Here is a 65,941-nt window from a genome sequence, read left to right as displayed (position 1 = left end):
ACCTTGTACAAAAACGCGATAAGGGATATAGACAACATGATCTCCCTCGCGATAGGCAATCGCCACTCGGCTCCTTAACATATGGAATGCCTGATCATACGTCCATATGAAAGGGGGAGTGTTCTTCAAGAATTTTATAATGGCGGATTCTTCCTTGCTCGGATAACCAAAGTTCAAACTCTTTACATTAGGTCGACCCCAGCAGCGAAGAAAATTTGGATTCTCTTCATTAAACTTGATGAAGAAATAAGACTTATCCCACTCGCGGATTTTGTTCGACTTCTCATCAAAGCCGTAGTAACCGCTCTGTCGGATGAAGGTAAAATACTCCCCCGAACTTTTGAAGTGGTGAAGCTTGGAGAAGATCTTGAGCGAGAAGGAGACCTCCAGACAATCCGCCAAAAATTTATCCAGGGTCAAGTCGGCCCATCCATTAGGATGCAGTTGTCCAGGTGCGATTCCATAACCATCAAGGATGGAAGCAATCTCATCCGCCAGCGGATACGTGAAACCGCAGATAATTTGGGTGACAAAAATGGTAAAATACCCCTTTGGGAAGTCGCCGGGACCTCTATTTTCCCCGGGAATGCTTGTTTCCAGGCCTTGAAGCCAGGGGTACTGCTCCCGCAAGTCGTCAATCGTCTCGCGGCAAACTAAGCTTCCCGACCTATCCTTCTTCGGTAATAAACGGGGAGTTGGGATAGGTGGTGGAATCAACTTCCTAGGGTCGAAACCTAGGCCCTCATCAGTTGTATTCGCCAGATGGAGAAACTCGACGGGATGAGAATCAGACCTAGGAGAGCTAGTTGAAACTTCATCGATCATCTCATCAACCTCATGGGGCACCTCGCGATTGTAATTTTCGTCGAAGGGTGTGAAATCAAGTTCAGGGTTCGACATATCGGTAAGGGAAACGAACAGAAATAAAATGGCTGAAGGAGTTACAGGAAGAGAAACTTACATGTGAGAAAAAACGCAGGGAAGAACGAAGACAAGAGGGTTGATGCTGGAGAAGAAATGACAGAAAACAAAAGAGCTACTGGTTAAAACCCCCAAATTTCAAATACCCAGACGAATGTGAAGAGTTGCCTGGACATATGAAAAGACCCTAAAAGGGCTCTTACCAAACCAGGGGGGAGGCATGTGATGATTCGCGAAGCCAACTGGGCCGAATCCAAAACACGGGCCCAACCGGCGATAACTTAAGCCCATGGTTCAAGTTGAATGGGCTCCTAATAAAGGAAAGCCCGGAATCCTAATAAATACACTAAAACCACCCATTCAGAGAAACGGTTATAAGGGACCACGTACATGACTACGTGGGGGACGTGGCACAGGAGGAGTAACCGCCGAAGGCGATTACCTAAAGGTGCTTATAAAAGAAATAAGGAAGCTAGGAGAGAGGTAGTTTTTTCACATCTTTTCCTATATACACGACTATCGATTTACTAAATTCCATATAAAACTGACTTGATCGTCGAAGAGTTTTCCCGGAGATCCTGTCTCCGGTTTTGTTTTGCAGGTTATTACTACGAGAATCATCCAATCAAATTCTGCAAGTTATCAAGTATATTAACACTAACCATCCAATAGTCCAGAATCATGTAATGTATTTACAAATCACATTTTATTACACTATTTCTATTAAGGATAACTTGTAAAAACTTGTAACGATATAAGAGGTTCGAGTCATTTATAATAGGCCTAAGGTTTTTGGGGAAGTACCAATTTAGGCTCAACGTTCAAAATAGCACCAATATAGGCTTAACGTTTATAACATAATATCAATTTAGGTTTAACGTTTACAATATAGCATCAATTTAGGCCTCATGTACAAAATAGCACCAATATAGGCTTAACGTTTACAAAATCATATGAATTTAAGCTTAACGTTTACAAAATATATCCAATTTAAACTAAACGTCACAATTAAATTAACCATATTATATTATTTTCCTATTAACTTTATATGTTATCTTTTTTATTTAGTTCTATTTTCTTATTTATTATAATACAATTAATTAGTATTCTTGCCCATTAAGATTTTATATTTGTTTTTCATCAATGATTCAATGACTACTAAATTTCATTGCTCATATAATATATGCAAACTAAAAGTAATTGAATATCCACAATATTTCGAACACCAGTTAAAATAAAAATCCACAATATTTATTATAATATAATTTCAGTGTTACAAATTGAACTGAATTGTCAATTAAACCAAAATCTCTTCAAAATTAAACTTTATGTGTTAAAAAATAATTGACCACACGCTTAATATAACTATTTAAAAGATCAATGAGTCAATCAATAATAATTGAATTGATCATAGACTTAAATATGCTTTTTTCCAATATTAGTTGAGAAAAAAATTTAAAAAGGGGTTAATTATAAATAGATATCATGTGTTTTATGGATTTGTAGACGGGTACCTATGGTATTTTTCATTACAAACGGAACTTTGAAGTTTGCAAAATTTTCATCTTTTTATTGATTTTGCCAAATTTGACCGATAACAACATCAAAATGAAAAATTTCAAGAGTTAAATAATATTTTAAACAATTTTAATTCAATTTTTTTGGTTTGAGGTCATTTAAGTGTTTTTTTATAAGAGAGAAAGTTAAGGTTTAAATAGAGAAAACTCCAAAAATAATGATTTTGAAAAATATAAGAGATTCGAGTCATTTTTATAAATAATGATTGTAATTTCATTACCTTTATTAATAAATATGGCATGTAAAAACATGAGAGAATATAACTAACAATTTTAAATATTCATGCCATTTCATGTCATTTTCGAGTTAGCATATCAACTCTAATATAACCCAAAAATTACACATTACCTATTAAGCTAAATCCAAACACTAAAATTGAGTATGAATTTTGTGTCGTGTAATCGGATTGTATATACTTTTATCACCTCTATGTAAAAGTCAATCATTTCCAACATGAATTCCACATCGTTATTCTAGTATGAAATCGTCAGTATGACTTTATTGAAACAAAAATAAAATTTCAACGATTTTATTGAAACAAAATAAAGTTCTTTGTGAAATTTTCCTCAACCATCAGTAATCACCGGTACAATTTCCAACATGAATTCCACATCGTTATTCCAGTATGAAATCGTCAGTATGATTTTATTGAAACAAAATGAAGTTCTTTGTGAAATTTTCCTCAACCTACAATTTACCTCTTAACAACTATTCATTATTTTATGACTATTTCAACACCTTCAGCACTAATAAATTGGGATGAGCATCAGTTTGGTTACAAATTGAACTGAACTGTCAATTAAACCAAAATCTCTTTCAAAATTAATCCGTGTTAAAAAATAATTGACCACGCGCTTAATATATCTATTTAAAAATCAATAACTCAATCAGTAAAAATTGAATTGATCATAGATTTAAATATGCTTTTTTCCAATATTAGTTGAGAAAAAATTTAAAGAAGGGTTAATTATAAATAGATCCAGTGTTTTACGGATTTGTAGACGAGTATCTGTGGTATTTTTTTTATTACAAACGGAACCTTAAGGTTTACAAATTTTTTATTTTTTATTGATTTTGCCAAATTTGACCAATACCAACCTCAAAATGAAAAATTTCAAGAGTTAAATAATATTTTAAACAATTTTAGTTCAACTTTTTTGGTTTGAGACCATTTAGGTGTTTTTTTTTATAAGAGAGAAAGTTAAAGTTTAAACAGAGAAAACTCCAAAAATGATGATTTTGAAAAATAAAAAATGTGATTCTATAGTAAATATGATACTAAACAACTTTAATTCTTGAAATTTTTCATTTCCAAGTCGTTATCAACCAAATTTGGCAAGATCAATAAAAAATGAAAATTTTGGAAACCACATGGTTGTATTTATAGCGAAAAATACCACAGTTATATATCAGCAAATCCATGAAACGATAAGGCATCTATTTGCAATTAACCTTTTTAAAAAAAGGGGCATCCCCAATTGGAATCCCTATTATCCATTAAGGTGAAAACAGGGCCAAATTTATCCCCGTTTTTCTTAATGAGGTAGGAATGGGATCCCCGTTATAGATGGGAATGGAATAACTCGCCTTATACCCAATCCGGCCCGTCTAGAAAAGCTATGAAATTACTAGTACATAAGTTATGATATTCAAATTGCAACATTTTTTTTGTCAAAATATATCTTAATTACAAAAACATTGATGCTCAGAACTAGGGGTACCAACGAGCCGAACCGATACCGAACCTGACTTGGCTCAGCTCGAGCTCGAAGCTCGTCGAGCTTGGATTTTTTAAGCTCGGCTCGAGCTCGATTCTTTTCGAGCCAGCTCGAGCTCGTTTGGTTTTTACATTTTCAAGCTTGTAATGGGCTCGGTTCGAAAAAAGCTCGTGATTCGGCTCGAGTTTAAAGTTCAAAATTTAATATTGTTATTATCCAACTTAACAAATAATTTTGAGAATAAAGAAAAAATAAAGAGTAATTAGATAAACAAAATAAAATATCAACAATTCAAATTTTTTTATGCTTGGCCCAAGTTTAAAACATATTGGATTGGATAAATTATGTATGGGCCAAAAAAATTGTGATAATTTATTAATGGACTTATAACTTATGACTCTTAATAAAATTTAAAAAGTAAGATTATTGAAATGTGTATATATATCTATATAATTAAGTATTGGTAAAATATATATTAAAAAATAATCGAGCTTGCTCGCAAGCTTTCGAGTCGAACCTAAGAAAGCTCGTGTTTTGACTCGTTAATCCTCGAGCCGAGCCCAATCGGGCCGAGCTTTGACCGAGCTTTGATCGAGCCGAACTCGAACTGGTTGCGAACTACACAAGCTCGTTGGCACCCCTACTCAGAACTGTTTCATTTAACTAATTGGGGTGGAAACCAGTCCAAATTTATTCCCGTTTTTCTTAATAGGGACAGGGATGGAGATCCCCATTGTAGATGGGAATGGAATACCTCGCCCTATCTCCAACCCGCCCCATTAACAAGTCTAGAAAAGCGATGAAATTATCAGTACAGAAGTCATGATATTCAAATTGCAACACTTTCTTTATCCAACATATCTTAATTACAAAAACATTGATGTTGAGCTCGCGAGCAGCTCATAAACAGAATGTTGAGCTCAAACTCATCAATTTTCTGACGAGCCAAGCCTAAACAGGCCAAAACTCAGTTCGACTCGGTTCGATTACAACCCTAATGATCTCCAACAATACTCTTCATATTCTCTCCTTATTTATTATTGTTATAGTGAGACGAGACAGACTACTCAATAATAAATTATTAATAAAAATAAAATAAGGAGCCAGTAGGAGCTCAGAGGCTTTCAATGATTTGAAAAGTCACTAAGAGGCTGTTGGAGTTGGTTTTTAACTCTCTCCTCAAATTTTAACTTAAGACCCCAACTAAGAGGCTGTTGGAGATGCTTTAACTCGTCCTATCCCCAATCCGCCTCACTGACAAGTCTAGAAAAGCGATGAAATTACACCAGTACACAAGTTGTGATATTCCAATTGCAACATTTTCTGTGTCTAAACATATCTTAATTACAAAAACATGGATGCTCAGAACTGTTTCGTTTAACTAATTGGGGGTGGAAACAAGTCCAAATTTATCTCTGTTTTTCTTAATGGGGACGGGGATGGAGATCCCCATTGTAGATGGGAGTGGAATAACTCGCCCTATCTCCAACCCGCCCCATTAACAAGTCTAGAAAAGCGATGAAATTACAAGTACAGAAATTATGATATTCAAATTACAACATTCTTTGTCCAATTACAAAAACATTAATGCTCAGAACTGCGTTTATTTAATGATTTTCCAAATTACAAAAATCTAATGATTTTTCAAAATTTTCAAGGTGAATAAAAAATGAAAATTTTGCAAACCATCGGATTGCATTTGTAACGAAAAATACCAAAGGTAGCTATATGCAAATCCGTAAATCCACAGGACATCTATTTATAATTAACCCTTAAAAAAAGCATCCCCAATTGGAATCCCTATTCTCAATTAGGGTAAAAACGGGGCCAAATTTATATCCGTTTTTCTTAATGACGCAGGGATGGGGATCCCGTTATAGATGGGAATGGAATAACTCACCTTATACCCAATCTGCCCCATTGACAAGTCTAGAAAAGCGATAACAAGTCTAGAAAAGCGATGAAAATACCAGTACAGAAGTTATGATATTCAAATTGCAACATTTTCTTTCTCCCACATATCTTAATTACAAAAACATGGATGTTCAGAACTGTTACAATTAGCTAATTGGGGTGGAAACAGGCCCAAATTTATCCCCGTTTTTCTTAATAGGGATGGGGATGGAGATCCCCGTTACAGATGGAAATGGAATAACTCACCTTATACCCAATCCGCCTCATTGACAAGTCTAGAAAAGCGATGAAATCACCAGTACAGAAGTTATGATATTCAAATTGCAACATTTTCTATGTCCAACATATCTTAATTACAAAAACATGGATGCTCAGAACTGTTTCATTTAACTAATTGGGGTGGAAACATGTCCAAATTTATCCCCGTTTTTCTTAATGGGGCGGGGATGGAGATCCCCGTTATAGATGGGAATAGAATAACTCGCCCTATCTCCAACCCGCTCCATTAACAAGTCTAGAAAAGCGACAGTACACAAGTTGTGATATTCAAATTGCAACATTTTCTTTGTCCAACATATCTTAATTACAAAAACATTGATGTTGAGCTCGTGAGCAGCTCATAAACAGAATGTTGAGCTCAAGCTCATCAATTTTCTGACGAGCCAAGCCTAAACAGGCCAAAACTCACTTCAGCTCGACTACAGTCCTAATCATCTCCAACAATACTCTTCATATTCTCATAGTGAGACGAGACAGACTAGTCAATAATAAATTATTAATAAAAATAAAATAAGGAGCCAGTAGGCTCTTAGAGGCTGTTGGAGTTGGTTTTTAACTCTCTCCTCAAATTTTAACTTAAGGCCCCAACTAAGAGGCTGTTGGAGATGCTTTTACTCGTCCTATCCCCCATCCGCCTCATTGACAAGTCTAGAAAAGCGATGAAATTACTAGTACACAAGTTGTGATATTCAAATTGCAACATTTTCTGTGTCCAAACATATTTTAATTACAAAAACATGGATGCTCAGAACTGTTTCATTTAACTAATTGGGGTGGAAACAGTTCCAAATTTATCCCAGTTTTTTTTAATGAAGCGGGGATGGAGATCCCCCATCCCCGTCATAGATGAGAATGGAATAACTCGCCTTATCCCCAACCTGTTCCATTAACAAGTCTAGAAAAGCGATGGAATTACCAGTACAGAAATTATGATATTCAAATTACAACATTTTCTTTGTCCAACGTATCTTTCTTACAAAACTTTGATTCTCATAACTGCTTTTATTTAATGATTTTCCAAATTACAAAAATCTAATGATTTTTCAAAATTTTCAAGGTCAATGAAAAATGAAAATTTTGCAAACCATAAGATTACGTTTGTAACGAATGGGATCCCTATTCTCCATTAGGGTGGAAACGGGGCCAAATTTATCCCCGTTTTTCTTAATGAGGCAGGAATGGATTCCCGTTATAGATGGAATGGAATAACTCGCCTTATACCCAATCCACCCCGTCTAGAAAAGCGTACAGAAGTTATGATATTCCAATTGCAACATTTTCTGTGTCCAAACATATCTTAATTACAAAAACATGGATGCTCAGAACTGTTTCATTTAACTAATTGGGGTGGAAACAGGTCCAAATTTATCCCCGTTTTTCTTAATAGGGACGGGGATGGAGATCCCCATTGTAGATGGGAATGGAATAACTCGCCCCATCTCCAACCCACCCATTAACAAGTCCAGAAAAGCCACGAAATTTTATATATTCAAATTGCAACATTTTCTTTGTCCAAACATATCTTAATTACAAAAACATTGATGCTGAGAACTGCTTTCATTTAACTAAATATATAATTATCTATTGATAAGGCAAAAGAAATAAATAAGCTCATTTTAGGAATATACATAGAGAAAGAAATATACCTCAAGCCATAACTAGTTCATTAGCTAGCGCCTGTATTCATCTCCACAGTCACCAATCACTTTGATTAGGTCTTTCCCTTTGTTGGTAGCTTGTTTTATGTTATTTACATCTTCCTCATCAAGAGCTAGTGTAAATATAGCATTTGCATCTTTTATATGCTCCGATAATCCCAGCCGAACCCCTATCATCGATCCCGCCACAGCTGGCTGCAGTTCCACAAATTTAATTATATGCCCAACACGAAGAGCTTTCGGGAGTAAAATTAGTAGTTTGAACCACTTTAGAAGTTTTGACAAGTCAAAACTCTAATAGTAGTGTTTGGTGAAGAGAGGTTTGAAAGAGCTTATTGAGTTAAAAGCTCATTTTATGAGTTTTTTCAATTAGCTTATTTTTCCATATCTTTTTATGGACATTTTTACCCCTAATTAATACTCTTTAATCCCAAATAAATGTTTTATCATGTCCTTATTTGTCATTTTAGACAAACAGCTATTAGCAATCAACTAAGTTTTACCAAACAAGTTCACACAATCCGGTAGTCAAACCAGCTAGTCAAATCCGCTAACCAAAAAGGTAATCAACTATCAGCTAACAGCTAATTGCCAAACAGGACCAATATATCTCTAACGGGTAAATTACACCCATGGCTACTGAACTTTATTCATTTTCATGATATGGCCTCTAACGGGTAAATTACACCCATGGAAACATATTTTTTATTTTTCAAAATCATCGTTTCTGGAGCTTCCTCTCTAAAAATTTACTTTCCCTCTCCTAACCAAACAACATCTAAATAACCTCAAAACAAAAACTTCGAATAGTTTAAGTTGCTTAGAATATCAAATTGTTAGAATTTTCCATCTTGAGGTGTTAATTGAAGTTTAATGGTCATAATATCAAAAAGTGTAAAGTTGAGCGACTTTTATCTTACTTTTTGAGGTTTAATAGTGCAGTGGCCATGGATGTAATTTATATCCCATCTCTAACCCCTCAAACTTGTCCAGAAGAATCTAATGGTCTCAAAACGACCAATTAGCCCTTTCGAGTTGCTTAACATGGCATGATTAAGCTTAGGTTGGAGCACGTATCACTTTAAGCAAGTTTAGGGAACCAATATGTTTGGTTTAAACAAATTTAGGAGCCAATAGGTCACTTCAAGCAAGTTCAGGAGGCTCGTTCATAGCTTGGTCAAACCTCAGCTTAACGGGGATCCGGCGCGAGCATTAACAAGTTTGAGCTTGAGCTTCTTTAGGCTCGACTCGAAAACTCGTGAACAAGCTTGATTATGTTTCATTGACTTTTAATTTTATAATTATATCTTCAAATATGTTGTAAATTACTTGTTAAATTTGTTTAATGAACTTTTAATTCAATCGAGCCGTTTGCGAGCTTTTCTCGAGCCCAGCCTATTTTTGGTCCTCTTGAGCTTGAGCTGAGCCTAAAATTTTAAGCTTGACAAGCTTCGAGTTCGAGCCAAACCCAACCTTGTAGATTCTTAAGCCGAGCCTACCTAGGTTCGGTATCGATTCGGCTTGTTAACACCCCTAATAAATTACATATGACCTGCAAACAGGATACAAAATGAAAACTAACCCGATTGGATTGATACGATTATGACACAATTTTGTTTTGAATCAAATTTGTTTTAAATCGGATTAGGTATAACTCATTTGACTCTACTGACACGACACAAATACGACACTAACTCGCCCTTAAGAATAACTATAGTAGAGATGATTTCAGGAAAGCTAGTATTTACCTGATCTAGTATGTATTTTACAGCAACAGTTGGAATGGTTACACCGTGTTTAGTAGCTATCTTTTTAAGGGTCTGAAGCAGAACTTGGAACTGGCCCCATCCTCCCCAAGCATCCACCATCTGCAACAGAAACCAAAATCTAATTACACGAAAACGGAAACAGAAACGGAAACCTTATTTCTAAAAATTTAGCTAGGAAACAGTAATGAAAACAGAAATGGAAACAGACACGAAATGCTAATGAAAGAGTTTCTGTGCAACATAGATGTTATATCTTTACCCTTTTGTATTTCTGGAGGGAAGGAGTGTTTAAAGGTGGCCCAGCAAACGGAATTGCCAAGTTCGTATCAAGGAATTTCTCGGATAACAACCCACCCATCACAGTTCCATATCTGCACATTTGTCTCAATTGAAATCAAATAAATAGTGCAAGCAAAACACGCATCTCTGTATGGAAACGAAAACGGACAACCGAAACGAAAATGTACACGGACATGAACACCAGGAAACATTATTTCTAAAACATAGCCTTCAAACAGAAGAGGGCGAGCCTTGGCACAACGGTAAACGTTGTTGTCGTATGACTGAAAGCTCACGGGTTCGAGTCTTAGGAGCAGCCTCTTGCCAAAAAATTGGCAGGGGAAGGCATGTCCCAAATATACTCTTGTGGTGGGACCCCTCCCCGGATCCTCTTCTTAGGGGGGATGCGTAGTGCACCGGGTCGCCCTTTATAGCCTTCAAACAGAAATGGGCACAAAATGCATAAATGCTACAGCCACGGGCGGATACAGGGAGGGCTGGCCGCTGGAACCACCATGACAGGGGTAGTTTCAGCCCCCTCTGTTTCCACAAAATTTGAGGCTGTGGTGATTCCGGCCCCTGTCTCCAAGAAATTTTGTTGCGGTGCTATTCAGCACGCTAAAAATTGGCACAAGTGCTGTTAGACGCTCTATAAATCCAAAATTCTAAATTGTTTTGGTCTGTCAGGCCTCCCTCTAAATCCAAAATTCTAATTTTTTTGGCCTATTAGACCCTCCTTAAATCCAAAATTCTAATTTTTTTGGCCTATTAGGTCTAAATCCAATTTTTCTATTAGACACAATGTTTTACATGTTAAGAATCTTAAACACAGTATAGCTTAATTTTGAGAAGTTTTATATTGGTGCTTAAAAATTGATTCTTGACCACTCAAATTATAACACGTATATATACACATACGTAATAAGTTTAACGCCCGTAAGTTGACAGAGCTCTGCCATTTTCGGCTGAGGACGCATATCAACAATTGAATGTTGCACCTGATGGAATCACAACATACCAGTTACAATCAGCTATAATATACAGATTACAGAAAGAGAGTAAATTACATCCATGTACACTGAATTTGTATGACCACTAAACTTAAAACGTAGCATAAAAGCGACTCAACTTTACACTTTCTGGTCACCAAACTTCAAACAATGCCACAAAATGATCAAAATTCAAAACGTGACATAAAAGGCATTCAACTTTACACTTTCTAACATTATGGTCACTAAACTTCAATCAACGCCTCAAAATGACTGTTGACGACATCAAAATAAAAAAAATTCCAAGAATTGATGATATATCTTAGCAACTTTCATTCTTCAAAATTTTTGTTTTAAAGTCATTTAGGTGTTGTTTGGTTAGGAAAGTGAATTTTTAGAGGGAGAAAGCAACAGAAATGGTGATTTTGGAAAATAAAAAATGCGGTTTTCATGGTAAATGTCTTTCTAAAGGATTTTAATTCTTGAACATTTTCATTTTGAGGTTGTTAACCATGATTGTCAAAACCGGACCGGTCAAATAACCGGAAAAGACAAATGGTCAAGGGTTTGAGGTTTAACCGGGATCCAACCGGGGTTCAACCGGTATTCAAAAATCATGTGCAAATTATATTTTTATTCATATTTAATCTTATAACATAGTATAATATCAACTATATTCATAAAAATTATACTAATATAATAACATTTTAGGGTAAAGGCTATGCTTACTTTGTTTTTAACAAAGTAAGCCTTACTTTGTGTGTTTTCACCATCGGATTAATTTTATACTCCACCATCCAATGGTGAAAACACACCAAGTAATGGTATTTTGTCAAAAACAAAGTAACCATAGAAAGCACCTTTATTTAGTATCAAAACATGATATCAAATTAATAAATTTAACATGACAAATAAATATAAAAATTAAAGAAAATATATACTTTTAAAATTAATAGTGATTATTTTTTATTAATAACTAACATGTAAATATGCTAATAGGATATGTATTTTATAATTCAACTTAAATTTAAATTTATTAGATTTTTAAAATTTATTTGTATATATTTAAAATCAAATGCTGATTAAACTGTATTAATATTGAGAAAATATAATAATGTTTTTTAACCTGAAAATATAATAATTTTTTAATGATATTTATCTAAATTGAAAAAAATAATACTAAATCATATTTTAACTATTTAAGTTATAATATTATTATTTATTCTTAAATAGTTAATAATAGACATAAGTGAAATGGTAGTATAGTGGTGAGTATTAGAGTTTATAGATCAAAGGTCCAAGGTTCGAATCCTACCTTTGTCAAAATTTATATATATTTTTTAAAGTAAACATGCCTAAAAGCAAACCGGACCAAACCGCTTAACCGGTTCATGGTTGAACCGGCCGGTTCGAGCAGGTTCGAACGGTTTTCAAGGATTTAACAACTGGACCACCTCCGGCCCGAAATTGTGAAAAAACAGAAACTCTCGGAAACTGATACGAAATGTTTCCGTAATTAATCAAAATATGGAACATGTCTCTCAGTTTTTAAAATTATGGAAATTCAAACTTCCTATTTTGAAATTCCTATTCAGATTAAGATTCTGAAAATTGAAACTTATTATTTGACTGATAATTCCTTCCTTTTGTTCTTCAATTTAAAGAACTTACCTAAATTTTTTTCTCCTATAATTCTTGTCTCTTGAATCTCAATTGAGCTTGAACTTTTTTCATATTGTTCTTCGTTGTTTTTTTAAATATATTATTATATTTTTAATATTGATAAATGTCCCTATATTTTTAATATTTACACGTTTCCTCCATGTTTTCGTTTCCTATGTTTTTTAGAAATTACGTTTCCCAGTATCCGTTTCCGCTTCTGTTTTCATGCAACATAGGTCATAATGTTAGAAAGTGTAAAGTTGAGTGACTTTTATGTTATGTTTTGAAGTTTAGCCATTGGTGTAATTTACCCTACAGAAAAATGCAGTTCTAAAAAGATGTTTGAATTTGAAGTTTTGAAAAATCACCTGATTGCTGACGACAGGGATATCGTTTTCGAGAATTATTTGTAACCTCTCGGTGTCAAAATTTGTCAAAGCAATGGTCTTAATTTTACCTGCAAAACACTCACTGAAGTAATGCAATCAATCAAATCAAATATATAGACTAACATTTCAATTACAATAACAAACATAAACAACACTGACCTTCTTCCTTTAGGTCTGTAAGATGTTTAAGAGCATCAAGGTAGCCAGTATTTGAATAATCCCACCTATATAAGTTCCATAAAAGCAGAAAATCAACACCAAAAGAATCGCGCTATCTCTAGATTCTCGAAAATCACTTACTGTTAACTAAAAACAAAATAAGGCTTAATGTATATTTACACCCTTAATCTTGGCAAGTTTTGCCTATTGGCATCTTAAACTTTTTAAATAACCTATCACACACTTAGGTGCTGTTTGATAAAACTGAAAATTAAGTGCTGAAAAAATAAGTACTGAATTTTAAGTGCTGAATATTATAAGTGCTGAAAGTATTGAATGATTTAACTTTTATAAAAATATTTGTTGATAATGTTTAACTTAAACTATTAAGTTAAATATTTTGACTTATCAAAATAAGTGATTTTTAACTTAATTAACTAATTTAAGTGGTGGAGAAACAACCGTTATCAAACGCACTTAAATTAAATAAGTGCTTAATATTTTAATTTAAGTAATTAAGTGCTTTATCAAACAAGGCCTTATAGTTGGCTTTAAAAATCTATCACACACATATAATTGACATTAAAAACCTATCACACACCTAAAGTTGGCTCATTCGGACCTCCTGCACACAAAATTGTCGATTTGTCATCTTTGACATATGAGGTTGTCGGAGAGTAATATAAGATCTATGATTGGGCCTTAACTAATACGCTTTTCTTTTTTCTATAGCACGCACAACGACTTCGTCTGTCAAAGATGACAGATCAACGATTTTGTGTGTAAGAAGTCCGAATGAGCCAACTTTAGGTGTGTGGTAGGTTTTTAAAACCAACTATAGGTTTTAATGTCAACTATAAGTGTGTAATAGGTTATTTAAAAAGTTCAAGGTGCCAACAGGCAAAACTTGCCAAGTTTAAGGGTGTAAATATACATTAAGCCAAAAATAAACTTTCAGAGTCTAACTTCGAGCTTTAAAACCCGACATCAAATGGAATAAATGCTCTGGATAATGCTTTATTGGAGCATTATTTCATGTTGATTGTCCGATTAGAAATAATATCCGTGATAGTGCTATGTAAACTAAGGTGAAGTCAGATAAAGATTATCCAATCTTAAAATTGCAAAGAGGTCGGACAAATTGTCCGACTTCTTCACATTGTGGAGATTCCCACCCAAAAGCAGCACGATCTGCTTTTGGAATGACTTCCAACAAGGAAGTCAGACAATCTTTGCCCGACTTCCTTGTTGGATGTCGGATAAAACCATAACCTAGCATTATGCGAAGAAGTCGGACAATCTTTGTCCCACTTCTATGCAGTTTTAAAATCGGATAATCTTTATCCGATCTCACCCTAGTTTACATAGCACTATCACAAGACATTATTTCTAAGCAGGCAATCAACGCAAAATAATAATGGAGCATTATCCAGAGCATTTATTCCATCAAAGGGGGGAAATAGTACCAATGAAATTTGAAATTGTCCGACTTCTTCATATTGTGGAGATTCCCACCCAAAAGCAGGACGGAGAACCATGCTGCTTTTGAAACGTCTTCCAACAAGGAAGATTTTCTTCCAACAAGAAGTCAGACAATCTTTGTCTGACTTCCTTGCTGGATGTCTGATAAAACCGTAACCCGAGCATTACTGGTACAATGTGAAGAAGTCGGACAATCTTTGTCTGACTTCTTTGCAGTTTTAAAATTGGATAATCTTTATCCGATTTCACCCTAGTTTACAGCGCACTATCATGGGCATTATTTCTAACCAGACAATCAACGTGAAATAATGGTCCAATGGAGCATTATCATAGCATTTATTCCATCAAAGGGGGGAAATAGTACCAATGAAACTGTAGCATGTCCAAGGAAGTTACATCCATTCTCTTTCGTGAAACATTGATGTTCTCCCTCACAAAGCTACTTGTCATCTTAACCGGTGGAGGCACCCACTTAGTAAGACTGCAAAGCATAAACACATTAGGTAAGCGCACGGTAAGATTTCGGGTCCTTTTGGTTCTTCTTTCTGTTGTTTTACTCCAAGCAGTAGATATAAAATGTTTAATTAAGATTGAGAAACAGATGTTGAATCGATATTTTAGAAGCTAATATCTATCCATAACGAGCAACAACAAACAACAACAACAAGCAAACGGTAAACAATATCAAAAGCTAAACCAAACAAGCCTTTCGTTTCTAAATGTTAGGTTTCGTACGCATAAAAACTAAGGCACATACCAACTCGTTATCATCTGAAATAGCATCTATTAAACCATAGCCATAATAACATTAATGTAATCATAGCTCACCCTCTAATTTGCTCCAAGAACTCGGGTGGGCGTTCACGGCGAACTCGATTAATGAAAATTCCATAAAGATCTTCTGCAGGTCCATCTATAAGGGAGACAAAACCATGAGAAATTCAAACCTTGGGCATGGAGAAAAGGCAATAAACTACTCTATATTTACAATAATGTAACAAAATATGTGAAAATGGCATCATCAAAGTGACTCAGCTCTGATTAAGAGATTCAAATCATCTATATAACTTGCTTTACCATTCAACTAAATAATCAGGTATTGTCATGGAACCGATTGAACTAAAAGCTCGAGCTGATAGTTAAGGCCCAATCATGGTTTTATATTAATCTCTGACACACACCCACACGCAAATGCCTCTTGGGCTTGCAAGGTGTACAAGCCAGGCCCATCCCACTATGTGTTTTTAATTCCACAAATTAATGTCGTTGCCATCGATTGGTCCAAGAGGTTTTGATACCATGTCATGGAACCGATTGAACTAAAAGCTCGAGCTGATAGTTAAGGCTCAATCATGGTTTTATATTAATATCTGACATGTACAATCAACCATATCGAAGGCATGACAAAAGATTATGTTGCACGGAAACGGAAACAAACACGGATATGGAAATGGACACGATGAAAGTGAATACATAAGAACAACTCTTATCATAAGCATAACAATAATAAAAAATACATAATATAATTATTGAGAAAACAATGAAAAGTGAGTAATAATAAAAATTGATATTTATAGTCTATAAATGATTTGAGTGAGCAGAGAATAGGAATGATTAGAAATTATGAAAGGAAATTTTCATCAATTAAGAAGTTCTAGCTAAGAGGGCGAGCCTTGGCGCAACGGTAAAACGTTGTTGCCGTGTGACCAGAGGTCACGGGTTCGAGTCTTAGGAGCGGCCTCTTGCCAATTAAATTGGCAAGGGAAGGCTTGCCCCCAATACACCCTTGTGGTGGGACCCCTCCCCGGACCCTCGCTCAGCGGGGACGCGTAATGCGACCGGGCCGCCCTTTTTAAGAAGTTCTAGCTAAAGAGTAAATTTCAATTAGCTAGAATCAAAATTGGAATTTCAATTGGATTGTGTTTGCCGATGGAAATGGTTTTCTAAACCATAAACGCGTTTCCTATTTTCAATATTTACATAAACGAGCCTGGACACTGGGTCGTACAGGCATAGTTGTTAAAGGCACAAGCTGCACTAAGGCACTAAGGCACTAAGGAGTCCTCGAGCCTAGGCTCAAGGCGCAATGGAAGGCGCGTGCCTGAGGAACACGAGGCGTAGAAATATATATATACTCTATTGCGCTACTAAACTAATAATCATTCATTGTCAATCAAAAAGAACGCAAAAAATAAAAACTAATAATCATCATCAAGATCATCCTCCAAATTAATATTGTCCTCTCCATAGAGAAACGCTATATGCTAATGTCTCTTGTTCTTTTGTGGGTCTGTCGCAGTTTCTGCTCTTAATCCCTCTCTAGTCTTTCTATATTTAGCTATGTCTCTTGATATTCTTATTTAAATCAAGGGTTAAGTTTAATCTTATTTAAATAAGATTAGTGGTTGAGATTAATAAGCCATTTGTTTACACAAAACAGTTAAAAAAAACTAGTGAAAACAGTATATACCGAGGCACGCATTGATTAAGGCTTCAAGAGGCATAGGCGAGGCGCACAAGGCGAGAGCCTTTTAAACCGCGCCTCGCTTTGTGCAATCAAAGCTCACTACCTTGAGCCTTGAGTGAAGCGCGCCTTTAACAACTATGCGTATAGCATAGTTATTAAAGGCACAAGGGGGTCCTGGAGCCTTGGCGCAAGGCGCAACTTAAGGCGCGCGCCCGAGCGACTCGAGGCGCACAAAAAAAATCATAAATTCATAATACTAGTCACAAAATAATCACAAATAGTCAAATACCAACAATAAAACCATAAAATACATGAGTTAAGTTCTAGTTAACTACCAAGGCATAATCATAAACTCATAATTCCGACTTAAAAGTTAAAACTAAAGAAAACACTAATAGTCTTGACTCTAGTAAACAACTAATCTTTAACTTCCTAGTCTTCCTTCCTAATCTTCATCGGAACCATAATCATCATCATCATCACTTCCATCATCATATGCTTCTTGAATAAGGTTCTCAATCTCATCATCATTGTCACCTTCCTCATCAATGTACTCATCATCTACAAAGTCGGATTCATCATCTATAAGAGGCATTTTACCCTTATCTTTCGCCTTAGCCTTAGACCTAACACTTGAACTAGATACATTTGCAACATTTTTTCCTACTCCTCTAGTTTGATAGGCACTTTCATTTTAAAAGAGCAAAATGTCTGCTGCGATATGTGGAGTAAAAACTGTCTATCTTTGTCTGTCTCTGCTTTTCTTTTATTTTCTGAACTTTAAAAACCCTAAAATACCCTCAACCCTAAAATACCCTAAGGTAGCCGAGGCGTGCGCCTGACTGACCGCGCCCGCCTTTGGGCTCCAGAGGCGCTAAGGCTGGAGCCTTAGCCGAGGCGCGCCTTTAATAACTGTGGTAGAAACGCTACTGAAATGAGTTTCTGCGCAACATAGACAAAATAGAAGCAATATATTTGCAATCCAATTACATATATCAGCCATATCAAAAGTAGCAAGTCCAGCATCAGCATATTGAAGCATAGAATCAACAGCACTGTCTCGATTAATATTGCCCCATCCTCCACTTGTCTGCCACATCCCATTCACAACTCTACATATATCTAATGAATCCTTCCCATTTTTCACTATAATTTTCCGGTTATCTTCGGTTAAAACACATTGCAATGGCTTCAAACTGATGTTTCTAAATTCACCAATCCTTCTACTGAAGGTGAAGCTCCCTAAAGAATGGCATATGCACTGTGACATTTTAATAGAAGAGCCCAATTATCCCCAGATAGAAAGAAGAAATATTTGAACTTTTGGTCTGACTTGTTAGCTCCCAAAAAAGGGGGAAAAACTAAAAATAAAAGCCTTTTCTCCTAAATTTTAGTAATTTTTAATTTTTATCTTATCTACTTACATGTCTGGTTCTCCACCATTTATTTCCACTACATTTGATGGTCTATATTAAAGCATAGGGAGCATATGGCCTACTTGTAAACGGCAATTCTCCTTTTGGGGGCATTTTGGTCAAATTCTTGAACCGATAGGGACAAATTGGCTAAATTACATTTATGGCCCTGGCCCCTCAACTTTGATTATATTTTTTTTTATCGCCCCATAACTTCAAAGATATGAAAGTTCTTCAACTTTATCTTTTACTAACATAAGATTCTTATAATATTTGGTAACTCCAATAGCAGGTAACCTTTTGCACAGAAAAGAAACGGAATCTGAAATGGAAAAGGACACCTCGAAATTATTTCTAAAAAAACGTAGCTAAACGGAAAAGATTGACTCAAATTCTTGAACAAATAGGGACAAACTGGGGTAAATTACATTTATGGCTTTTGAACTTCAAAAACATATATAAAGTCCTTGAACTTTATCATTTATTAACATATGAGTTCTATAATATTTGATCACTCCAATGACAACTAACTTTATTTATTGAATTTTTGGTTTTGAGTTCATAGTTTATTTAGGAGAGAATTTGGCTATTAAGAGAGAAAACTTTGAAAATGGTTTAGAAATGGAATACTTTACATCCGGTTTTGAAATTTAGGTACCATAAATGAAGTAAGATCAAAATTGAGATGCTATAGGTGTAATTTACACGGACAAATTGATGAAAATACATAAAAGTTGAGGCCTTTCTCCAAATCCCCAAATTTTGTAAGAACTTGCTGGGGTTGAGAAAAAAAAATCTATGGCCATGGATGATCAAAACCCTAAAAATCAAATGCACAATTTAGAGAAAAGCAAAATTAAGGTTATAGAGTAGAAAGATTTTGTACATACAATGGTCGGCCATGTCGAAGGTGGAGAGGCCGGCGTCCGCATACTTCATCATAGCTTCGACAGCGTCGTCACGGTCAATACGGCCCCAGCCGCCGCTTGTTTGCCACATTCCGTTGAGGACTCGGCAAATTTCCAACGAATCATTCCCGTTCTTCACCGTCACTCGGCTGGACTCAGTGGTTGTTGCTGCGCAGCACTTCACTCTACTAGCACCTAGCCTCCCTGACTCGGGACCAATTGAAGCTGAAGTGGGCTTCGAGGCGAGGGGGAAAGAGCAGAAATGGTGTATTGAAGCTGACATAATTTTGAAAAACCAGAGACTGAGAAAGAAGAACGATGGCGGAGGATAAAGATGATTTATGAGGGGTCAAAATGCAACTTGAGTTTTTATTTGCATTGGTGTTAATAAAATTGCTAAATTTCAATTTCCACCCTTAATAAAGGAGTTAAATGCAGCATTGGTCATCAAACTTATATGGCTGTCTCAAAATGTTCAATTAATTTCAATAAAATCAGTCAATTTTAAGTTTTATCTTGATTAGGTCACTCTAGCAATTTCAATGGTTAAAAGTAGGGTTAAGGTGCAAAAATACCCTTAACATTTTGGGTCAGGAGCAATTTTACTTCTAACGTCTAAAATGGTACAATTTTACCCTTAACGTTTGTAGCAAAGAGCAATTTTACCCTTAACGTTGATAATTTGGATCAATTTCAAATACTATTATAAAACACAGACATTTTTGTTTTTTATTTTGCACCAATTTCATATCAATTCGTTCTAAAAAAATGATTTCATGGTTTTTGTAATTTAATAATAAAATTGGAGATTAATATTTATAAATTCGGTGAATTTTTTGAATTTTTTTGTCTAATTTGTTTTTTTTTCACATCCAATACATATGTTTGTGATTTGATACTAATAAAATGACGCACATGTGAAGTGTAGATATCAAGATTCATGACCGAGAAGACAGTTGATGAATTATTTATCAAATTAACCCAACTTATCAATATTAATGGTAAAATTGCTCTTGGCTTCCAACGGTAGGGATAAAATTGCACAATTTTAGACGTTAAGGGTAAAATTACTCCTGACCCAAAATGTTAGAGGTATTTTTGTACCTTAACCCTAAAAAGTATCATCATGCTTGACACGTCAGCATTAGTCAACTCAGATATTTTATCGAATGACACATTGAAGCCATGTGTCGGTTATTTTTATGGAAAAAAACTATTTTTTTCCATAAAAATAACAGACACATGACAACCGAGTGATACATACGTGGATGACACATGCTGTTTTAGTCAGAGCTCTGGGTTAACTCATGCTGACATGTTGACATGTCACTAATGTCATCATTCCAGTACTTTTTTTTATCAATGAACTCGCCGTAATGACTTGATTGAGACAAAACTCAAAATCGAGTGATTTTATTGAGACAAATTGAAATTGAGTGATCATTTTGAGACAATCATGTAAGTTCAATGACCAACGGTGACCCCTTAATAAAATTACTATCAAGATTGTAAAAAATGTTAAACGCTCATTGGGCGGATAAAGCCTTTAAACTACAAAACAATTAGAGAGCAACCTATCATTCTACAAGTGAATTGTGGAAACAAAGATCAAGGAAGAAGAAGAAGACTACATGTAAAGGATAGAGAGATCATCATTCCCTTTAAACTTCATTCTCTCTTTCTTGAATCTCTACATACATTTATGTTTAATGTTATATGTTTATGAATTACATTTTTACAATCAAATCAATATTTAAGTGTTCTTCATTTACTACAGTAAATTCCATTACAGAGTTTCTTTATATGAATGTTTTCAAATCAATATTTAAGCGAGGCATTCCACTATATCTGTTCAAGATTTAAGGTGATAACATCATCCGGAGGTGTATACCACAAGAGGAGGCAGCTACGGTACTTGAGTTTTGTCACTCTAAAGAATCGGGAGGACACCATGGGCCGGAAAAAACGACCGCTAAGGTATTGCAATGCGGGTTCTATTGGTCCACTCTATTTCAAGATGCTTTTCAATTCACTCGAACTTGTGATAGGTGCCAACGAACTGGAAATATTTCTAGCCGTCATGAAATGCCTTTCAATTCCATCTTGAATTGTGAGATATTTGATGTACGGGGAATTGATTTTATGGGATCTTTTCCAATGTCCCATAGCAATCAATACATGCTCATGACAGTAGATTACATGTTAAAATGGGTGGAAGAGTTGCTCTTCCTACTAATGACTCTCGGGTCGTAGTGAATATCTTGAAAAAGAATATATTCACTCGTTTCGGCACCCCAAGAGACATTATTAGTGATGGAGGATCACACTTTTGCAATCGTCATTTCGATGTATTGTTGTAAAAATATGGCGTTTCTCATAAAGTAGCAACATCCTATCACCCACAAACAAGCGGACAAGTTGAAATTTCCAATAGGGAATTAAAATGCATTTTAGAGAAGACGGTTAGTGCATCTAGAAAGGATTGGTCTCTAAGATTAGACGATGCACTATAGGCTTATAGGACCGTATATAAAACTCCTATTGGCATGTCCCCTTATTCACTTACCCGTTGAGTTAGAACACAAAGCCTTGTGGGCTACTCACTTTCTTAACTTTGATGGAAAAGCCACATATACTCACCAACTATTGCAACTTGATCAACTTGAGGAATTCAGATTATGAGCTTACGAAAATGCCAAGATCTACAAGGAGAAAACAAAAAAAAGGCATGATCAGCGAATCCTCAAGCAAACATTCAGCATAGGTGACAAACAAAGTTCTACTCTACAACTCGCGGTTAAGACTCTTTCCTGGAAAGCTTAAAAGTTGGTGGAGCAGTCCATTCTCTATCACACGCATTTACCCATTCGGAGTCGTAAAAATAGAGGGCGACAAAGGATCACGCTTCACTGTGAATGGGCAGAGGTTAAAGAAATATGAGGACAGACTAGAAGAGCTCCGTGTCAAACAAATAAACCTCACAAATCCATCATAGCCGCCTTGGCTACGTCGAAGCTTAAAATGTCGCACACCTCAACTGAGTTTTTATTAGACACTGATGCCTTTTAAATAGACATTTACAAATCAAGTAGTTATAGTAAAATAGAAAATACAAATTCAAAGAATTCATTTCCGATCCAAGCCTATCCTTTCACAATTGTACATTGACTAATTCAAGTATATATCTCTACTTATCATATTATATATAAAGACAATATTACCCTTATCAATTCAAAGTTGGTTACTCATATGATTGAAAATGTTGTATCTGGTAGTGTGGCACTCGAATCATTTGAATTATAATCAACTGTAATGGGATTCACGGCTCGTTATTGCCTCTAAATCATTAAAAAAGATTGTTTATAGGATGATGCTGTGATTTCTTGTCCAAAGCTTGAAAAACTGATTATTCTTAATAGTTTGGGACGAGTTAGAACTCCTAAATTACTGAATCTGTCATCTTTACTTTCTGCTACTATTATTTTTACGGTACCGAGTGTTGGTCCCGTGTAACGTGACAATGTTAGTTCCAAGGGGGGGTTAGGAACTATTTAAAATTTTTCACGTTAGGCTGACTGTTAATTTGAAATTAGACTTTTTCAAAGTCTTTTAGCACAGTGATACTGAGTAAGTTTTAGATACAAGCTTAGTCAATAGGTGACTAAGTCTGAATCTGTCCTTGAGTCAGGAGATAGCACTTGAGTCTATTCCTGAACTCAGCTTCACAGTTCACTCAACTCAGCTTATGTTCTTTTTAGTATTTTAACTAGGCAGTATTATAGCAAGCAATATGTTAAGGAGATAAGGGTTAGAAAGATATTACTCAACAGACGTATCTTGGTTCGGCCTCTCCGACTACGTCCAGTCCCCGGAATTCCTTCCGAGCTTTTTAGAATCCTCTATTGAGCTCTTTAAAGGTAGATCACAAACCTTTTACAATAGAAACTGAGTATACAAGAGTACCTTCCTCTATTCCTCTACTCAATCCTATTTCTACCGCTGAGTACTATGACCGAGTACACAGCTTCTCCTTTCTATACTTCTAGAAATGATAAGTATTTTTGTTCTAAACAACAATTGCTAAGAACACCTTAGATGAAATAAAATCACTCTAGACTTTTACACAAGATTAGAATTAGTGTAAGATTTGCTTTTCTTTTCTTAACAGAATTTTGAATATCAATTTGGTCAGCGTTTCAACTTAATTGAAGATCTGCATCGAATGAAGCGTTTGAGTGGCCTATTTATAGTGACACTTGATGCACCGGTAATTTCGAATTTCGAAATAACCGTTGGAGGGAAACGGCTTCCTGTCGCTTTCACTCAGTACGTGCTCAGCGTCCTCGGCCAATCAAATTCTTGTATCTTCTATCTTCTGCAGTGCTCAGCAGCTTTTCTTCATGCTGGACAGAATGTTTTCACATTTCTGGCAAAGTCTTCCAGACAGCTTTCTGCGTCTTCTGAACTTTACCCAAAGTAGAAATACTTTGTCTTCAAGTTTGTTCAGGTCAGCCACTGATCTGACTTCTTTGTCGCACAACTCAGCAGCTTCGTCTTGAAGCTTTTGGTCGAAGGATTCTCGATCCTTCTCATTGCTAGGCTTGCGTTTCATTCAGCTTGAGCTGCGTTTTGATCTGCTTGGGCCATGTGGCTTTCAAACGTTGACTTGGGCTTGACTTTCTCTTGTGGGCCTTTGGGCTTTACAGCTTAATGTCTTATGAATTAAATTACTCAACATTAAACAAACACATTAGTACAAATAAATCAAAGCATTTAAATTTAATGTGTTAGAATATTTTTATCATGGAAACTTAATTCAACTTAAATAATTTTGTCAATCAAAACCATATGGAAAGGTGTTTCAACAAACTCCCCTATTTTGATGTTGGCAAAAATATTCAGTAAGGAACTCAGTGTTGAGCTCCCCCATGATAGTTGACCTTTTCTTAATTTCTGAAGATTCTCCCCCGTAAGGGTTAAACCACTAACTTAGTTTTACTTTAAACATTTTAAGGTTTAATTAAGTAGGTCTAAGGTCAGCTTCAGAAGAAGGTCAGCACTTGGAACATTTTATCTTTACTCAGTTTTGATACTTGGTTAAGAGGAAGATTAAGTTCAATTATCAAAGTGGAAGTAAGTTGAGTAAGTTAGTTGGAGCTGAGTAGTTTTACTCAGTGGCCAAGTACTTGTACAAATTTTGTTCACAAGTTTTAGTTTACTTTGTTCAATGAGTTTTTAAGTAAGTAAACATGTGAGAAAGGTCATGCATTAGATCAACACAGCAGATAAGCACGAAACAATAAGTAAATAACTCAGTTGTTTGAAAAAGATACGTTAATATATTAACTCAACGAAGTTCGAAACACAGCAGCAACAAACATAAAGATTACACAAGTTAAAAACATCTATTTTCTAATGTTGACTTGAACTTGGTTGGATTTGGATTTGGGTTGCTGACTAGGCTTCGAACTGTCTTGACGCTGAGTCTGTGTGCTGGGGGGAATAGCAGAAGTTGATCCGGGATGTTTCTTCTGTTGAGTTCCTTCTGCCGGGTGCTTATTTTTCTCCCCCGTCACTATGCCATTTTCCCTTTCACATGACACAAGATACATGACAGACATTTGTTTTCGTGTCGTCTGAATATTTTTGTGATAGTATTTTAACTGTATGTTATCTGAAGGCGAAATAAAAAATGCGTTTTCTCAGATGACATTACGATTACAGAATCCTGTCATCCAAAGAAAACGCGCGTTTTCGTTAAATTTGATGCGCTCAACAGATGACACTTCTAATAAATGAATGTCATTGTATGCCGAAAACAAAAAAGCGGCAAATGAAATTTCACTTACGCGGCCATACCAAATTTTAGGCGCTCTATATCATTTGACTGAAATTTCAACTGATATATAAACCCTCTCTCAATCCCAAACCCCAGTTTAGGTTACGCAAGCTTCATCTCTCTCATCCCTCTCTATCTCCATGGTTGATTTGAACATACAATCACTGGGTGAGCTCGAAACACGGTACTGGTAAGCCATATTTTCTTCGTTCTGCATTAGAGTATCATTGTTCCTTACTCTATCTTTTCCTCATCCGATTTACTTTGGTGTATGTCGATTTCAGCAGCTGGTATAATGATCTTGTGATTTTCAGACCTATCATTGAAAGGTTTAGATCTCTCGCGCACTACAAGAAAATTAACATTTTATGACATTTTCTTTAGTGACGCATAATACTTCGTCACCAATAATTACTTATTAATGACAAACAATTAAAAATTGTCATTATTTTGGTTTTTTTATGACAACCTTTTTTTATGTCTTGAATAATAAACAATTTCGTCACAATTTAATATGATTTGTGACGATAGGAAAACATCATAGCTTAATAAATTTAGAGGCAAATTTTAATATAAAAAAATTGGATGGAGAAACTTTTCTTGACAAAATAATATTAATGATGACAATTCTATCGTCATCATAGAAAAAAATTCACAATGGTTTTTTTATTCGTCATAAATTAATTGAATAAAATTGAGACAAACTAGATTTCGTCATTTATCTTTACCTTGTAATGACAATTTTATTTTTTTTGTCATGTAGTATAATATCATTGTGACAATTATTTAATAATTGTCACCATTATATTCAGTGGCGGAACCAGGACCTCGAATGACCCGGGACTCAAACACATCAATAAAAAAAAATTTCAAAACGTTAAAAAAAATCGGAATTAACTGTGCGGTTGACGGTAAATTTTCAAAGTGCAGTCCGTTAGGGCTGTGCAAAATTATATTAAAACTGTAAAAATGTTATCATTTTTTTTACAAACTAGCATTGAACTAATTGAATATTAAATATGTTTATTTTTTTAATGGTAAAGATATATTAAAAATGAATTCAAAAGTGTTATGAAAATAAAAATAAAGAGTTCATTTAAAAATAAAATGAGGTTGAAGGGAATCAAACACAGGACCTCTCAAATAAAAGCAAAGATCCTTAACCATCTCATCTACTTTTAAACATTGATATAATATTACATAGAGTCAATATAATTCTCTCCAAAATATTACGAAACACCGTTACTAAAAAAAAAAATTTTCTCAATTCTCGGACGGCCGGCCGGGGCTGGAGCCCCGGCCAACCCCCTGGTTCCGCCCCTGATTATATTAATTGATGACAATGTTATATCGTCATAATACATAGTATTTTCTAGGACGGATTTGTTTTTGTCATAAATAATTGTTATTAACTTTAACAACAATAACCGATATTATTTTGTGATAGATTCATTTTCGTCATAAATTAATTGAGAAAATTCATGACAATTAGACTTCGACATTTTTATCTTATTATATTGAGATTCAGTTATTGACATTTATATAAACATATTCAGTTATTGACATTCATATATTGAGATTCAATTATTGACATTCACTGTCACATAATGTTAACTCAAGACAAATTTACGTCATTATATATTAAACTATTTTTAATTAGAGTAAATAATTTATTAGTTCCTACCTTTTTATTTAACACATTGTTTAGTCCTTCTATTTTGAAAAATATATTATATGGTCCCTATATTTTGTCACTGTTAACCTTTTGATCATTTTGTCTATTTTTTTAAATTTTTAACCAAACATATTTTAGCTTTCAGGACATCCATAGTGCGATACAAAATGATCATGTTACTCAGTTATTTCTTTCTATTTATGCTGAATATAACGGTTAAAACTTGAAAAAATAGACAGAATGATCAAAAGGTCAACAGTGACAAGAAATGTTGACCTTATAATGTTTTTTTCAAAATAATTTACTAAATAATGTGTTAGGTAAAAATGGGAGAACTAATAAATTATCTCTCCTTTTAAGTAAGATATTTTTTTCAGAAAATAATTATGAATTTGTGTTCTATATTTTTAATTTTTTTTAGAGTGGTTAAACCAGTTTAAAGTTGATCAATGTGATTCAACATGTTTTATTTAGAAACACATCACTAAAATAACAAAAAAAATAAAAAAATTATTTAATAATTAAATGACATTTAAATTTTCTTAAAGAAAAACTCTAGTTTATTATATTCTTATAGTTTATCATTAATATATATATATATACACTTTTTTTTTTGTCTAATTTTAAATCATATATAAATAAAAGTGATTCTTTTAATCACATTAAGGACTGAGCCCATTAATTGGTTAAGCCCACACCAAAACTCTAACTACCTCATATAAACAATATTTACCCCAAATTTTATACTTGTCTCCCTTTTTGGACGTCCCATTTTCTGCATGTCTCCCGCACTTTTCGTCATGTCCTCACCTCTTTCAACTGCCTAACTCCTCTCTCTCTTCCCATTTCTCTATAATTCTGATGATTTTTTCTTTCTCTCTCCAGAAATCATTTTTTTCTTCTCCATATCTGCGTTTTTGTCATCGTTTCGAGCAGCAAAGCAGCATCCTCGCCAGCTTTGTTGAAGAAGATGAAAGAAAATCAACAAAGGTGTCATTCGACGGATCATAGACCCCCATGCCGTTCATATAGCCTAACCACCAAAATCTTGTTTAGATATGTTCCCTTTTTTTTTTTTTGCCTCTTTATCTATTTTTACCATTTCAATTTTTTTTTCTTCATCTCTCTTTTTGAATTCTGGCCTTTATGATCCTAACTTTTTTATTATTTTTGTTAATTGATAAATTAGACTAATTAATCACATAATGACTACTGAGTCTATTTCTCTTTCAGATGAACAGGTGATAATATATCTTTTTATTGGAGTATGGGATTATGAATTTGATAAAACTTGGATAGACAGGGGCTAAAGGATTCACATGTATGATGCATTTTTTTTATCTTTATATCCAATTCCTATTATATTTTGAAATCATTTTTTATAGAACTTCTAATTTTTCTTGTTTTTGTGTTCATTGATTAACATAATGCTTCTCTTAATTTTTTTTGGTCTATTCCAACTTCTTTAATGTTCTATTTTTCTGAATTCCTAATTTTCTTCTTACTCTTGCAGTTACTTTTTAAGTAAGAAATACAATTCAGATGGGAGGACATGTCTAGAAAGTGAATTTCAGGAAAGGAACATTCGCTTAAATTTCTGGATTTTTGTTTAAATAGGCTTGTGCTGTTAGGTGTTATTAATTTTATTATATTTTTATAGATTGTTGTATCAGATCTTTATCTATGGGTTACATTATGTATGGGTTATATGAAAGTCAATTCCAATTTCATATTTTTATTGCCTTTATATTGTCATCTCAACTTACAAAGATATTTTTATTATATAGATTGTTATTCATTTTTATATACCATTTTAACTTGATGACCAAGTCCAATAATTTATCATTTGTCATACTTTAAAAAATTATGAATTAAATTAATTAAGTTAAATAACCTAAAACAATTGTTCCGAAAAAAAAAAAACTAAAAAAACTATACATATAAATGACAAGTCTTAAATAATTAAATTACTAAAAATATTATTTTTTTAAGTCATAATATAATGACAATTACCAATCCTTGCTAATTAAACTCTTATAATGCATGAAATGTCAATGTGACGTCTCTTCCCAAAAAAAAATGTTAATGTGACGATAATGTGAATTATTTGTGACATCTACAATGTCATTGAATTTATATTTTTTCGGTCAAATTTTGATATTTGTGAGCATAGACACCAATTTAGATGACAAAAACGTTAAGTTCATTATCATATTATTTAGTTTTCATGACGAAAACATTATGAAGTGACAAAATTATATTACTAAAGGTGACGAAATATATGTCACAAAAAATGAAAAATAGAGTGACACAAGTGTGTTTTTGTCATATAAAGAAACTATTTGATGACGAAATCAAAAGTAGTCACATATACAAAATACCACGCTCATACCGTGACGTTCACTATGACGATGAATTTTCGTCATCGATTATGTATTGTGACGAAAAATTGAGTTTCCATGACAATATTAGTGCGTCATGAAATGACAAATTTCTTGTAGTGCGCTTAGCTACACTGATTTTATTGTATTTAGATTCACTGCTCTAAAGCTTGGGTCTTTATCTTTTTTAATCTAGGGCAAGACAGTGCCTGATAGAGTAGATGGTATGAACTTATCTGATTCCTTTTTATTTGAACACTATTTGCAGGGATAGTAAGAATGCTTCAGTACATGGGAAGGCTGACTGAAGAGATTGTCAATCGTTTCATGCCTTTAGCATATGGGAAGATTTCTTTAACTTACTGAATATATATTAATGTTATGTTGGTTTGAACTGATTGGTCATGCCTTTAAAAGTGATTGTGTATGTTTAATGTACTGTTTTGGAACCTAGAACTCATAGATTTAGGAAACTAGCCTGATTTAGTATATATATTGTTATGTGGGTTTGAACTGAACGATTACATATATGTATGATGTTGTGGGTGATGATGAAATGATTGGTATGAACTGATTGGTTAGATATAACTGTTTAGGAAGCTAGGACTCATAGAGTTTATGTATGAATGATCATTAAGCATGTGGCTGATTAGGCATACTCTAAAGCTTTGAATGTTCATTGAGATTGACACTACTCTTACACCTATGAGTTATACTGCTAGAAGTGATTGAGTATGTGTATGTGTATGAAACATGTTTATGTATGATGTTCTATTGATGTTTATGTTTGAGGTTCTATATGAGTATGTGTACGATTGTTCATTTGGGCATGTAGCTTATTCATCATGCATCAAGTATTAGAGGAACATTGTAAAAAGGTCATTGAGCATGTGGCTGATTAGGCATACTCTAAAGCTTTGAATGTTCATTGAGATTGGCACTACTCTTACACCTATGAGTTATACTGCTAGAAGTGATTGAGTATGTGTATGTGTATGAAACATGTTTATGTATGATGTTCTGTTGATGTTTATGTTTGAGGTTCTGTATGAGTATGTGTACGATTGTTCATTTGGGCATGTAGCTTATTCATCATGCATCAAGTATTAGAGGAACATTGTAAAAGGGTCATTCAGGATGGTGATGAGATAAGTTTACAATATACCTTCCACTTGGCTTGTTATCTGATTGAAACCATTCAGGATGTTGATGGGTTTTCGATGCTATCAGCATAAGTTATGAACTTGATATTATGTTTAGGAAGGTAGCTGATCATGCATACTCTTAAAGCTGAAAATGATGAACTTGCCTGATTCTTTTCTATTTTAACATGAGTTATGCTGATGAGACATATGTTTCATATCAATTTAGCATGTTATGTGTTATGTGTCTATGTATGAAGCATGTTGGCTTGTTTTATGTTCTATTTATGAAGTAAGTGATTCAGGAATAGACATATGTTTCATATCAATTTAGCATGTTATGTGTTAGGAAGTAGAACTGATTCAATTTAATAGACATAAACGAATAAGTTGACTACTTTGTTATAGCATGTTATGATCCACTTGAATATACATATATATGTCTACTTGAATAAGTTATCTACTTTGTATTGCCTATCAAAAAAGGATAGCGTGCAAGGGGGGCATTATGATGTGACGTGCGAATAGCGTACAGGGGGGCGTGATGCGCGAATAGAAAGGAGATTTTGATGCTAAAGAAACACTGGAGTTGGATGGATGGAGTGGAATACTGGAGGGGCATGGAGCCAACATTGAAGATCAGATTGATTACCAAGTACATTTGTAATCAGTAATCATTCTGTTCTTCAAGAATGGCTCTATGCCCATCCAGTAGTCCACACCATCCAGCTCAGTGTTTCTTTGGCATCCAAATCTCATTTTTTCAAGAATGTGCAGATGGTAACCAAGGATATCGGGATGATGGGGAACCATTAGAGTTAAATGGCGTCGAATACTAGAGGGGCATGGAGCCAACACTGAAGATCAGATTGATTACCAAGTACATTTGTAATCAGTAATCATTCTGTTCTTTAATATTGGCTCTATGCCCATCCAGTAGTCCACACCATCTAACTCAATGGTTGCCCAGCATCCAAATTTCCTTGCTATTCGTACATCACGCCCCCCCCCCCCTTATACACTATTCGGACGTCACATCATAATGCCCCCTTGCTTGCTATTTGCACATCATATATCCACTGCATGCTCTTCAGTCCATCTCCTCGCAGTTGCTACATAACCTGCCCTATTGCTGATGTATCTTTCAACAATTCGCTCTCGGCCAGGAAATGGCCAGGAAATGGCCCCTCAATGAAGGGCTCTACCAGCAGTCCATAAATATTCCACAGCAGCTATAAAATGCATAGATAAATTAAATTAGACCCCAAACATGAGTAGATAAACTAGACCCCAAACATGAATAGATAAATTTACGGTTAAAAAATACATAGATTTATAGCATCATCTTACCGTGGCAATACTATGGGCAGGGCGATCAAGTAGCTGGGGCATAGAAACATGCCCCAAGGGACCGATATTAGGATGGTAAATTTTGGTCCTGAATATGACCTGCGAACAATAGTAATATCATGAGTGTATTTACAAATATATGAACTGATTTATTTGTGTTAACAAGTTTATGCATGTTCTTACAACTGGAGGTGTGGAGGGGAAATCGACAGGGAAGTCCATATCGACTATGAATACACCTCCTTCATAAGGGGTGTTTGGAGGGCCCTTCATCACGGCAGTCCATTGCCGCCGGTCAGGACCATATATATTGACAAGCCACCTGGGTGCCTCATATCGGAGTAGGTCAATCTGAAACTCAACATTATGATAGAGGTTCCTTACAAGTATTGTTGGTCCCGTGTAATGTAATAGGATTAGTTCCAAGGGGGGGTTAGGAACTAATGTAACTTTTTCGCTTAATTATGCTGACTTATTTTAATTCTTTAAAATACTTCACTCAGTTTTGGTCAGCAAGGCTGAGCGTAGTGTAAGACAGCTTTAGTCAGATGATGACTAGAACTGTTTCACTTGTGAGTTGGGAAATAACTCTTAAGGTCAGCTTCCAACTCAGCACTCTGATTACTCAGCGTCGGTTTATACAAATTATATACTGAGTAATTTAAGCAAACAACACATACATATATATCAAGAGAAGGATTAGAGATTACTCAGCAATCTTATCCTGGTTCGGCCTCACCGCCTACGTCCAGTCCTTAGAATCCTTCCGGGCTTTTTCAATCCACTACTGAGCTCTTTAAAGGTAGAGCACAAACCGTTTACAAAGCAATTGAGTATGCAAGAGTACCGTCCTCTATTCGTCTACTCAACCCTACTGAGCGCTATGACCGAACACTCAGATTTTCTCTACCGCTGAGTACTAAAACCGAGTACTCAGCTTCACTCTCTCAACCTTTACAATTGATACAAAATTTGTTCTCTCAAACGAAGAACACTTTAGATGAATACAAATTCACTCTAGACTTTTACACAGAGATTGGATTTGGGTGTAAGAACTTGCTTTTTCTATTTAGACAGCTTCTATTTTGGATTTTCACTCTTGTGAAGATTTTCTTTTCTGTCTGTGCTTTCTTGTATTTCGGCAAAAGAACCAAGTGATGAACTTGTCCTTTTATAGTAAAATCTGATGCTTCAATCATTTGAATTCGGACATATCCATTGAATTCAAACGGTCTTCTTGCATCATTCATTGGTCAGCATACAGATTTGCAGGCCAATCCTGTCGTCTGAATTTAGCAGGCGCCAGGCTTGCCAATTTCGTCTTCTTGCGCTAGGTTTCATCTTCTAGCGCCAGGTTTGTCTTCTTGCAAAACGCCAATTGATCCATGCGTCTCGAAAAGGTCTCTTCGCGCAATTCCGAGGCTTCTGAATTGGTGCAGACCTTTGTCGGGCTTTGTCTTCTAGTTAACGGATTATTGATGCTGTCCTGACGAACACTCAGCTTGACTTAATTGACATTGCCTTTGATCTTTTGTCTTTATCGAAGACTGAGCAACTTTCTACTCAGCGTCTTCGGTCAGCTTCATCTTCAAGCGTTTGATCAGAAGAAGACTTTTCTTCTGTGATGCTGAGTTGTGTTCTACTCAGCTTCTTCGGTCAGCTTTGTCTTCAAGCGTTTGTTCTGAAGAAGACTTTTCTTCTGTGATGCTGAGTTGTGTTCTACTCAGCTTCTGTGGCTCATGCTGACTTCGTTTTGTCTTACTTTTTATTTCTGTTCTCATTTAATATTATACTCAACATTGAACAAACACATTAGTACAATTAAATCAAAGCACTTAAATTTAATTGTCTTAATCATGGGATTAACTTAAATAATTTTGTCAAATCAAAATCATGTGGAAATGTGTTTCAACAAGTATATCCATGCTCGAAATAACAAACTGTAAGTATAGTGTTAGGTTGCCCTGAGTGACTATTGAGAATTAGTAAACACTTCCTATTTATAATGTGGGTGGGTAAGTGAAGGGTCTCAGAATGGAGAAAGGGTAAAAGGAGATTAATTAGGTCTATCTGTATACAGTACGTAATTAATGAGCATCATCAATTGGTTTTCCAGATATCAAGACTTTGGGGATTCTAGGAGATGATGACTTAGATATGCTTCAGTTCAAGTTGGATTTGTCTTTCCAATCAACACCACCACGCCTCTGAAAGATTGACTACATATTGATAGATTTGGAGATGTACATTAATTGTTTATTTTTTTTTACCTTTCAGAAATTTGTGTAGTTCAAATGTAAACAGATTATGAGCATTAGTCACCAATAAAATTAAAATCATTGATATACAGAAATTCTTGTTCATTTGATTATTTTTCAATTCCAGAATCATTCGAAGAAGAAGGCAAGGAGTGACATTTACGTTTAAAAAAATATCATCTAAACAACAATAAAAAGACATTAAAATAAAAGAATCTGTCATCTAAAATAAATCTATTGACATGATTGATTAAGACCTATGCCATCTGATACAAGTTACTACGATAGAAATTATTATAAAAACTATCACCGCGAATACCAATATGCCAATTTTCCATATAGCGACTTGACATTTTTAATTATTAGTATGTCATGTGATGACATTAGACCTGTCCATGGGCCGGACTGGGCCGGGCCTGGCGGGCTTTTGTGTAAAAGTGCTCGTCCCAAGCCCAGCCCAACCCAGTATTAATTTAGGCGGGCTCGGGCCAGGTTGGGTTCGGGTTTAAAACTCAAATCCCAAGCCCAACCCATATAAGCCCATCTAAAAAAATATACATAATTTTTAATTATAAAAAATCAAATTTATACTTAAAATAAATATTTAATTATAAATATATAATTTTTTAATTAATATTAATAAGGCGGGCCGGGCTGGGCCGACCCGTGATATTTTCATATGTCCCAAGCCCGCCCAAAAAATAGGCGGGCTTTAACGGGTCTGGACCGGGCTGGGCCTAAGAGTAAATTTCATTGTCCAAACCCGGCCTAAGGGACCCGGGCCTGGGCGGGTACCCGAGCCCGTGGACAGGTCTAGATGACATTAAAAGTGACATTAATAAATAAAAAGATGCATCGTAACAATGTTCATATGACAGTACGAAACTAGGCTGATGTCATGTATAGTACCTTCAAATGACAGAACCTAACCATCGTCTGAAGGTGCAATAGACGGCATCGAGCCCTGTGTCAGATTTATATCTCGCGGGACGATAGTTTCTAACCGTCATCTGAAGGGGGTTTTGGCGTAGTGCGTTTTGCCAGCATCACCAGGCTGAGGGGCGGAAGCATAGAACTGCCCCTTTTGAACAGCACGAGTCAGGAGGGTTGAGTATTGTTGCATTTGACTTGTACTTTCTTGGAGACCTTTGAAGACCTGTAGACCACCTGCCATGCTGGATGCAGGAATTTGCATATGAGCACTGATGACACTGAGTATGAACTCAAGTGACTTCCCCATCCAGGTTATAGAGTCGGTCATCCTTGCATAGGACTGATGATACATCTTGAGCATGGAGGCATCATAGATATGGCGTTGAGCGTTCTGATGACGGACGTGCTCAAGGGTCGATCTGGCACAGTGTAGGATGTCATTGGTCTTGACTTGGTCAGTGTCCATTTCTTCTCGGGTCAAGCTGAGTAGGCGCACAACCTCTCCTACTTGTTCAATCGTGCATTGGGAAGTGGAGGAAATAAGGTCTCGAGCTTTTGTAAGCTCAGTGGTCAGCTTTGTGAAGTGCTGGGTCACTTCAGTAGATTTGGCGATCGCTGAGTTTGCATCAAATAAAGCATTGAGCTTCCCTTCAATGGTATCCATGTGGTGAACCATGTGTAAGTGAAGGTTAGCCATTCTTGTTGCAAACTCCTGCTTGGGCTGTTGAGCAACCATGTTGGTAAGTACACACATTAGCTCCTTAAGACCTTTGAGTTCAGTCAGAAGTTGTGTAATGGTGGTCAGTTGAGTAGGCTCAGCAGATGGACACTCAGCATCAGGTGCGTGAGATCGTTGAATGTCCGTGATCAGTTCTTGAGCAGCTTGAAGGATCCTTTTCCCAAAGGTTGATGTAGTGAGGAAGCTTAGAGGATTAGCTGCGGATGAGTTCTGGTTAGCAGCAGGTGTTTGGAGATTTGGGTGCTGACCAGAAGTTGAGGTGCCAGCTTAATCAAGTGAAGGTTGATCAATGGGAGTGGCATCCTCAGTGTTGACTCCAGCAGCAAGAGCTGACTGGTTTACTATCTGCTCAGTAGGAGGATTGGTTTGCGCAGCAGTAGTGTCTACCTGCTCAGTGTCAACCTAGAGTTGAGTTGAGACTTGAGGTTGAGGCAACTCAAGGTTGTCTTTAGCAGGAGTGTCTTCGGTTACTTGCTCGTTAAGTTGGGCACCAGAAGCTTCGATCACTTGCTCAGTAGAAGATGGAGCAGCGGTGTCGACAGAGATTTGGCCCTTAGTGGCTTTAGCTTTGGCATGTTCCTGTTGGACAGAAACAGAGGCTTGCTTTTCCTTGACTGGTGGAGTTAGTTCAATTGGTTTTGAGAAGAAGTTGAACTCCAACGCAGTTAGGTCAACAATAGGGTCACGAAGAGGGGAGTCATCCAGAACATCAAATACTAGCGGTTTGCGTGACTTCCTCTTGAACCATTTTTCACTGCCTTCCTTTGATAGTTTTGGAGAAGGAGTTTAGTCAGTAGTGATGGGGTACGTTGATGCAGGAGAATCATCTAGATGAATGTCCTCAGCGGGCTCTTCAACAGCCGAGTTCTTAACAGGAGACTCAACACCTTGGTAATCAGCCTGCACTTCGGCAGTTGAGTTGCTGGGTTCATTCTCCTTTGTCTTCTCAGTAGAGACAGGTTTCTCCTATTGACCACTAGGAGTTTTCTCAATGTCGAGTTCCTGAGCTCGCAGGAAGAAGGATGTTGATGTTGAAACACCTTTCCACATGATTTTGATTTGACAAAATTATTTAAAGAATATTCTAAAACACACTAAGTTTAAATGCTTTGATTTATTACACTAATGTGTTTGTTCAATGTTGAGCTAAATTGTTTATAAGACACTAAAAGGCTAAAGGCCCAAAGGAAAGTCAAAGGCCCAAGACAACTCGGCCCGTGTAAACAAAACGCTGTCGTTATGAACAAAACGCTGTCGTTATGAACAAAACGCAGCTCAGATGAAGAAGGATCTGGAAGACTTTCTTTATCTACTTCAGAACGAAGCTGCTGAGTTGGACGACAAAGAGTACAAGACAACAGCTGAGCAAGGAACAACTTCAAGACAAAGTATTTCTACTTTGGGTAAAGTTCAGAAGACACAAAAAGCTGTCTGGAAGACTTTGCCATAAAAGGTGAAACATTCTGCCTGTCTGTCTAAAAGCTGCTCAGCACTGACCGAAGACAGAAGATACAACAATCTGATTGGCTAACGGCACTGAGCGTGTACTGAGTGACAATGACATCAAGCCGTTTCCCTCCAACGGTTATTTTGAAATTTGAAATAACCGATACCTCAAGTGTCACTATAAATAGGCCTTTCAGTTGCTTCATTCGATGCAGATCTTCAACAAGCCATTACGCTGACCAAATTTCTACTCGAAGAATCTGTGTGAAAAAGCAAAGCAAATACTTACACCAATTTCCATATTACTGTGTAAAAGTCTAGAGTGATTATCCAATCATCTAAAGTGTCTTAGCAACTGTTGTTTAGGACAAACTTATTATCATTTCTAGAATTAGAAAGGAGAGGCTGAGTACTCGGTTATAGTACTCAACAATAGAATAGGAGTGAGTAGAGGTATAGATGAAGGTACTCTTGTTATACTCAGCTTCTTGTTGTAAAAGGTTTGATGCTCTACCGTTAAAGAGCTCAGTAGAGAATTCGAAAGCTCGGAACGTGTTCCGGGGATAAGACGTAGGCGTAGAGGCCGAACCTGGATAAATCTGCTGAGTAACATCGTTCTAACCTTAAACTCCTTTAATATATATATTGCTTGCTTAAACAAAACTGACCAAGTAAAGAGGTCACGATGAGTTGTGTGCATTGAGTATCTGAGTTCAGGAATAGACTTAAGTGCTATCTCCTGACTCAAAGAAAGAAGCTGACTTAGTCACCAGTTGACTAAGCTAGTGTCTTACTTCACTCAGCGCGCTGTGTAATTCCTTTTCAAAGTAAAAGAAGTCAGCCTTAACGTACTAAAATTTTAAATAGTTCCTATCCCCCCCCTTGGAACTAACCTGTTACGTTATAAGGGACCAACAAGTGGTATCAGAGCCTAAAAGCTCACTGTGCAAGGTTTAACTACCTTGAGCTGATCCCCACTATGGCTGAAAACAGCACTCGGTTTCTCCCAGGAAATCTGACAATCAGATTCTACCTGAGGGTTTGTCCATAACTCGGCCTCCCCTCTTCTTCGGGTCTAACTATACCTTCTGGAAGAATAGGATGAAAAATTTCATTCAGGCTACAAATATGAGTGCATGGCTATCTATAGTCCAAGGCCCATTTGTTCCTGTTGAAACTGTTGATGGCCAAACGGTTGTCAAATCTGAGACCAAATGGACAGAGGATGACCTTAAGAAGCTACAAAATCATGTTTTGACTATAAACATGCTTCACTGTGCGCTCGATGCTGCAGAATACAACAAGATTTCAGGTTGTGAGTCAGCGTAGGAGATCTGGAAGAAGCTGGAGGTCACCTACGAAGGAACCAACAAGGTGAAAGAATCCAAGGTGAACCAGCATATGAGATTGTACGAGCTGTTCGAAATGAACGATGATGAAGGGATCTCAGACATGAATGCAAGATTCACAAACATCATCAACGAGCTCAAAAGACTTGGGAAGATCTTCACTGAGGAAGAACAAGTCAAGAAGATTCTTAGGAGTCTTCCTAAAAGCTGGCAAGCAAAGAAGACCGCTGTTGAGGAAGCTCAAGACTTAACCACCTATAAGTATGATGAACTCATCGGCTCACTGCTGACCCATGAGATCTCGATGAAGAATTTCGAGGTGAAGGAAAAGTCTGAAGACAAGAAGCAAAAGTCTCTTGTCATGAAAGCTGACTCCACTGATGGGAGCTCAACAGACGATGAAGAGATGGCTATGTTTACCAGAAAGATGAAAAGGTTGTTCAAAAAGAATTACAAATATTCTAAGAAGCCTTATAAGAAGTTTGATAAGTACAAAGCTGACTACAGCGACAGCAAGTACAAAAAGGACAGCTCAAAGCCCATAACTTGCTTTGAATGTCATCAAACTGGCCATATCAAGTCAAGCTGTCCCTCGCTGAGGAAAGAAAGAAAGAACGGCAAAAAGGCAATGGTGGCAACGTGGAGTGATAGTGATGATTCATCATCATCTGAAGCTGATGCCACTGAGTCAGCGAAGATTTGTTTCATGGCTGATGAACTTGCTGAGCCATGTGTTTCTGAGCATGCTGACCCTTCCATTGCATCTGACGATGAGGAACATTCAACTGAGGTAATATCACTACCCTTGCTCAGAAATGAAATGGTTAATGCCCTGAGTGACCTCTACACACTTGTCAAAAAGTGTAATAAAAAGGTTAGAGCACTCAGCAGGCGATGTGACGAGGTTGAGGAGGTCAAACTGAGTGACCTTCGATATCTTCTTTAGGACAACTCAGATTTGCATAGTAACATTGGAATTATGCAAAAGCTTGTCTCTGAGGTCCAACCAGATTCTAGGAAATTGAGAAAGGACGTCACATCTATTCAGAACCAACTAAAGGTTCCAAACAAAAGAAATATTCCTCTGAATACTCAGTACCGAAATACTGGTCAGCAGAGATGGAATCCTCAGCGGAATGTCCAGTGTGACTTCTGTGGGAAGAAAGGACACACCACAAAGGTGTGCTGGCATGCTCAGCACTGGGGTGCTGACCAGTCAGTGAGATATCCTAAACGGAAAGTCAGCTGTGACTTCTGTGGAAAGAATGGCCATACTGTCCAAGTATGTCGCCATAAAATAAAATATGATGTTTTACCTGTTGAACCTAACAAGCCAGGACCCAAAAAGAATTGGGTACCTAAAAGCAACTAGTTACATTGCAGGTAAGCCTGAGGTGTGCTAAGAAGTAAAAAATGTGGTATATTGACAGCGCATGCTCGAGGCATATGACTGGTGATGAAACTCAGTTCATCACATTTGAGCGTAAACGAGGAGGAAGCGTAAGTTTTGGAGACAACAAAAAGGGTAAGATAGTAGGATCAGGAACCGTTGGAGGTAATCCTACTATTGAGTCTGTCTCCCTAGTCAGCGGACTCAAATATAACTTACTCAGCGTAGCTCAGCTATGTGACAATGGGAGAAAAGTTATATTTGATGACACTGGATGTAAAATATTCGAGGGTAAGATTAATGAGTTAATTTTAACTGCCCCTCGCATTGATAATGGCTTCATGTTGAACTTAGAGAAAAAGTTTTCAAAAACTGTATGCTTAGTATCAAAGGAAGAAAATTCCTGGCTATGGCACATGAGACTTGGTCATGTAAGCATGGATCTCCTGGCCAAACTAGCAAGAAAGCAATTGGTTGAGGGACTGCCAGAACTTAAATTTGAAAAAGATCAACTATGCCACGCTTGCCAAGCTGGAAAACAAACCAAACAATCTTTTCATAGCAAAAACATTCTCTCAACTAAGCGTCCATTAGAGTTACTACACTTGGATCTCTTCGGTCCAGTCCAGCCGCTGAGCTTGGGTGGCAGAAGATTTTCCTTGGTCATTGTAGATGACTTTTCTCGGTACACTTGGATCATCTTGCTGAGTAGCAAGGATGAAACCTTTGAGACATTTTCAAATTTGGTAAGAAAACTTGAAAATAATAAAGACCTTAAGTTAGCTCACATCCGAAGTGATAATGGTGGAGAATTCAAGAACCAACAGTTTGTTGAATTCTATGAAACCAATGGCATTGACCATAATTTCTCTGCTCCTAGAACGCCTCAACAAAATGGGGTTATTGAAAGGAAGAACAGAACCTTGGTTGAAATAGCCAGGACAATGCTGAGTGAGCATAGGCTTCCAAAGTACTTTTGGGGAGAAGCTCTCAACACAGCGTGCTATATTCTTAATAGGGCTCTTGTTAGACCTATACTAAAGAAAACTCCTTACGAACTTTGGAAAGGACGAAAGCCCAATATTGGATACTTTCGTGCCTTTGGCTGTAAATGTTTTATTTTGAATACCAAAGATAGCTTAGCTAAGTTTGACTCAAAAGCTGATGAAGCTATCTTTTTAGGCTACTCAACAAACAACAAAGCATACAGAGTTTTCAAAAAACGAACTCAAGTTTTAGAAGAGTCAGTACATGTAGAATTCGACGAAACTAACCCTACAGGTAGATATCAGCCGCTGACCGAGGATGATCCACACTCAGTACCCGCTGATCAACATACAGCCGCTGAGTCATTCCCTCAAGGGCTGACCAAAGGTAAAAGTGAACCTCAAATTGTTTTCACTGACCAATCTACACCTGCAGAGATTGTTGAAACACAGACAGCACAAGACATCAATCTACCAAAGGAGATAAGGATACCAAGAGGACACTCAGAAAGTGCTATTCTTGATGCCGCTGAGAATACCCTGATGACAATAAATCTACTCAGGAGATACCTCAGCAACGTAGCCTTCGTCTCAGTTCAGGAACCAAAGAACTTCACTGATGCTGAGCACGATGAATTCTGGATGAGCGCAATGCAAGAGGAACTTGATCAATTCAGAAGAAATGATGTATGGGAGTTAGTACCACATCCAAGAAGTCAGAAGGCCATTGGAACAAGATGGGTCTTCCGCAACAAGCTGGATGAACAAGGAAATGTAGTCAGGAACAAAGCAAGACTTGTAGCTCAGGGCTACAGTCAGCAAGAAGGTATTGACTATGGTGAGACCTTTGCCCCAGTGGCAAAGCTAGAGGCTATTAGAATTTTATGCGCTTATGCAAGTTATATGAACTTTAAACTGTTTCAAATGGATGTTAAGAGTGCATTCCTTAATGGAGTTATAAACGAGGAAGTCTATGTTAATCAGCCTCCAGGGTTTGAGGATCCTAAATTCCCAAACCACATTTATAAACTCAAAAAGGCTCTGTACGGCCTCAAGAAAGCACCACGTGCTTGGTATGAGAGGCTGACCAGTTTCCTGCTGACTAGAAATTATGTCAGAGGCAAAGCTGATACAACCTTATTCATTAAGAGAAAGGGTAAAGACACCCTGCTGGCTCAAATATATGTTGATGATATTATTTTCGGTGCTACTAATGAGTCAATGTGCAAGAAATTTAGCAAGCAAATGCAGACTGAGTTTGAAATGTCAATGATGGGAGAACTCAACTTCTTCCTTGGACTTCAAATCAAACAAGGGAAAAATGGCATCTTCATCAGTCAAGCTAAATATGCCAAGGAGATATTGAAGAAATATGGTCTTGAAAATTGCAAGCCAATATCTGCTCCTATGGGCACTGACACTGTCCTTTGTGCTGACGAGAATGGTAAGTCGGTAGACAGCAAATTGTATCGAGGTATGATAGGCTCTCTACTTTACTTAACAGCAAGTAGACCGGACATTCAGTTCTCAGTATGCTACTGTGCTAGATATCAATCTAACCCTAAGGAATCTCATTACATAGCTGTAAAAAGAATCCTTAGATATTTGCAAAGCTCAGTGAACGCAGGTTTATGGTATCCCAACACTCATGATTTTACACTCGTTGGATACACTAACGCTGACTATGGATGAGACAAGCTTGAACGAAAAAGCACCTCTGGAGGATGCCACTTCCTATGGAGCTGTCTTGTATCCTGGTTCAGCAAGAAGTAGGCGTCAGTAGCCTTATCTACCACTGAAGCTGAGTACATTGCTGCTGGACACTGTGTTGCTCAAGTCCTATAGATTAAGCAACAGCTTGAAGACTATGGTGTTCAAACAAAGACAATTGAGGTCAAATGTGACAACAAAAGTGCAATTGATCTATCAAAGAACCCAATTCAGCACAGCAGGATGAAGTATGTCAGCATCAGACATCACTTCATTAGAGACCATGTACTCAAAGGTGAGATCAAGCTGACCTATGTCCCAACGGATGAGCAGCTTGCGGATATCTTCACAAAGCCACTGGCTCGTGAGCAGTTCAGCATACTGAGAGAAGCCATTGGTATGTTTAATCCTCTTCAGTAAATTCCAGTTCTAAATATAGATTCATGCTGAGTGAATTGACATGCTGAATGATCTATGCTATTATCTGCTGAGTGTTTAATGCTAATTGAATATCACATACTGAGCAAATATGTGCACTGAGTAGTTATCTCAAACTGAGAAACCAATTACTTAAACCATCCATTTATGTAAAACTGACCACTCAGAATATAGAACGATTAGAATTCTAACACTGAGTAAAAGACCCATTGCACTTAATGCTAAAGCACGCGAATAGCCACCTAGGATGACGTATACGCCGAATGTGTCATAAATGCCAGGACCCTTGTTGGTTGACAATCCCAAGGACAAACTGACACATGGATTCGATAAGATCCACCTCTCACCTCTATAAATAATGGGCAAATCCCCATTTTTATCTTTTTACGCTTACAGAATTCTCTGGCATAAATATTTTCTCTCTCAAAAACTTCAAATCATTCATATCTTCTTTGTGAAAATGACGAACGATTCTGTCAACATCTCCGATGCCGGTCACCAATCTGCTGGAAACCCTAAGTCTCCTACCCAGCATGATCAAACCAAAGCTACCACACCGAGCAAGAAAACCCAAACTGAGCAAGGTACCTCCTCCAAGGGAAAGAAACCTAAGCAACGAACCTACACCAAGGTCTATAAGAACTTCAGGGAATATAAAATTGACTACTCAAGGTGGTTCTCAAAAGATTATGTTGAAAAAGAGCAACCATTCTGTGAGTGGATTTCAAAGAATGGTTGGACCGAGCTGTTCTCAATAAGCTATAATACCTACCCTGACTTGGTAAGGGAATTCTACCACTACCTGTGTGTCGCTGATGACAACCAGGACCACTTAGCCACCAAGGTGAAGGGCAAAACCATCTTCATCAATCCCACCTACCTAGCCAGCCTTCTAAAACTCAAGAATGAAGGAGCCATTCTTAGGAAGTCTGGAGATCAGGATGTTACTGGATACTCCACTACGTTCTGTAAACCGACTGGACATACTGGCAAAATCTCTAGCACTTCAATGGGACAACACCAAAAGATGGCACACTACCTGCTGACCAATTACATTTACCCGAAGATAAATTGCACCAGCTCAGCAACAAACTTCGAGCAATGCTTCATATGGCATATGCTGACCTACAAACCCATCAAGATGCCAGTATTCTTGATTGCCGGTTTTCAAAGAAGCACTGGCACTCTAAGGCTGGGTTCACTCATTACCAAGATCCTCCTTGACCACCGAGTAGACCTCACGGGGGAAACTAAAGGCAAAGGATCAGAGATAACTGCTGCTGCTTTGTTCGCCTTGAAATTTGATCAGCCAATTAAGAAAGGAAAAGGTACCGCTGATCAGACCACTGAGGGAACAGTGGTTCAAAAGAATAGAAGAACCAAACCTCCTGCTGACAGGAAGAGGAAAGCTGTGCTAAGCACCTCTAAGGGCGTTGTTCCTGCTCCTAAGAAGATAAAGATTGTGTCCAAAGGAACGACTGCACACGCTGAGCCCAAGTCAGCTGAGAAAAGACCTAGGCAAGATGAGCCTGAGGCAGATGAAAGGGAAAACCTTGATGAAGAACCTCTGAGTAAGAAGCAGAAGAATTCTTCAGAGTTAAATCCAATCGATGCCATTCCTGCTGGCTTCTTTGTTCCCGACGACTCTCACTATACTCAGAGTCAAGGTGTTACCGTTGAGCAACAGAACGATGAAGTTGAACTGGATGATCAGTTCATTGAACAGTTGGAAGAAGAGTTAGATGAGGAAGATCAGGATAATGAGCAAGAAGAAGAAGGAGAAGAGAGTGGTCAGGATGACACTGAGGAGACAGCTAGTGAAGAAGATGCTGAGCCAACTCACACTGAGTTGACTGCAGAAGAAGAAGCTGAGCAAACTGAACAGCAGGATGCTGATCAAGGAGTCAATTCTCCATCTCATTCAATTCAATCAATTCACGCTGATCCCACTCCTCCAAGGACCCAGGGAAAAATAAGAAGACTTGTCAAGGCACACCCAATAACTGTGCTTGATGTCATGGATGACTTAACGCAGAAAAGATCAACCACCGATCCATCGACTATAAAGCTAAAATTCTTCAATAAATCTTCTACTATGCCAGAGCACACTGAAAAGCAAGCCTCTGTTTCTCTTCCACAGGAACAAGCCGACTTAGATGCTTCTGAGAACCCAACTAACACCGAGCCAATTCTCAATGCAGATGATGAACCTAGCCCTCTGCCGGCTAAGGAAATTCCTGCTCCAGTCAGCACTGAACCTATCCAACCTTCAACAGAAAGTCAGCTTCAGCCTAACTCTGAACCTGCATCCAATGTTGCTGTTCAATCACCTCTCCATTCTACAGAACAAGTGCAGGTTGAAACACTAAGACCAGTCACTGACCCCACTGGCACTACAAATGATGCACTGAATCTCACTCCTCCACCAGCTGGTCAAACTAATGAAGCCTCTTACAACTACCTCACTGCCACTGAGTCTGGTAGAAGGATAATTAACTCGGCTCAGGCCTTGATCCAAGACCTTCATCAAACTTCAGACACTGCTGCTGGGTCTTCCGATAATGAGTCCACTCAGCTTTCACAAGTCACTCAACTTCTCAATGAGGTTCGAGGTCTAAAAGACTTGCTGAGTGTAATGATCAATATCCAAGCCTAACAACCAAATCAGGAGTCCATAACAAAGCTGGATGAACTCCAGCTGACCATGGTTCAACATATCAACTCCCTTCAGGGACAATTTCAAGCCTTGTCAGCTGCGAACTCAGGGTATGCAACTTCTGCCGAAGTTCATCAGTTATTCACCCAGCTTCAAACTGAGCAAGAGAAGACAAACCATCAGCTTTCCTCTTACTCCCAATGCTTAGTAGAACAGATCGGCGAAGTTGTTCGTCTTCTGAATCTAAACAAGGCAGAGATGGACACTGACCAGATGAAGCAGAATGAGATTCTCCAGTATACACATCAAATCTTTACCCATGTCCGTCATTCCAACATTCAACGCCAGTTCTATGACTCATCTCTGCTCAAGATGTTTCATCAGGCTTATGCTGCGCTGACTGATACACTTACTTGGATGGGTAAATCTCAAGCCTACGCACTGAGCATCCTCAGCGCTGCTGAAATTGGTGTGCCTCAAGAAGTATTCGACGATGGTGTTGCTATCTTTGATGGCATAAATGAAAGCACCAGCCAGCTGAAGGACTTCTCAGCTCGCATATCTGAAGCTTCTCAAAACAGCACCTTCAGGCCTCCTCCTCCTCCCGATGCTGCCAAAACGGGGGAGAAAGAACAAACAGGAAGAACTCAGCATGTGGCTGCTGGAAGTTGTCAGCCTAAGGAAAAGGGAAAACTGATATATAAGAAGAAATAGCTTAGTTAGGATAGCTAGTTTCTAAGTCTTAAGTATCCCTGTTATGTATAATGCTGACTACTTATTAATACTATGCATGCATCAAAACTTTCAACTTGATTAAAATCTTATGTGATGCTGGGCTATTATGTGTTGCATACATCAACTGTGTTTATCATTCTTAATGTCTTCTGATTGTATGCTATTAACACTGTCTTGTATGATTAAAACATTATCTTATAAGACTCATTGAACAACGAAATACTCAGCGCTCTCTAATAGTTAAATCTTCCGCTTAAAACTGAGTTAATAGAATGTGTTTCATGAGCTGACCTTTATTTGAAAACTGATCTTGGACTTACTCGATTAAACCTTAAAATATTTAGAGTAAAACTGTGTCAGTAGCTCAACCCTTACGGGGGAGTTTATTAAGTTATAAAAGGTCAACTATCATGGGGGAGCTCAAAACTGAGTTCTTCACTGAATAGTTTTGCCAACATCAAAATGGGGGAGTTTGTTGAAACACATTTCCACATGATTTTGATTTGACAAAATTATTTAAAGAATATTCTAAAACACACTAAGTTTAAATGCTTTGATTTATTACACTAATGTGTTTGTTCAATGTTGAGCTAAATTGTTTATAAGACACTAAAAGGCTAAAGGCCCAAAGGAAAGTCAAAGGCCCAAGACAACTCGGCCCGTGTAAACAAAACGCTGTCGTTATGAACAAAACGCAGCTCAGCATGAAGAAGGATCTGGAAGACTTTCTTTATCTACTTCGGAACGAAGCTGCTGAGTTGGACGACAAAGAGTACAAGACAGCAGCTGAGCAAGGAACAACTTCAAGACAAAGTATTTCTACTTTGGGTAAAGTTCAGAAGACACAGAAAGCTGTCTGGAAGACTTTGCCATAAAAGGCGAAACATTCTGCCTATCTGTCTAAAAGCTGCTCAGCACTGCCCGAAGACAGAAGATACAACAATCTGATTGGCTAACGGCACTGAGCGTGTACTGAGTGACAATGACATCAAGCCGTTTCCCTCCAACGGTTATTTCGAAATTTGAAATAACCGATACCTCAAGTGTCACTATAAATAGGCCTTTCAGTTGCTTCATTCGATGCAGATCTTCAACAAGCCATTACGCTAACCAAATTTCTACTCGAAGAATCTGTGTGAAAAAGCAAAGCAAATACTTACACCAATTTCCATATTACTGTGTAAAAGTCTAGAGTGATTATCCAATCATCTAAAGTGTCTTAGCAACTGTTGTTTAGGACAAACTTATTATCATTTCTAGAATTAGAAAGGAGAGGCTGAGTACTCGGTTATAGTACTCAGCAATAGAATAGGAGTGAGTAGAGGTATAGAGGAAGGTACTCTTGTTATACTCAGCTTCTTGTTGTAAAAGGTTTGATGCTCTACCGTTAAAGAGCTCGGTAGAGAATTCGAAAGCTCGGAACGTGTTCCGGGGACAGGACGTAGGCGTAGAGGTCGAACCTGGATAAATCTGCTGAGTAACATCGTTCTAACCTTAAACTCCTTTAATATATATATATATATATATATATATATATATATTGCTTGGTTAAACAAAACTGACCAAGTAAAGAGGTCACGCTGAGTTGTGTGCATTGAGTATCTGAGTTCAGGAATAGACTTAAGTGCTATCTCCTGACTCAAAGAAAGAAGCTGAATTAGTCACCAGTTGACTAAGCTAGTGTCTTACTTCACTCAGCGCGCTGTGTAATTCCTTTTCAAAGTAAAAGAAGTCAGCCTTAACGTACTAAAATTTTAAATAATTCCTATCCCCCCCTTGGAACTAACCTGTTACGTTATAAGGGACCAACAGTTGAAACACCTTTCCACATGATTTTGATTTGACAAAATTATTTATATTAATATTCTAACACATTAAATTTAAATGTTTTGTTTTATTCACACTAATGTGTTTGTTCAATGTTGAGTTATTTGATTTATAAGACATTAAGTTAAATGGCCCCAAGGCCCATGAAAAAGAGTCAAGCCCAAGTCAATGGATCATTGCCTCGCGGCCTAAGAAGACCAAAACGCAGTCGTACCGAGTAAAACGCAAGCCCAGCTTGGAGAAGGATCGAGAAGTCTTCGTCTAAATAGCTTCAAGATGAAGCTGCTAAGTTGAGCGACAAGATAGTCCAGTCAGCAGTTGACCTGAACAAACTTAGAGACAAAGTATTTCTACTTTGGGTAAAGCTCAGAGGACGCAGAAAGCTGTCTGGAAGACTTTACTATAAATGTGGAAACATTCTGGTTTGTCTGACGAAAAGCTGTTGAGCACTGCCGAAGATAGAAGATACAAGAATATTATTGGCCGAGGATGCTGAGCACGTACTGAGTGAAAGCGACAGGAAGCCGTTTCCCTCCAACGGTTATTTCGAAATTCGAAATCACCGGTGCTTCAAGTGTCACTATAAATAGGCCTCTCAAATGCTTCGTTCGATGCAGATCTTCAATTAAGTTGAAACGCTGACCAAATTGTTACTTGAAGTTCTGTGAGAAAAGCAAAGCAAATCTTACACCAATTCCAATTCTGTGTAAAAGTCTAGAGTGATCTAAATCATCTAAAGTGTCTTAGCAATTGTTGTTTAGGATAAACACACTTATCATTTCTAGAAGAATAGAAAGGAGAAGCTGAGTACTCGGTTATAGTACTGAGCGGTAGAAATAAAAGTGAGTAGAGGTATAGAGGAAGGTACTCTTGTATACTCAGCTTTCTATTGTAAAAGGTTTGTGCTCTACCTTTAAAGAGCTCAGTAGAGGATTCAAAAAGCTCGGAAGGATTTCCGGGGACTGGATGTAGGCGAAGAGGCCGAACCAGGATACGTCTGCTGAGTAATATCCTTCTAACCTTTATCTCCCTTAATTATTGCTTGCTATAACACTACCTAGTTAAACGCTAAAACGAACACAGGCTGAGTTGAGTGAACTGAGAAGCTGAGTTCAGGAATAGACTCAAAGTGCTATCTCCTAACTCAAGTATAGATTAAGTCTTAGTTACCTGTTGACTAAGTCTGTATCTAAAACTTACTCAGTCTCACAGTGCAAAAAGACTTCGAAAAAGTCTAAGTTCGAAATTAACAGTCAGCCATACGAGAAATTTTTTAAATAGTTCCTAACCCCCCCTTGGAACTATTATTGTCACGTTATACAGGACCAACAAGTGGTATCAGAGCTTAACAGCTCACTGAACAAGATATAACTATCTTGAGCTGATCCCCACAATGGCTGAGAACAGCACTCGTTTCCTCCTAGGAAATCAGACAACTCAGATTCTTCCTGAGGGACTGTCCATTACTAGGCCTCCTCTGTTCTTCAGGTCTAACTATACCTTTTGGAAGAACAGAATGAAAAACTTCATCAGGCAACAAACATGAGTGCATGGCTTCCAATAGTCCAAGGCCCATTTGTTCCTGTTGAAACTGTTGACGGACAAACATCTGTCAAAGCTGAGGCTAAGTGGTCAGAGGATGACCTCAATAAACTGCAAAATCATGCCGCTGCTATAAACATGCTTCACTGTGCATTAGATGTTGCAGAGTACAACAAAATTTCAGGTTGCGAGTCAGCACAGGAAATCTAGAAGAAACTGGAGGTCACCTATGAAGGAACCAGCAAAGTTAAGGAGTCCAAGGTGAACCAGCACATGAGGTTATACGAGCTATTTGAAATGAATGATGGTGAAGGAATCTCTGAAATGAACTCAAGATTCACCAACATAATCAACGAGCTCAAAAGACTTGGCAAGATCTTTACTGAGGAAGAGCAAGTCAAGAAGATACTGAGGAGTCTTCCCAAAAGCTGGAAAGCCAAGAAAACTGTTGTTGAGGAAGCTCAAGACTTGACCACCTACAAGTATGATGAACTCATTGGATCTCTGCTGACCCATGAGATCTCAATGAAGAACTTTGAGGTGAAGGAGAAGTCTGAGGACAAGAAGCAAAAGTCTCTTGTCATGAAAGCTGACTCCAATGATGGGAGTTCAACAGACAATGAAGAGATGGCCATGTTCACTAGAAAAATGAAAAGGTTGTTCAGAAAGAATGATAAATATTCCAAGAAGCCTTACAAGAAGTTTGATAAGTACAAAGCTGAGTCCAGCGACAACAAGTACAAAAAGGACAGTTCAAAGCCCATCACATGCTTTGAATGCCATCAAACTGGCCATATCAAATCAAGCTGTCCTACCTTAAAGAAGGAAAAGAAGAACAGCAAGAAGGCAATGGTGGCCACCTGGAGTGACAGTGATGAGTCATCATCATCATCAGAAGCTGATGCCACCGAGTCAGCAAAGATTTGTTTCATGGATGATGAGCTTGCTGAGGCTTGTGTTTCTGAGCATGCTGACCCCTCCATTGCATCTGACAATGAGGAACACTCAACTGAGGTAATGTCACTACCCTTGCCCAGAAATGAACTGATAAATTCCCTGAGTGACCTCTATACACTTATCAAAAAGTGTAACAAGAAGGTTAGAGCACTCAGCAGGCGATGTGATGAGATTGAAGAGGTCAAACTCAGTGACCTTCGATATCTTCTCCAAGACAACTCAACTTTGCATGACAACATACAAATTATGCATAAGTTTGTCTCTGAGGTCAAATCAGATTCTAAGAAACTGAGAAAGGACATCACATCTATTCAGAACCAATTCATGGTTCCGAATAAAAGAAATATCTCTCTGAACACTCAGTACCGAAATACTAGTCAGCAGAGATGGAGTCCTCAGCGGAATGTCCAGTGTGACTTCTGTGGGAAGAAAGGACACACCACAAAGGTGTGCTGGCATGCTCAGCATTGGGGTGCTGACCAGCCAGTGAGATATCCCCAACGGAAGGTCAGCTGTGACTTCTGTGGGAAAAATGGACACACTGTCAAAGTGTGTCGTCATAAGATTAAATATAATGTTTCACCTGCTGAGCCTAACAAACAAGGACCCAAAAAGATTTGGGTACCTAAAGATAACTAGTTGTATTACAGGTAGGCCTGAGGTGTGCTGAGAAGTCAAAGATGTGGTACATTGACAGCGCATGCTCGAGGCATATGACTGGTGATGAAACTCAATTCATCACACTTGTGCGTAAACGAGGTGGAAGCGTAAGTTTCGGAGACAACAAAAAGGGTAAGATAGTAGGGTCAGGAACCGTTGGTGGTAATCCTACTATTGAGTCAGTCTCCCTAGTCAGTGGACTTAAATATAACCTACTGAGCGTAGCTCAGCTGTGTGACAACGGCAGAAAAGTTATATTTGATGACACTAGATGTAAAATACTCGAGGGAAAAACAAATGAATTAATTTTAACTGCCCCTCGTATTGATAATGTCTTTATGCTGAATTTGGAAAAGAAATTTTCAAAAAATATATGCTTAGTGTCAAAGGAAGAAAATTCCTGGCTATGGCACAGGAGACTTGGTCATGTAAGCATGGACCTCCTGGCCAAATTAGCAAGAAAGCAATTAGTTGAGGGACTGCCAGAACTTAAGTTCGAAAAGGATCAATTATGCAATGCTTGTCAGTATGGAAAACAAACTAAAAAATCTTTTCACAGTAAAAACATTGTCTCAACCAAGCGTCCACTAGAGTTGCTACACTTGGATCTCTTCGGACCAGTCCAGCCACTGAGCTTGGGTGGTAGGAGATTTTCCTTGGTCATTATAGATGACTTTTCTCGGTACACTTGGATCATCTTGCTGAGTAGCAAGGATGAAACCTTTGAGACGTTTTCAACATTAGTAAAAAAACTTGAAAATGATAAAGACCTAAAGTTAGCTCACATCCGAAGTGATAATGGTGGAGAATTCAAAAACCAACAGTTTGTTGAATTCTGTGAAGCCAGCGACATTGACCATAACTTTTCTGCTCATAGAATGCCTCAACAGAATAGGGTAGTTGAGAGGAAAAACAGAACCTTGGTTGAAATAGCCAGGACAATGCTGAGTGAGAATAGGCTTCCAAAGTACTTTTGGGGAGAAGTTGTCAACACAGCTTGCTACATACTTAATAGGGCTCTAGTCAGACCTATATTAAAGAAGACCCCCTACGAACTTTGGAAAGGACGAAAACCCAACATTGGATATTTTCGTGCCTTTGGTTGTAAATGTTTTATTCTAAATACTAAAGACAACCTTGCTAAGTTTGATTCAAAAGCTGATGAAGCTATCTTTTTAGGCTAATCAACAAACAACAAAGCATATAGAGTTTTCAATAAACGAACTCAGGTCTTAGAAGAGTCCGTACACATTGAGTTCGATGAAACTAACCCTGCAGGAAAAGACAATCAGCTGACTGAAGATGATCCATACTCAGCACCTGCTGACCAAGAAACAGCCGCTGAGTCACTACCTCAAGGGCTGACCAAAGGTAAAAGCGAAACTCAAATTGTTTTCACTGACCAATCTACACCTGCAGAGATTGTTGAAACACAACCAGCTCAAGACATCACTCTACCTAAAGAGATCAGAATACCAAGAGGACACTCAGAGAGTGATATTCTTGATGCTGCTGGAAACACCCTGATGACAAGAAATCAACTCAGGAGATACCTCAGCAACGTAGCATTCGTCTCAGTTCTGGAACCAAAGAACTTCTCTGAAGCTGAGCACGATGAGTTCTAAATGAGTGCAATGCAAGAAGAACTTTATCAGTTCAGAAGAAATGAAGTTTGGGACTTAGTGCCAAACCCAAGAAGCCAGAAGACCATAGGAACAAGATGGGTATTCCGCAACAAGCTAGATGAACAGGGGAACGTAGTCAGGAACAAAGCAAGACTCGTAGCTCAGGGCTATAGTCAGCAAGAAGGTATTGACTACGGTGAGACCTTCGCCCCAGTGGCAAGGCTAGAGGCTATAAGAATTTTATGTGCATATGCTAGGTACATGAACTTTAAGTTATTTCAAATGGATGTTAAGAATGCATTCCTTAATGGAGTTATAAACGAGGAAGTCTATGTTAATCAGCCTCTAGGGTTTGAGGATCCCAAGTTCCCAAACCACGTTTATAAGCTCAAAAAGGCTCTATATGGTCTCAAGCAAGCACCACGTGCTTGGTATGAGAGGCTGACCAGTTTCCTGCTGACTATAAATTATGTCAGAGGTAAAGCTGATACAACCTTATTCATTAAGAGGAAGGGTAAAGATACCCTACTAGCTCAGATATATATTGATGATATTATTTTTGGTGCCACTAATGAATCCTTGTGCAAGGAATTTAGTAAGCAGATGCAGACTGAGTTTGAAATGTCAATGATGGGAGAACTCAACTTCTTCCTTGGACTTCAAATCAAACAAGGGAAAAATGGCATCTTCATCAGTCAAACTAAGTATGCTAAGGAGATATTGAAGAAGTATGAGCTTGAAAACTGCAAGTCAATATCTACCCCAATGGGCACTGACACTGTCCTCTGCGCTGACGAAAATGGCAAGTCAGTAGACAGCAAATTGTACCGAGGTATGATTGGCTCTCTACTCTACTTAACTTCTAGTAGACCGGACATTCAGTTCTCAGTATGTTATTGTGCTAGATATCAATCTAACCCTAAGGAATCTCATTACATAGCTGTAAAAAGAATCCTTAGATATTTGCAAGGCTCAATGAATGCAGGTTTATGGTATCCCAATACTTATGATTTCACACTCATTGGATACACTGACGCTGACTACGGACGAGACAAACTTGAACAAAAAAGCACCTCAGGAGGATGTCATTTCCTTGGAAGCCGTCTGGTGTCTTGGTTCAGTAAGAAGCAGTCCTCAGTAGCCCTGTCAACCACTGAAGCTGAGTACATTACTGCTAGAAGCTGTGTTGCTCAAGTCCTCTAGATTAAGCAACAGCTAGAAGATTATGGTGTTCAGACTAAAACAATTGAAGTCAAATGTGACAACAAGAGTGCCATTGATCTATCAAAGAACCCAATCCAGCACAGCAGAATGAAGCACGTCAGCATAAGACATCACTTCATCAGAGACCATGTACTCAAGGGAGAGATCAAGCTGACCTACGTCCCAACGGATGAGCAGCTTGCAGATATCTTCACCAAGCCGCTGGCTCGTGAGCAATTTAACATTCTTAGAGAAGCTAGCGGTATGTTTAATCCTCTTCAATAAGATCTAAGTATAACTCATGCTGAGTGATTTATTACATGTTGAGTTGCTATACATGCTGAGTTGCTATACATGCTGAGTATCCCTTACTATACAATGAATTAAAACTGCTTTATACACTCAGAACTTGAACTGCTGAGTAACTACGTAGCTGAGTAAAGCAACTTGAACAATTAGGGTTTGCACGCGTAGGTACGTAGCCTCTAGGATGACGTAAGCTTCATCATTAGTAAAAGCACGCACCGTTTCTCGCAATTAATGTCAGTAATAACTGACTATCGATGGTTCAAATTCCCACCGTTCCTTCCGACCTATCAAGTCACCACCTATCGTCTATAAATAGTGAACGACTTCTCACTATTTACTCTCTACGCTTGAAATTCGCATTCGAACCTTCTTTCTCTCTAAACCTCTGATCTTCAAGTTTCTGCATAAACATTCTCAAGAACACCATGTCTGATTCCCAGAATTTCTCTGGTGACCAATATGAAGATAATCGCTCAGACATCAATCCTGGCTCTCCACCCGAGCAAGAGTATGTTGATACTCCAGAAGATGAGGCTCACACTGGTCATGGTTAGCATGACAAACCCATGGATGAAGTCAGCATCCTCGGTATTGATCCTCATACTGAACACTCAACTCCTTCAAAGAAAAAGAAGGACAATGGTAAGAAATCAAAGGAGCCTGAGGAGAGAACCTTTCGATCCGTATACTCCGACGTTGAAGGACTAGATGTCGTGGCTTCACGATGGTTCTCAAAGAGCTTTGTCGAAACTGAGAAACCCTACTGTGACTGGATATCCAAGAACGGATGGACCAAACTATTTTCATTAAATAGGCTGACCTACCCAAGGCTTATGACCGAGTTCTACTTGAATCTACTGGTCGCTACGGACGATGTTGATTTTATGGTCACATACATCAACAAGAAACAAATCATCATCAACCGTTCATATCTAGCCATCCTTCTAGATTTGAAGGACGAAGGAGCTGAGCTGAGGAAAACCAATGATTACAAGAAGGTCAAGTACACCTCCACATTCTGTAAACCTGAAGGGCATGTTGGAGAAGTCTCATGCACTTCACTTACTCAGCATCAGAGACACGCCCACTACCTTCTGACCAACTACATATATCCAAAGGTCAACGCCACATCCTCTGCTTCCAACTTCGAGCAATGTTTCTTGTGGAACATGCTCAACTACAAACCTTTAAATATGCCTGTGTTCCTGATCGGGGCCATGCAACGAAGTACTGGAGCACTTCGAATGGGATCTCTCATCACCGAGATTCTCAAGGACCACAAAATCAGCTTTAAGAATGAGGAAAGCGTACTGGGAATAGAAATCAGCATTGAGAATCTTGCTGGCCTAGCACACAGCCTTCCTTTCAAATCAAAGAAAGGAAAGGACCCTGTAGTTGAAGAAGAAGAGGAGATTGAGCTTCCCAGCAAAGGGAAAAAGAGAAAGGTAGTCATGTCTGCTGAAGCAAAAACTATGCCGGCACTCCAAACTACAAAGAGACTTAAAGTGGTAATGGCCAAACCCACTCAAGCTGAGCCAACTAAAAAGAAAGCTGACCATTCCAAGCCTTCCCAGAAACGACCAGCTGCTGTCCAAGAGACTGAGGACGTGTATGAGGAAACTGAGCCACCCTTAAAGAGGAAGAAGGTTCCTGGTGATGCACCACTAAACGTAAACCCTCTTAGTTTTGCTGTTCCAGAGGATTCCTTCTTCCTGCGAGCTCAGGAAACGGATAAAGAAAAGTCTGTCTCTGCTGAGAAGACAAAGAAACATACCTCAAGCAACTCAGCTGCTGAAGAACTAGCTGAGGATGTCCCTAACATCATCCAAGCTGACCAAACTCCGTCTCCAAAACAATCTAAAGATGGGAGCGAGAAGAGATTTAAAAAGAAGTCACACAAACCCCCCGTGTTTGATATACTAGATGACTCCCCTCTCTATGAACCTATCGTCAATTTGACTGACTTGGACTTCAACTTTTTCTCCAAGCCTATTGCCAAGCCCTCGCTAGTCAAGGAAAAACAAGCCTCTATTTCTAAAAGTCAGGAACATACTGAAACTGACGCTCCTCAAGGTCAGAAGTCTGCCGACACCGCTGCTCAAGCCTCAACTGAGCAAGTGATCGAAGAACCTCTTGTTCAAGAAAACGAACAAGTATCTGAGTGTCATCCTGCTGAGCCTGCTCAACTGAGCACCATAACGCAACTTCTGACTGAACTCAAAAGTCTTAAGGAGCTGTTGTGTTTTAACTGATATGGTTGCTCAGCAGCCAAAGCAGGATTTCGCTACAAAGATGGCTAACCTTCATTTGCATATGGTGCACCATATGGACACTATTGAAGGTAAGCTGAATGACTTGTCTGCCGCAAACTCTGGTGTTGCTCAGTCTGCTCAAGTGGCTCAAGCATTCACTCAACTTAGTACTGAGCTCACTACAACTAGAGACTTGGTTGCTTCTTCCTCCCAATGCACAATAGAGCAAATTGCTGAAGCCATCCGCCTGCTCAACTTATCGAAAGAGGAGATGCAAACTGACCAGGCAAAGTCATCTGAGATTTTTCAACTTGCCAAGGCCACTTATGACCATGTCACACATCAATCTAACCAGCGACACCATTACGACGCTGGTTTGCTCAAAATGTACCATCAGTCTTACGCCATGATGACCGACACCATGAGCTGGATGGGCAAGTCCCTTTAATTTATACTCAGCGTCATCAGTTCTCATATGGACATTCCGGCGTCCAACATGGCTGGTGGAATCAAAGTCTTTGATGGGCTTAAACACAGTACGACTCAACTCCAACAGTATTCCGCCCTCCTGACAAGTGTTGTTGATCAAGGGAAGTTTTATGCTGCTGTCCCTCAGCCCGTTGATGCTGGCAAAAAGGGGGAGAAAGATAAACACCCAGTTGGAACTCAACAAAAGAAACAACATCTTGGTTCCACTTCTTCAGCTGTCCCTCCTAGCACTCAACTCCAGCAACAACCCAAGACCAAGTCTAACCAAGTGTCTGTCAACATTAGGCGATAGATATTTGTAACCTTGTGTACTTGCTTATGTTATGTTCTGTGCTAAATATAATCGTATCTTGGTTCCACTTCTTCAGCTGTCCCTCCTAGCACTCAACTCCAGCAACAACCCAAGACCAAGTCTAACCAAGTGTCTGTCAACATTAGGCGATAGATATTTGTAACCTTGTGTACTTGCTTATGTTATGTTCTATGCTAAATATAATCGTATCTTCATTAAATCATCTGTGTTATCTGATTATCACTTTATGCCTATCTGTTGTGTTGATCTAAATTCATGACTTGTCTCATATGTCTTTTTATTCGAATTGAACAAAGTAACTAAAGCTTGGCAATATTGAATTAATCATGTACTTGGCCACTGAGTAAAACTACTCAGCCTCAATTAACTCACTCAGCTAACTCTGATATTTGAACTTAATCTTCCGCTTAACTTAATATCGAAACTGAGTGAAATGAGCCTGGTCTAAGAACTGACCTAACTCTGAACTCTGACTTTAGACTTACTTGATTAAACCTTAAAATGTTTAAAGTAAAACTAAGTCAGCGGCTCAACCCTTACGGGGGAGAATCTTAAGAAGTTAAGAATAGGTCAATTATCATGGGGGAGCTCAACACTGAGTTCCTTATTGAATATTTTTGCCAACATCAAAATGGGGGAGTTTGTTGAAACACCTTTCCACATGATTTTGATTTGACAAAATTATTTATATTAATATTCTAACACATTAAATCTAAATGCTTTGTTTTATTCACACTAATGTGTTTGTTCAATGTTGAGTTATTTGATTTATAAGACATTAAGTTAAATGGCCCCAAGGCCCATGAAAAAGAGTCAAGCCCAAGTCAATGGATCATTGCCTCGCGGCCTAAGAAGACCAAAACGCAGTCGTACCGAGTAAAACGCAACCCAGCTTGGAGAAGGATCGAGAAGTCTTCGTCTAAATAGCTTCAAGATGAAGCTGCTGAGTTGAGCGACAAGATAGTCCAGTCAGCAGTTGACCTGAACAAACTTAGAGACAAAGTATTTCTACTTTGGGTAAAGCTCAGAGGACGCAGAAAGCTGTCTGGAAGACTTTACTATAAATGTGGAAAAATTCTGGTTTGTTTGACGAAAAGCTGCTGAGCACTGCCGAAGACAGAAGATACAAGAATATTATTGGCCGAGGACGCTGAGCACGTACTGAGTGAAAGCGACAGGAAGCCGTTTCCCTCCAACGGTTATTTCGAAATTCGAAATCACCGGTGCTTCAAGTGTCACTATAAATAGGCCTCTCAAATGCTTCGTTCGATGCAGATCTTCAATTAAGTCGAAACGCTGACCAAATTGTTACTTAAAGTTCTGTGAGAAAAGCAAAGCAAATCTTACACCAATTCCAATTCTGTGTAAAAGTCTAGAGTGATCTAAATCATCTAAAGTGTCTTAGCAATTGTTGTTTAGGACAAAAACACTTATCATTTCTAGAAGAATAGAAAGGAGAAGCTGAGTACTCAGTTATAGTACTCAGCGGTAGAAATAGAAGTGAGTAGAGGTATAGAGGAAGGTACTCTTGTATACTCAGCTTTCTATTGTAAAAGGTTTGTGCTCTACCTTTAAAGAGCTCAGTAGAGGATTCAAAAAGCTTGGAAGGATTTCCGGGGACTGGATGTAGGCGAAGAGGCCGAAGCAGGATACGTTTGCTGAGTAATATCCTTCTAACCTTTATCTCCCTTAATTATTGCTTGCTATAACACTGCCTAGTTAAACGCTAAAACGAACACAAGCTGAGTTGAGTGAACTGAGAAGCTGAGTTCAGGAATAGACTCAAAGTGCTATCTCCTGACTCAAGGATAGATTAAGTCTTAGTTACCTGTTGACTAAGTCTGTATCTAAAACTTACTCAGTCTCACAGTGCAAAAAGACTTCGAGAAAGTCTAAGTTTGAAATTAACAGTCAGCCATACGAGAAATTTTTTAAATAGTTCGTAACCCCCCCTTGGACCTATTATTGTCACGTTATACGGGACCAACAAAGGAGTCCTTGGGCACAGCAAAGTTTAGCGGAGCTGCATCCAAGGGTTTTACTCCAGAGGCCTTCTTCCTCTTTAGGGGTTGCTCAGTTTCCTCAGGTTCATCCTCAATCTCTTTGACAGGAGCAGGTCTTTTCTGTTCAGCCTTAGCAGGTTCAGCTTTCTTCTTAGCTGACTCAGCAGGAGAAGGTTTGTTCAGCACCACTTTGATTCTCTTGGCAGTCTGAACAACCGGTTTAGCTTTCTATTCAGCGAACGAGTCAGCTTTCCTCTTTTTCCCTTTACTGGGTCGCTCAGCTTGTTCGTCTTCTTCTTCTACCATAGTTTCCTTTCCTTTCTTAGTTTTGGCTTTGAAAAGGAGGCTATGTGCTAAGCCGACAAGGATGGCAGAGGTGATTTCAGTTCCTACTTCGCTATCTTCCCCCTTGAAGCTGATCTTGTGATCTTTTAGGATTTTGGTAATGAGGGAGCCCGTTCGAAGAACCCCAGTGCTTCATTGAAATGCCCCAATTAGGAAAACGGGCATGTTCAGGGGCTTGTAATTCAGCATGTGCCAGATGAAGCACTGCTCGAAGTTGGATGCTGAGGAGGTGGAGTTGACCTTTGGAAAGAGGTAGTTGGTCAGTATGTAATGAGCTTGTCTTTGGGGCTGACTAAGATAGGTGGTTGAGACTTCTCCCACATGATCTTTTGGTTTGCAGAACTCAGCTACATACTTGACTTGCTTATAGTCATTTGTTCTTCTCAGTTCGGTGCCTTCCTCTTTTAGGTCCAATAATATGGCTAGATATGAGGGGTTGATGACTATCTTGGTTTTGTTGATGTGCATTACCATATAGTCAGCATTGTCATTAGCGACAACTAAGTTCATGTAGAACTCAGTTACCAGCCTCGGATATGTCAGTCCATTAAGCGAGAAGAGGGTAGTCCATCCATTCTTGGATATCCAATCGCAGTAAGGTTTCTCAGCTTCCACAAAGCTTTTGGAGAACCAACGTGAGGGAATGACGTCAAGTTTTTCAACATCGGAAAAGACCGCGGTGAACTTCCTTTCCTTAGGCGCTCTGTCCTTCTTCTTCTTCTTCTTCTTCTTCTTTGAAGGAGTTGAGTGTTCAGTGTTAGGGTCCACACCAAGGATGCTGATTTCATCCATGGGTTGGTCATGCTGACCATGAGCATTTTGGGTCTCTTCTTCAGAAGTTTTGTGGTACTCCTGCTCAGGTGGAGAAGCAGGGTTGATATTTGATCGGTTGTCCTCGTAATGGTCATCAGAAAGGTTTTGAGAATCACCAGACATGATGTTCTTGAGAGTTCTTGTAGAAATGCAGAGAGATTTGGGATTTGAGAGAGAGAGTTCGAGTGCGAAAATCAAGCGTAGAAAGTGAATAGTGAGAAATGTTTCACTATTTATAGCCGGTAAGTGTTGATTTGATAGGTCAGGGTAACGGTGGGAATTTGAACCATCGATAATCAGTTATTACTGACATTAATTGCGAGAAACATCGCATGGTTTTACTAATGATGACGCTTACGTCATCCTAGAGTCTACATAAATACGCGTGCAAACCCTAATTGTGCAAGTTGCCTTACTCAGCAACGAAGTTACTCAGCAGTTCAAGTGCTGAGTATTTAGAACAGGTTTATACATTTGCATAGTAAGATCACTCAACATTTATAGCAACTCAGCATATAATAATCACTAAGCATGTATTATACTTATAATTTTATTGAAGAGGATTAAACATACCAATAGCTTCCCTTAGTATGCTGAACTGCTCACGAGCTAGTGGCTTTGTGAAGATATCGGCAAGCTGCTCATCTGTTGGGACGTAGGTCAACTTGATCTCACCCTTGATTACATGATCTCTGATGAAGTGATGCCTTATGCTGGCATGCTTCATCCTGCTGTGCTGGATTGGGTTCTTTGGTAGGTCAATGGCACTCTTGTTGTCACATTTGACTTTAATCATTTTAGTCTAAACACCATAGTCATCTAGCTGTTGCTTGATCCATAGGACTTGGGAAACACAGATTCCAGCAGCAATGTACTCAGCTTTAGTGGTAGACAAGGCTACTGACGACTACTTCTTACTGAACCAAGACACAAGACAGCTTCTAAGGAAATGACATCCTCCTGAAGTGCTTTTGCGCTCAAGCTTGTCTCGTCCATATTCAGCGTCAGTGTATCCGAGAAGTGTGAAATCATGAGTGTTGGGATACCATAAACCTGCATTCACTGAGCCTTGCAAATATCTAACGATTCTTTTTACAACTATGTAATGAGACTCCTTAGGGTTAGATTGATATCTTGCACAATAGCATACAGAGAACTGAATGTCTGGCCTACTTGCCGTTAGATAGAGTAGAGAGCCAATCATACCTCGGTACAATTTGCTGTCTACTGACTTACCATTCTCGTCAGCACAGAGGACAGTGTCAGTGCCCATTGGGGTAGATATTGACTTACAGTTTTCCATTTCGTATTTCTTCAATATCTCATTGGCATACTTAGTTTGACTGATGAAGATGCCATTCTTGCCTTGTTTAATTTGAAGTCCAAGGAAGAAGTTGAGTTCTCCCATCATTGACATTTCAAACTCAGTCTGCATCTGCTTACTAAACTCCTTGCACATAGACTCATTAGTAGCACCAAAAATAATGTCATCAACATATATTTGAGCCATCAAGGTATCCTTGCCCTTTCTCTTACTGAATAAGGTTGTATCAACTTTACCTCTGACGTAATTTCTGGTCAGCAAAAAACTGGTCATCCTTTCATACCAAGCACGAGGTGCTTGCTTTAGACCATACAAAGCCTTTTTGAGTTTATAAACATGGTTTGGGAACTTTGGATCCTCAAACCCTAGAGGCTAATTAACATAGACCTCCTTATTTATAACTCCATTAAGAAATGCACTCTTAACATCCATTTGAAACAGTTTAAAGTTCATAAAGCTAGCATATGCACATAGTATTCTAATAGCTTCTAGCCTTGCCACTGCGGCGAAGGTCTCACCGTAGTCAATACCTTCCTGCTGACTGTAGCCCTGAGCTACAAGTCTTGCTTTGTTTCTGACTACGTTCCCTTGTTCATCCAGCTTGTTGCGGAAGACCCATCTTGTTCCTATGGTCTTCTGGCTTCTTGGATTTGGCACTAAGTCCCATACCTCATTCCTTTTGAACTGGTCAAACTCTTCTTGCATTGCACCCATCCAGAACTCATCGCACTCAGCTTCTGAAAAATTCTTTGGTTCCAGAACTGAGACGAAGGCTACATTGCTGAGGTATCTCCTGAGTTGATTTCTTGTCATCACGGTATTCTCAGCAGCATCAAGAATAGCTCTTTCAGAGTGTCCTCTTGGGATTCTGATTTCTTTTGGTAGTGTAGTGTCTTGAGCTGGTTGTGTTTCAACAATCTCTGCAGGTATAGATTGGTCAGTGAAAACAATTTGAGTTTCGTTTTTACCCTTAGTCAGCCTTTGAGGTAGTGACTCAGCGGCTGTACTTTGGTCAGCAGGTGCTGAGCTCGGATCATCCTCAGTTAGTTGATTGGTATTCCCTGCAGGGTTAGTTTCATCGAACTCAATGTGTACAGATTCTTCTAAGACCTGAGTTCGTTTATTGAAGACTCTATATGCTTTGCTGTTTGTTGAGTAGCCTAAAAAGATAGCTTCATCAGCTTTTGAATCAAACTTAGCAAGGTTGTCTTTAGTATTTAGAATAAAACATTTGCAACCGAAGGCACGAAAATATCCTATGTTAGGTTTTCGTCCTTTCCAAAGTTCATAGGGGGTTTTCTTCAATATAGGTCTAACTAGAGCCCTATTGAGTATGTAGCAAGCTGTGTTGACAGCTTCTCCCCAAAAATACTTTGGAAGCCTATTCTCACTCAGCATTGTCTTGGCTATTTCAACCAAGGTTCTGTTCTTCCTCTCAACTACCCCATTCTATTGAGGAGTTCTAGGAGCAGAGAAATTATGGTCAATGCCGCTGGCTTCATAAAATTCAACAAACTGTTGGTTTTTGAATTCTCCACCTGGATCCTTGCTACTCAATAAGATGATCCAAGTGTACCGAGAAAAGTCATCTACAATGACCAAGGAAAATCTCCTACCACCCAAGCTCAGCGGCTGGACTGGTCCAAAAAGATCCAGGTGTAGCAACTCTAATGGACGCTTAGTTGAGACAACGTTTTTACTTTGAAAAGATTTCTTAGTTTGCTTTCCATACTGACAAGCATTGCATAATTGATCATTTTCGAACTTAAGTTCGGGCAATCCCTCAACTAATTGCTTTCTTGCTAATTTGGCCAGGAGGTCTATGCTTATATGACCAAGTCTCCTGTGCCATAGCCAGGAATTTTCTTCCTTTGACACTAAGCATATATTTTTTGAAAATTTCTTTTCCAAATTCAGCACAAAGACATTGTCAACACGAGGGGCAGTTAAAATCAATTCATTCGTTTTACCCTCGAGTATTTTACATCCAGTGGCATCGAATATAACCTTCCTACCATTGTCACATAGCTGAGCCACGCTCAGTAGGTTATATTCAAGTCCTCTAACTAGGGAGACTGACTCAATAGTAGGATTACCACTAACGGTTCCTGACCCTACTATCTTACCCTTTTTGTTGTCTCCAAAACTTACGCTTCCTCCTCGTTCATGCTCAAGTGTGATGAACTGAGTTTCATCACCAGTCATATACCTCGAGCATGCGCTGTCAATGTACCACAACTTTGACTTCTCAGCACACCTCAGGCCTACCTGCAATATAACTAGTTATCTTTAGGTACCCAAGTCTTTTTGGGTCCTCGTTTGTTAGGCTCAGCAGGTGATACATCATATTTAATCTTATGTCAGCATACTTTGGTAGTGTGACCAGTCTTCCCACAGAAGTCACAATGGACCTTCCTTTGGGGATGCATTATTGGCGGGTCAGCACCATTGTGCTGAGCATGCCAACACACCTTTGTGGTGTGTCCTTTCTTCCCATAAAAGTCACATTGGACGTTTCGCTGGGGAGTCCATTTCCGCTGACTAGTACCTGAGTACTTAGTGTACTAATGGAAATTTTTCTTATTCGGAACCTTGAGCTAGTTCTGAATAGATGTGATGTCCTTCCTCAGTTTCTTAGAATCTGATTGGACCTCAGTGACATACCTATGTATGATTTTTAGATTCTCATCTTGCCTGGTATTGTCATGGAGGAGATGACGAAGGTCACTAAGTTTGACCTCCTCAATCTCATCACATCGCCTGCTGAGTGCTCGTACTTTCTTGTTACACTTTTTGACAAGTGTGTAGAGATCACTCAGGGCATTAATCATTTCGTTTCTGAGCAGGGGTAGAGTCATTACCTCAGTTGATTGTTCCTCATTGTCAGATGCACATGAAGGGTCAGCTTGCTTAGAAGGGCAGGGGTCAGCAAACTCATCAGCCATGAAGCAGATGTTTGCTGACTCGGTGGCTTCAGCTCCTGATGAAGATGATTCATCGCTATCGCTCCAGGTGGCCACCATTGCCTTTCTACTGCTCTTCTTGTCCTTCTTCAGGGTAGGACAACTTGACTTGATATGGCCAGTTTGATGACATTCAAAGCATGTGATGGGGCTTTGAGCTTTCCTTCTTGCATTTGCTGTCGCTTGACTCAACTTTGTATTTGTCATTTCTCTTGAATGGCTTCCTGCTGTACTTGTCATTCTTGCGAAACAGCTTCTTCATCTTTCTAGTGAACATGGCCATTTCTTCATCGTCTGATGAGTCACCATCAGTTGAGTCAGCTTTCATGACAAGAGACTTTTGCTTCTTGTCCTCAGCCTTTTCCTTCACCTCAAAGTTCTTCATTGAGATCTCATAGGTCAGCAGAGATCCAATAAGCTCATCGTACTTGTAGGTGGTCAAGTCTTGGGCTTCCTCAACGGCTGTCTTCTTTGCTTGCCAACTTTGGGGAAGACTCCTCAGTATTTTCTTCACTTGCTCTTCCTTAGTGAAGTTCTTGCCGAGATTCTTGAGTTCGTTGATAATGTTGGTGAACCTTGAGTTCATGTCAGAAATTCCTTCACCATCATTCATCTCGAACAGCTCATATAGCCTCATGTGCTGGTTCACCTTGGATTCCTTGACCTTGCTGGTTCCTTCATAGGTGACTTCCAGCTTCTTCC

The 65,941-nt window shown here is 38.2% G+C and overlaps 1 protein-coding gene across 2 annotated transcripts; it reads right to left on the bottom strand.

Annotated features, from left to right (window-relative positions):
- Positions 1–7,871: 7,871 nt before the first annotated feature.
- On the bottom strand, positions 7,872–19,933 carry LOC136223286 (flagellar radial spoke protein 5-like). 2 transcript variants are annotated; one of them, XM_066011214.1, is made up of 9 exons: positions 19,570–19,933; positions 15,626–15,710; positions 15,162–15,278; positions 13,316–13,380; positions 13,136–13,224; positions 11,035–11,114; positions 10,097–10,208; positions 9,817–9,936; positions 7,872–8,263 (listed from the first exon to the last, which is right to left on the bottom strand). In XM_066011214.1, exons 1-9 carry the CDS (start codon positions 19,868–19,870, stop codon positions 8,081–8,083), a joined length of 1,152 nt encoding a protein of 383 aa, XP_065867286.1. In that variant the 5' UTR covers positions 19,871–19,933; the 3' UTR covers positions 7,872–8,080. The 2 variants fall into 2 exon arrangements, with proteins under 2 accessions (XP_065867286.1, XP_065867287.1); XM_066011215.1 differs by lacking the exon at positions 19,570–19,933 and adding an exon at positions 18,255–18,616.
- Between the last annotated feature and the right edge of the window lie 46,008 nt (positions 19,934–65,941).

The sequence above is a fragment of the Euphorbia lathyris genome, chromosome 3 (assembly GCF_963576675.1).
Source record: "Euphorbia lathyris chromosome 3, ddEupLath1.1, whole genome shotgun sequence".
Taxonomy (NCBI): domain Eukaryota; kingdom Viridiplantae; phylum Streptophyta; class Magnoliopsida; order Malpighiales; family Euphorbiaceae; genus Euphorbia; species Euphorbia lathyris.
Note: the sequence above shows the minus strand (reverse complement) of the source record. Positions and strands in the feature narration are given on the sequence as shown.

Coding starts and splice junctions, on each gene's coding strand:
- LOC136223286 (XM_066011214.1), bottom strand. CDS start 19,870: ATGTCAGCTTCAATACACCATTTCTGCTCTTTCCCCCTCGCCTCGAAG. Junction 15,711..19,569: donor CTTCGACATGGCCGACCATT/GTATGTACAAAA, acceptor TCTCCCTTATAG/ATGGACCTGCAGAAGATCTT. Junction 13,225..13,315: donor TACAGACCTAAAGGAAGAAG/GTCAGTGTTGTT, acceptor AGTGTTTTGCAG/GTAAAATTAAGACCATTGCT.